The sequence below is a fragment of the Engystomops pustulosus genome, chromosome 6 (assembly GCF_040894005.1).
Source record: "Engystomops pustulosus chromosome 6, aEngPut4.maternal, whole genome shotgun sequence".
In the NCBI taxonomy this organism is placed as follows: domain Eukaryota; kingdom Metazoa; phylum Chordata; class Amphibia; order Anura; family Leptodactylidae; genus Engystomops; species Engystomops pustulosus.
In genome coordinates this window covers 137,600,597-137,672,685 of record NC_092416.1, presented here as the reverse complement: position 1 = coordinate 137,672,685, position 72,089 = coordinate 137,600,597, and the positions used below count along the sequence as shown (strand labels likewise).

General features: G+C 42.2%; 1 protein-coding gene across 9 annotated transcripts; it reads right to left on the bottom strand.

Annotated features, from left to right (window-relative positions):
• Positions 1 to 40,249: 40,249 nt before the first annotated feature.
• On the bottom strand, positions 40,250 to 62,258 carry KAT7 (lysine acetyltransferase 7). Of its 9 annotated transcripts, none has more exons than XM_072111268.1 (15): positions 62,100 to 62,258; positions 60,258 to 60,405; positions 55,866 to 56,042; positions 55,451 to 55,690; positions 52,620 to 52,702; positions 52,381 to 52,470; positions 52,038 to 52,136; positions 51,659 to 51,769; positions 50,614 to 50,805; positions 49,845 to 49,934; positions 49,136 to 49,276; positions 45,124 to 45,217; positions 44,779 to 44,925; positions 44,521 to 44,627; positions 40,250 to 44,295 (listed from the first exon to the last, which is right to left on the bottom strand). In XM_072111268.1, the coding sequence occupies exons 1-15, from the start codon at positions 62,112 to 62,114 to the stop codon at positions 44,194 to 44,196; spliced, it is 1,836 nt and encodes a 611-aa protein (XP_071967369.1). In that variant the 5' UTR covers positions 62,115 to 62,258; the 3' UTR covers positions 40,250 to 44,193. The 9 variants fall into 9 exon arrangements, with proteins under 9 accessions (XP_071967369.1, XP_071967367.1, XP_071967370.1 ...); XM_072111266.1 differs by having other exon boundaries at positions 52,381 to 52,488; positions 62,100 to 62,257; XM_072111269.1 differs by having other exon boundaries at positions 52,381 to 52,488; positions 60,258 to 60,417; positions 62,100 to 62,255.
• Positions 62,259 to 72,089: the final 9,831 nt, after the last annotated feature.

The window sequence follows — 72,089 nt, the reverse complement described above, 5'->3', positions numbered from 1 at the left end:
TCTTCCAAAAAAGAACACTTTTATTTTTTTGACTACGTAGCTGCTTGATGGCTTTTTTTTTTGCGGGACATGTAGTACCTTGCACCAGTAATATTCTAGAGTAGATATGTTTTTTTGATCACCTTTTATTGCATTTTTTGTGGGATTAAATAGATAAAAATCATAATTTTTGGCAGGTTTTTAACAGTGTTTTTTTACGGTGTTCATAATGCAGGTTCAATAATTATTTATTTTTATTCCATGGGTTGTTATGGACGTGGTGATGCTACATATGATTTAGACTTTTTTTTCGCATTATATGTCTCTTTATATGTTATGGGGCTTATGGGTATTTTTATTAATTTATTAATTTATTTTTTATTTAATAACTTTTTTTGTTTTACTTTTTTACTAGTTCCACCATAGGACATGAACAAGCAATCATCCGATTGCTTGTTCATAATAATACCCTGCAAAACTGAAGTATTGCAGGGTATCGGCTGTGTTGTGGCACGCCGGCTCTCAATTACATCGGCAACACAAGGATGCCGATGTAATTGAGTTTTGTGATCGGGCAAGCGTGTGCCGTGGGCCCCATTGGGCGCTCCGGGGCCCCGGCACTTGCCCGGGTACGCCGGGTGCTGACGCCGGCCATGTCTGCTATGATTCCCTATTACTAGTTATCTAGTTATATTTTCTTGTAGTTCTGCTGTTTTATAAAGGAGCACAGCTTCAGTTCAGCTCTAACCTCCCCCCAACCTTAGACCCCAGAAGGCACTGTAAATGATCTTCTCCCTATGTTTTACTGCCTTAGATAATCTCCCTGCTGTACTGTTCTATTAGTTGGATGTGAACTGCTTTAAACAATCTTCCCTCTGCACTGTAAACTGCTAAGGATGATCTTCTTATTAAGTTACTTTAGATGATCTTCCCTCTGTGCTGTGCTGTGAAGCTACTGTAAGTAACCATCCCCGTGCTGTGAGCAACTGTAGGTGATCTTCCCTGTAAGCTGTGTTTTGAGCCTTTTGTAAATGACCCCCTACACTACTGTGAGCAACTGTAGATGGTTTTCCCTCCTTTATTGTGCTGTGACCTGTTGTAGTTGATCTGCCTCTCATATTGTGTTATGAGCTGCTGTAGTTGATCTCACTCCTATACTATGCTGTGAGCTTTCATAGATGATCTTCCCTCTACACTGTGCTGTGATCTGCTGTAGATGGCCACCACTCTACACTGTACTGTGATCTACTGTAGATGGTCTTCCTCCAAAATTGCATTGTGATATTCATTAGATGGCTTCCCCCTACACTGTACTATGAGCTTCAGTAGATGATCTCCCTCCCACACTGTGCTATGATCGGCTGTCAGGGCCAGATTAAAGGAGGGGCTCATGGGGCTCGAGCCCTGGGGTGCCCACCACTTTCACTTTTTAAGGGGCCCCCACCAGTCTCCAACAGAGTTGCTGAGTCGCTGACTGTTTCTGTGTACAATGTGCAACGGCCCGTGGCCGCCCGCAACGCACATAGGGGTCGCCATTTTCTACAGGGGACTGTAGGCTAAAGTCTACAGGGGTCTGGTGGCTGTATACTACAGGGGTCTGGCAGGTTATATACTACAGGGGTCTGGCAGGCTATATACTACAGGGGTCTGGCAGGCTATATACTACAGAGGGCTGGCAGGCTACATACTACAGGGGGCTGGCAGGCTACATACTACCCGGGGCTGGCAGGCTATATTCCTCCAAAAACATTGTTGGAAGGGCCCCCACCAGTTTGCGCCCAGGGGCCCCCACCACCCTTAATCCGGCCCTGTCTGCTGTAGATGGTCTTCCCCTAAATTGTTCTGTGATCTGCTTGTGAATGACCTCCCTACCTCATTGCATTGTTATCCACTGTAACTTATCACAAAGCATATCAGTATGGAACAGTGCAGCTTGCAGTCTAAAGAAATACTGTACATGCAAGCTACAGAAACAAAAAAAGCAGGAAGAAGGAGGACAGGAATGCAGAGGTAGCAGGGGGACACATGCTCCTGCACAGCGTAACAGCATGTGAATCTTCAGCATAGAGGGGCTCCATTAATGCACTCCAGAGTCATTCTAGCTCATTATCATAATTATAAAAGTTGATTTTTAGAAGGAAGGAGGCCATGAATAACACAGATAAGAAGATTACCACAATCACAATCCCTGGATCTATGAGTAAGTGTCTCTGGTTTATCCATGATTGATTTTGGTGGTAGATTTCTTTTAAGATATAATACAAAAACAATTGGGAGGTCAGAGGTTAAAACTAGACAATTGTGCAAAAGGATACTAAATGTCTATATCCACATACAAAAGTAAAGATAAAAAATTGTTGGCCCCTAAAGTTGACTCTTGTGGTAGTTACTGGGACTTTATACTCACATATATGAGATCTTTCCAGTTTTCTTAGAGATTAGGGAATGTTGATGAAATGTAATAGGATAGACTTTCCTAGCTGACTTTCATCTGTGCATCAACCATAGAGAACTACAGTATGTCATACATGAAGCAGTATGATACAAAGATGGTAGCAACGCAAGTTATAGTTTTTTCATCCTACAAAGTCTCCGATTCATGGCCAGGTAAATAGATTTCCTCATGAGTATTAGCGCCATCTTCTGAGCATGCCTGAAAATTGTGACCCATGTAATAAGTGTGTGTGTTTTTATAGTATAACCCATAAATAACATGAATATTACCCACTTCTATACACTGTTACATATATAATCAGACACATAAGACCCATAGTAGATATTTGCACATATTACCAGATACTGTTTCATATAATCCACCTAATACATGTATAATTAGATACTTTAACCCCTTACTGCCGATGGACTTCTGTTTTTTGCTCCCCATCATCAAGAATCCATAACTTTTTTATTTTTCTGTGCACTGAGCTTTATAAGGGCTCATTTTCTGTATAACAAAGTGTACAGCATTTCATATTCTAGCTAGAAAAAAATTCCAAATGTGGTGACAAAAAAAACGCATTTGCAACATTTTTCTTGTGGGTTTAATTTTTACAGCTTTCAGTGTGCCCTTCAAATGTCACCTCTACTTTTTCTTTAGGTCGGTACAATGATTAGGCTACTTTCACCCAAATATGTAGTACGCCCTTGCCGGGACCGGGGCATAGCGCATGTTCAGCTCTACGGCCAGGCATGGCGCCTGTCCGTACATGTGGAAAAGATATGGCATGCTCTATATTGTTTCCATGGATGGCACAGTATGGTGGCACACATCAGCAGGCACCATAGACTGGCCGGGCATCATAGTCTTCCAGGGTCGGACTGGGGTGCTTGGGGCCCACCAGAGGAATTGATTCTGGGGGCCCACCATACCGCTGCCTAGAAATATTCCAGGAGTTCGCAGTGGCTGCATTGTGCTTAGCACTACTTAACCAATAAGAATAACGAACTAGGTACAGACATTATAGAAATAGTCTAGATAGTTAACAATTACAGTTACCAGACTCAGAAGTGGGATTCTTCTCCTTTGGGTTCTGAACTGCAGGACGACTTCTCCCTTTTTTTTCTTAACAATAGAGAATTTTCTACCAGATACCTTCATCCGTGTGTGGCACATCTCCACACTGTGGAACTAAAAGTATCACCTTCACTACAGCACAATGTCAACAATGTCCTACTCTATGCTCCTAAATAATATTTACCACTCAGAACACAACTGACCCCACTGTGCTCCCCAAAAATATCAAATATACCCCCATTACAAAAACCACACTGCCCCCTCTCCATAAATCAAATATTACAATGCCCTCCTCAATATATTACAATACACACCCCTGAGTAAATAATATGATACACCTAATAAATTAAATTGCACATAATTCCCTTTAATTACATAATATATCATTTCCAATTAATCATTTCATCTATACAGTCTTACAGTGCTCCTACTTCTTCTTCTGTTTAGAGCTCCTCTTATCAAATATTTTATATAAAAGTTCTAATAAATACTCCTATCCTGTATATATGGGCACATCACAGTATTACTACTCCTATCCTGTATATATGGACACAGCACAGTATTACTAATCCTATCCTGTATATATGGACACAGCACAGTACTACTACTCCTATCCTGTATATATGGACACAGCACAGTACTACTACTCCTATCCTGTATATATGGGCACAGCACAGTACTACTACTCCTATTCTGAATATATAGACACAGCACAGTACTACTACTCCTATCCTGTATATATGGACACAGTACAGTACTACTAATCCTATCCTGTATATATGGGCACAGCTCAGTACTACTACTCCTATCCTGTATATATGGCACAGCACAGTACTACTACTCCTATCCTGTATATATGGGCACGGCACAGTACTACTACTCCTATCCTGTATATATGGACACAGCACAGTACTACTACTCCTATCCTGTATATATGGCACAGCACAGTACTACTACTCCTATCCTGTATATATGGACACTACACAGTACTACTCCTCCTATCCTGTATATATGGGCACAGCACAGTACTACTACTCCTATCCTGTATATATGGAGACAGCATAGTACTACTACTCCTATCCTGTATATATGGACACAGCACAGTACTACTACTCCTATCCTGTATATATGGCACAGCACAGTACTACTACTCCTATCCTGTATATATGGACACTACACAGTACTACTCCTCCTATCTGGTATATATGGGCACAGCACAGTACTACTACTCCTATCCTGTATATATGGGCACAGCACAGTACTACTACTCCTATCCTGTATATATGGGCACAGCATAGTACTACTACTCCTATCCTGTATATATGGAGACAGCATAGTACTACTACTCCTATCATGTATATATGGACACAGCATAGTACTACTACTCCTATCCTGTATATATGGACACAGCACAGTACTACTACTCCTACCCTGTATGTATGGACACAGTACTACTACTCCTATCCTGTATATATCGGCACAGCACAGTACTACTACTCATATCCTGTATATATGGACACAGCACAGTACTACTACTACTCCTATCCTGTATATGTATATGTGCAATACCTCCTGCCCCCCCCCTTATTACATATTGTGCCCCCTTTCTATACTGTATATTTTCCCTAGTTACCCCTGTATATAGTCTTCTAGTGGCCCCTTGGAGTCCCTTATTATAAGTTTGCCCTTACCACTCCCACCCCCTATGATATATTAAGTCTAGAAGAGGAAAAATAATAAAATTCACTTACCTGTTGCAGCGCTCCCGCGTCCTCCGCGTCGCCCGGTGACAGAGGAACTCTGAAGAAGGCGCACAGTAGCGCGGCAGCGTGAGTGCATCATCACGCTGCCGCGCATCAGGGGTCATAGTGCGACGCGGGCCGAGACAAAAATCTGCTGCGTCGCACATTCACAGCAACGGCCGCTTAATACTTAAAGATGGTACTCGAGTGGGCACGTACGGCCGCATCGAGTACCAGAGCTATCCCTCACTGGCAGGGGCCTCCATCCCAATCTGAGGGGAGATATCGGGGGTCCACTGTGGGCCAGTGCAGCCTTGCTGGCAGGGCCCCCAGATGGGGATGGAGGCCCCTGCCGTAGTGGAGGTATCGGGGGCCCACCGGAGGATTCTCCGGTCCTCCGGTGGGCCAGTCCGACACTGTAGACTTCTATGGGGACCGATGTTCAACAGCAAACTATATCGGTCGGATATGGGTTATTCACACATGTGAAAGGAGCCTTAAATTTGGTTTTATAAGATTTTAAAAAATTAAAACCTGTTTGAGTTTGATATGGCGGATTTTGTGGGAGAAGGTGATACCTACCATTTTTATGTTTGTTTGTTTATTTGTATTTCTGTTCTAGGGAAAGGGGTTGATTTCAACTTTTAATTTTTTTTTCATTCGGATCTTTTTATTTGGGATTTGCGCGGCGGGGACTGGTATAACAGGGGATTGTGTACAATTTTGGTGCAGCTGCGCTGGCTTTTATGCAACGGAAATCGAGGGACAGGCCGTCGAAGGATCTGACGGATTCGGACTGAGCGCGGGATTTAACTTTCAATTTGTGTTGCAAGACAATGCGCTTACATGCACCGGGAAGAAGAAGGTGAACTCCGGCAGACCTGATATCGGGCACACAATCTTAGGGAATCACGCCAGAGTACATGATCATCGGAACAATGCACTTTGGAGTTTAACCCCTTAAGGACGCAGGGTATTTTCGCTGATTTCTCGCTCTCCATCTTCAAAAATCCATAACTTTTTCATTTTTCCGTGTACAGAGCTGTGTGAGGGCTTATTTTGTGCGTAACAAATTTTTCTTTCCCATGATGTTATTTATTATTCCATGCCATGTAGTGGGAAGCCGCAAAAAAATTCCAAATGTGGAAAAATTGAAAAAAACTGCATGTGCGTCATGTTCTTGTGGGCTCAGTTTTTACGACTTTCACTCTGCGCTCCAAATAACATGCCTACTTTATTCTTTGGTTCGGTACGATCGCGGTGATACCAAATTTATATAGGTTTTATTGCGTTTTAATAAATTTTCAAAAATTAAACGAATGTGTACAAAAAAGAAAAAAATTTTTTTGCCATCTTCTGACGCTAATAACTTTTTCATACTTTGGCGCATGGAGATGTGTGAGGGGTCATTTTTTGCGAAATGAGCCGACGTTCTCATTGCTACCATTTTGAGGACTGTGCGACATTTGGATCATTTTTTATTACATTTTTTATGTCATCTAAAAAGGTGTAAAAGTCGCATTTTGGACATTTGGGCGCCATTTGCCGTTCCGGAGGTCACCGCCGCCCGTAACCGTTTTTATATTTTGATAGATCGGGCATTTTGGGACGCGGCGATACCTAATGTGTCTGTGATTTTTACTATTTATTATATTTTATATCAGTTCTAGGGAAAGGGGGGTGATTTGAACTTTTAATATTTTATTATTTTTTTACATTTTTTAAACTTTTTTTTTTCTCTTTTTTTCCACTGTTTCTTAGACCCTCTAGGGTACATTAACCCTAGATGGTCTGATCGCTCCTGCCATATACTGCAATACTACTGTATCGCAGTATATGGCATTTCTGCACACTATACATTACAATGAGCCACAGGCTCATTGTAATGCATGTGCAGAAGCCATGTATCCTCGGGTCAAACGAAGACCCGAGGCTACCATGGCAACCGATCGCCGCCCCCCGATGACGTTCGGGGGAGCGGCGATCGGAGGTAAGATGGCGGCGCCCACGCGCCGCCAAATTTAAAGTGCCGCCGGCGACTTTGCCGGCGGCAAAGAAGAGGTTAACACCCGCGATCGGTGCAAGCACCGACCGCGGGTGATAGCGATGGGTCTTTGCTGCGATATGCAGCAAAGCCCATCACTGTATGAAGAAGGCTCAGCCCGTGAGCCTTCTTCATACAACCTTCACAGCTCCGTGGCGGATATATCCGTCACGGAGCGTGAAGGGGTTAATTAAATATGAGGCGCTCAGGCAGACATCACCAGAGTGCCTCATGACCCTCTCCCGCTCTTTAATTATGCACGCCCCCTGCCTATTAGTATTCACCTCTCCATCCCTCCCTTGTCCTCACAGCAGCTCTAGTAAGCTGTGGCTGCGCAAGGAATAAGTTCTTGCGCATGTGTGAGATTTGTAGACATCCCATCCCATCATCCCCAAAAGGTAATGAGCAGCCTTATTAGGACAGTTTACCATGGCAGCATCCGTAACATTCGTGTTTTATCCAGCTTTATCAGCTCAGGTAATGCATCTCAGCCAGGATCACACATCAATGTGACCTGTGGCAAGAAGATTAGCTGTATCCAGAACACAAAGCATATACCAGGAGAAAAGCCAGAAGATGTGGAGGGGCCAACAACCCAGAAGAAGGACCGCTACCTACTCCTTTGTGCAAGAAAGAAAAAGAGGAGCAGTGCCCTGCAAAATGACCTCTATCAGGCCACTAATATTCACCAGTGTTTGTCTGCTTAAACAACCAAGAACAGTCTCCATGAGGGTGGTATGAGGGTCATATGTCCACAAGTTGTGCTTACAGCACCATGCAGGACCATTGGCATATACCAGGGGAAACCAAGATCGGCAGATTCGATATTGGTGTCCTGTGCTCTTCACGGATGAGAGAAGGTTCTGAGGCTTTCAACATCCTGCAGCATGACCGGTTTGGCAGTGGGACCAGTAATGAGGTGGGTAGGCATTACTTTGGAGTACAGCACAGTCCTCAATGTTCTCGCAGGAGACCCAGCAGTGCAATTACTGGAATGAGATCCTCAGACCCAATAGGAGACCATATACAGGGGCAATTGGCCCTGGGTTCCTGTTAATGCATGACAATGCTAGATCTCATGTGGCTGGAGTATGTCAGCAGTTCTTGCATGATCAAAGTATTGATGCTATGGACTTGAACCTTTACTTAGTCTCATTTCCCTGTCTTGATTTCCACTGAAGTTGGATCATCCTAAAATGTGATTTTCCACTTTGATTTTGAGTATCATTCCAAATCCAGTCCATGGCCTATTAATTATGATTTTCACTAATCATTTTTATGTTTTATTGTTCTCAATGCATAATCAATCAATAATTGGAGAATTGGAACTGGAATATTTAATTCTTGCAGATCTAGGATGTGGTGTTTCAGTGTTCCCTTTAAACATTATTTGTTGTTTTTGATGTAGTCAGGAACATATGAGGGTACAGTATATGCCATGGAGACAAACAAAGTATACAGCAGTTTAAAGATCCCAAGAGTCACGCGAAAGAAGTGGGAAAGAAAATAACAAGACCCCCTAAAACCAGAGTGGGGTCTATTTTGTTTTTTTGCAATGGGGTTCCCTCCAATGCCCCTGTATAAACATGTTAATAGACAGCGCCCCCTGTGCATACAGCACTGGCTGCTGACACCATCACAATATTTTATGATTATTGACCTTCATGCCGTCGGCATAGAACATCTTTCAAACACTTCAAGTGAAATATCAAATACCTAATGATTCGTGTCAACTGCAATCCTATAAAATGTGATTTGAGATTAACATAAAAAAATTTCTAAATACGATTTGCCAAATCCAACAAGAGCTATCGGAAATTTAATTAAGTTCACCCCACGCTGTTCTGTGCCCTCTACTTCCGCACTTGGCCAGTACAAACAGGATATTGCAAATAAAATCTGAAATTACAGGATTAAGATCAAATCCATGATTTTTGCTTAATGAATCCAACTACGTATATTTCTATTTATACTCCATAAAGACAAGACGTCAAGGCCTGATGTGTCATGGCTGCTGTAATGTGACACATTTAACAGCTGCTGTCCTCTTCTGCCTTTTTTTTATCATATTTTTTTAAGAGAACCTATCATCTCCCCTGACAGATCTATATGGTAAAAATGTGTGTTCTCCATGAAAAATAATTATGGAAGATCTTTTTTTAGAACTCTGCTTGGAAATATATCAACAACTTGAGAACTGGGTGTTACCAGTAGGGGTGACCCACATCATCTAGTATTGTACAATATGTGCCTCCAGTTCAAAAAACATTAGTTTTTTTTTAATTCTTTTGAGCACTGGATTGACTTCTTCAGGGAGATGTTATGTTGGCATTTGTTGTAACATTGTTTTTCAACCATGCTTCAACACAATTTAAAAATCATAAAACAGGCCTGGACAGAAATTATTGAACCCCTGAAAAAAAGTGTGCAAATGGATGAGTTAAATCAAGGTGTGTCCCATTAGCACCAACACATTTTTTTCCATATGTTTATATGGTTTAACATTGCTGTAGCCGATTCTCACTTTCCCACAAATGTTTTTTGAAAGTAAATGGTTTTAGATGGTAGGCTCTCTTGACTCAATGGGGGTCATTTACTAAGGGCCCGATTCGCGTTTTCCCGACGTGTTACCCGAATATTTCCGATTTGCGCCGATTGTACCTGAATTGCCCAGTGATTGTGGCGCACGCGATCGGATTGTGGCGCATCGGCGCCGGCATGCGCGCGACGGAAATTGGGGGGCGTGGCCGAACGAAAACCCAACGTATTCGGAAAAACCGCCGCATTTAAAAACCGAAAAAGTGTCGCTTGGGGAGCGCTTACCTTCACCTCGTCCGAGGTGGTGCATTCCGGCGCGATGAGATGACTTTCAGCGCAGCAGCGCCACCTGGTGGACGGCGGAAGAACTACATTCATAAATCCCGGCCGGACCCGAATCCTGTGCAGAGAACGCGCCGCTGGATCGCGACTGGACCGGGTAAGTAAATGTGCCCCAATATTTCAATGTCACTCAATGGGACACATTTACTTAACCGGTCCAAGGAGTTCACAAAAAGTGCATTGTCCGATGATCATGCACGATTGCTGCGATTCACTAAGATTGTCCGCCCGATATCCTGCATGTGTCGCTTCCCCGCTCAGGTCCGCCAGAGTTCACCTTCTTCTTCCTGGTGCATGTTAGGCCCCTTCCACACTAGCGTTGCATTTCACGTCAGGGTGCAATGCGTGAATAACTGACGTTTATGGCTGCGTTTTTGTTCCATTTTTCCTTGGAGTCATTAGCGTCTTTGCGTTTTTCACGCGCGTGTTGTTCGCATTTTTTTGTGTTTTCGGTGCGTTTTTCACGCACGTTTTTTAAGTCAATGGGCCTTTTTCAAAGGGACCATGGTTCGGGAATAAAATGTTTTATTTAATTGAAAAAGAATGTCTTCAGATAAGTTTGCAAGTGTATGCAAACATCTACAATCTTTTCTTCACTGTTCCGCGCGTATATTATCTCCCGACAAGTTAGCAGATGTGAAGAACAGTGAAGAATAGAATAAAAACAGTGAACACAGTTTACACACAATACATATGTGTGTAAAGAACACATTGCAGATGTTTCCATACATCTGCAATGTCTTCTTCACACATATATATTGTTCTTCACATGCTATTTTGTTTGCACCGTTCCGCGCGTATCTCCCGACAAGTAAGCAGATGTGCCGAACATCTGTAATCTATTCTTCACTGTGTTCTTTACTGTGTTTTTCACTTAAATGATCCTGTGGTCACTGTGTTCACTGTTTTTATTCTATTCTTCACTGTTCTTCACTGTGTTTTTTTAATTAAATGCTCGATCTCGAGCAGGGGAATTATTCATGTCACCTAGCAACCCATCCATTTAAAACGCATTGCACTCGCATTGCACTTGCAATGCTTGCGAGTGCAATGCATTTTTGATGCGTCTCCATAGACTTGAATGGGGCGGGAAAAATGTAGAGCATGCTGCGATTTTGACGCGCGTCAAAGCAAACGCAAGCACGCGCGTGAAAAAAAACGCAAATGAGGAAAGACCCATTGGAAACAATGGGACAGAGTGCAATGCAAGTTCTGCGCGTCAAAAGCACGCGCAGAACTCGAGCGTGAAAAACGCTAGTGTGGAAGGGGCCTAAGTGCATTGTCTTGCGACATAATTTGACATTTAAATCCCACGCTGAGTCCAAATCAGTCGGATCGTCTGATGGCACGCCACCCGATTTCTGTCGCATGAAAGACAGCGCAGCTGCACCACAATCTGATCGTGTGCTACAGAATCCCAGCACAAAACAATGTTAAATACCTGTCAAAGCTGCCCAAATCCTGAAAACAGCAAACAAACCAACGAAAGTGCAATCTGTGACCCTTAGTAAATAAGCCCCAATGTCTTTTGCTTGGTGCCAGTCGTGGTGTCATCTAGTTCACATTCAATTCATACTTGTGCCAGTCGTGGTGTCATCTACTTCACATTCAATCCATACTTTTTCATAAGGACAGTCCTGAAAAAAAAAATTTGGCAACCATGGAGCATAAATTACTCTTAAAAATAAATAGAATTGATGTCTATTATTATTCCATTCTGCTATTTCTTAATGTGTTTAAGCTCCCACATATAATAGAAATGATAATGGGTGACAATGACCACCACAAATGGACACTATGGTGATAACCACAGTTGTTGTTTACCAAGTTTCCCTTTTTCTGGGCATAAGTGTTGGGGGGCATATGTACAGGGACATACAGGGGATATTCTGAGCTCTGTAGAAAGCCCCTGACTCATGAATTGATCATGTCAGCTATGTGAACCTCTTATCATGTCAGAGCTGTTCCTTTTTAGCCCCTTGCAATCATTCTGTAGATTTAAACTATTTCAGTTTCCATAGTTATGAGTTAAGTTGTTGCAAAACAATGATGGGACCTGGGATTGACACAGGAAGGAGAGGACCCATGTTCATATACATCATTATTAGAAAGTCAGAATTGAAATTTTTGGTTTATTCTTTGCTCATGCTTATGCCTTTATTTGTTTCTGTTTATTGTTTGAACTTCATGAATAGATGACTGTTTTCTATCATATATGTTAGGCTGGTTGCACACAACCGAGTTTGTTCCAACAATCTTGGTCAATGTGCCTGGCGGATTTACCAGCCTAAACTTTTAACTGCTAAACTGAACTGACTTGCTGAGTTCAGCTCAAGAGTTCTACATTCTTTACAGTCTCATGAGCCCATTCCTGGTTTGTAGTGATTAGTCTTCCACCAATCAGTGGGATAAATTTTTTAGTAATGGACTTTTTAAAAATCTTTACCCCGTTTTAAAGAAGTAACACAATTAAGAAGAGCTTTAGAAATGAATTGTATCTTGAAGTCTTTCCTTTTGTACTTTCTATAACATCTTATTTCAGTTCTAAAATTGTAGTTGATAAATTTGTCTCAACAGGTTAACCACACCAACTTTCCCATTTTTAAGAATTAAAGAAAGTGGTTTGAAACAGAAAATCTTTGCTTAACAACAGTGACCTTTTAAGGGATCTCAGATGTACCTTGGTTACTGATTGCTTAGAATTGGAAACTGTCTGTTAAAGTAACTATCAGAGAAAATATAAAGGTAATAAATAACAAATTTCTAAAAGGTTTGTCCACTTTAGGACATTTGGTGGCTCAAAAAGAGTCAGCTCAAGTATGAAGCAGGTGCTAAAATATACTATTTTCAATGTGGAAACACAATGGGAGGAATTCATTAATTTGTCAACAGTTCAGAGGTGGACAACAATAGACTTTTCCTGCAACAGATTCTTTATTTTGATTAAAAAATCTGTTGCAGAATAAAACCGTTGACTTTTACTTTTAATCCTGATTTTAGCTGTACTGAAATGTGTGCCACAATGTTCCGCTCCATTTTAATTTTTCGATGCACTGCCTATTTCCTGTCTGACCACGCCTCCTTTTCCGGAGGCCACGCCTCTTTGTCAGATGGGTTGAAAACCTTTATAAATGTGTCAGAAGGTGCTTTTCTGGCCCAAATTAAACCAGTAGTCTGAGCGAAGTGGCTTCATGTATAAAATATTCCCAGTGTCAAGTTCTGCCCTTGTTCACACAACCTCAGGTTCTCTAATTACTAATAAAATCCACAAAGTGAGCTCAAAGAGATCAATCTTTGTGAAGCACTGATGCGCTGCAAGGCCAGACAGATGTGAGATGCTTTATTCACGTCACAAAGGATTTTACAGAAACCTTCAGTGGGGCTGGCCCTGGGCTTGGTTTGTTAAAGATAAGAAGTAATGTCCATAGTTCATTGGTTGGTAAATTATAACATGGGCATCGCAGAAACAAAAGACATCTTTTTCCCTGGAGTGGGTAGTATCCTAAATCAGTCCAGGGAGCCTCACATTCTTCTCTGCACAGGACTGTGTTATCACACTGTTAGCAATCTTCATCCACAGTTGAGTATCCTCTTTATTTCAGCATTTAGCAAGCATATAAAAATAAAAGCATTTTCATTGTGTTACTCCCAGATATTAATGATATTATATGAACTTTTATGGTGACCACACATGTAATTAATCATTACAAAGTACCCATTACAATCAATGGCTAAATTACAGAAATTTCAGGACTTCCAGAAAAAACTTGATATTTTAAGGTGCAGAATGACAGATATTTCTCGATAATAAGATGTTAAGAACTGGTTATCTAGTCCAGGCATGAAGTGTAATCCTTATAAAGTGTAATGGGCATTTCATGAGTTAATGTCAGTGACCTTGTGCCCGCTGCTGGCGGGGCTGTGTAAACTGCGTGTACTGTGTAAGATGAACACATCGTACTTGTTTGTTATTAATAATGAAGTATTTCTGTTTATACAACATGAAACCTCGCTGCTTCATAAGTGTCTAACACTTCCATGGGCCATCACATCAATCACTAAGTGTCAAGATGCTGAGAACTTCCCCGGAAGTTTTATCCCTTCTGTGTGGTGTAAAACCAGGAATAGATTAGTAAAAGATTGGATACTTGTTATATAAGGATGAGATGTTATATGGAGTAATAGGAGGAGATATAGGGAGAGGTTATATGGAGTAATAGGAGATATAGGGAGAGGTTATATGGAGTAATAGGAGGAGATATAGGGAGATGTTATATGGAGTAATAGGAGGAGATATAGGGAGAGGTTATATGGAGTAATAGGAGGAGATATAGGGAGATGTTATATGGAGTAATAGGAGGAGATATAGGGAGATGTTATATGGAGTAATAGGAGGAGATATAGGGAGAGGTTATATGGAGTAATAGGAGGAGATATAGGGAGAGGTTATATGGAGTAATAGGAGGAGATATAGGGAGATGTTATATGGAGTAATAGGAGGAGATATAGGGAGATGTTATTTGGAGTAATAGGAGGAGATATAGGGAGATGTTATATGGAGTAATAGGAGGAGATATAGGGAGATGTTATATGGAGTAATAGGAGGAGATATAGAGAGATGTTATATGGAGTAATAGGAGGAGATATAGGGAGATGTTATATGGAGTAATAGGAGGAGATATAGAGAGATGTTATATGGAGTAATAGGAGGAGATATAGGGATATGTTATATGGAGTAATAGGAGGAGATATAGGGAGATGTTATATGGAGTAATAGGAAGAGATATAGGGAGATGTTATATGGAGTAATAGGAGGAGATATAGGGAGATGTTATATGGAGTAATAGGAGGAGATATAGGGAGATGTTATATGGAGTAATAGGAGGAGATATAGGGAGATGTTATATGGAGTAATAGGATGAGATATAGGGAGATGTTATATGGAGTAATAGGAGGAGATATAGGGAGATGTTATATGGAGTAATAGGAGGAGATATAGAGAGATGTTATATGGAGTAATAGGAGGAGATATAGAGAGATGTTATATGGAGTAATAGGAGGAGATATAGGGAGATGTTATATGGAGTAATAGGAGGAGATATAGAGAGATGTTATATGGAGTAATAGGAGGAGATATAGGGATATGTTATATGGAGTAATAGGAGGAGATATAGGGAGAGGTTATATGGAGTAATAGGAGGAGATATAGAGAGATGTTATATGGAGTAATAGGAGGAGATATAGGAGAGGTTATATGGAGTAATAGGAGGAGATATAGGGGGATGTTATATGGAGTAATAGGAGGAGCTATAGGGGGATGTTATATGGAGTAATAGGAGCAGATATAGGGAGAGGTTATATAGAGTAATAGGAGGAGATATAGGGAGATGTTATATGGAGTAATAGGAGGAGATATAGAGAGATGTTATATGGAGTAATAGGAGGAGATATAGGGAGATGTTATATGGAGTAATAGGAGGAGATATAGAGAGATGTTATATGGAGTAATAGGAGGAGATATAGGGATATGTTATATGGAGTAATAGGAGGAGATATAGGGAGAGGTTATATGGAGTAATAGGAGGAGATATAGAGAGATGTTATATGGAGTAATAGGAGGAGATATAGGGAGATGTTATATGGAGTAATAGGAGGAGATATAGGGAGATGTTATATGGAGTAATAGGAGGAGATATAGAGAGATGTTATATGGAGTAATAGGAGGAGATATAGGGAGATGTTATATGGAGTAATAGGAGGAGATATAGGGAGATGTTATATGGAGTAATAGGAGGAGATATAGGGAGATGTTATATGGAGTAATAGGAGGAGATATAGGGAGAGGTTATATGGAGTAATAGGAGGAGATATAGAGAGATGTTATATGGAGTAATAGGAGGAGATATAGGGAGATGTTATATGGAGTAATAGGAGGAGATATAGGGAGATGTTATATGGAGTAATAGGAGGAGATATAGGGAGAGGTTATATGGAGTAATAGGAGGGGATATAGGGAGATGTTATATGGAGTAATAGGAGGAGATATAGGGAGATGTTATATGGAGTAATAGGAGGAGATATAGGGAGATGTTATATGGAGTAATAGGAGGAGATATAGGGAGATGTTATATGGAGTAATAGGAGGAGATATAGGGAGATGTTATATGGAGTAATAGGAGCAGATATAGGGAGAGGTTATATGGAGTAATAGGAGGAGATATAGGGAGATGTTATATGGAGTAATAGGAGGAGATATAGGGAGATGTTATATGGAGTAATAGGAGGAGATATAAGGAGATGTTATATGCAGTAATAGGAGGAGATATAGGGAGAGGTTATATGCAGTAATAGGAGGAGATATAGGGAGATGTTATATGGAGTAATAGGAGGAGATATAGGGAGATGTTATATGGTGTAATAGGAGGAGATATAGGGAGAGGTTATATGGTGTAATAGGAGGAGATATAGGGAGATGTTATATGGAGTAATAGGAGGAGATATAGGGAGATGTTATATGGTGTAATAGGAGGAGATATAGGGAGAGGTTATATGGAGTAATAGGAGGAGATATAGGGAGAGGTTATATAGAGTAATATAGAGTTCTTTGGGATTAACTGGAGTGTAAGAGCATTTATAAGGTGATGTTATTTGTCTGAACTAAAAGTTCTATATGAAGCTGATCCCTGGAGACACTATGGCTGGTTTAGGAGCCGTATTAGGATTCTCAGTGGAAAGCATGTTATGACATTTCAGTTTCATGTCGTAAACTGGAAGACAGTGGGATGAGAGCAGATCTTGCCCATAGCGTCCAGCCTCGGGGATGACTAGAGACATCTCTCTGACATTTACCTGATCAAAGTCAAATCTTCATCTTAACTCTAAATGCACATTCACACCTCGCCCCTTGTCAGTAGTTTACCATGACGTGGTAACTGAATCTTCCCAGCCTGGCAGGCAGCAGAGCGATTGATAAGTGACAGTTCAAGGGAGCGGCTCTGTGGTCGGATTCTGCAGGCAAAAATGATGTCGCTGAAAGCTAGTCACATGGAATCTAATTTTAGTGATTGGAAGGGGTTGCTGGTAATCTGCATCATCCTAAAAGGCTTTTGGGAGGCATTAAAGGTAATCAACCAGTCCAAAAACACAAAAAACCTAGAAATACTCCCCTCTTCATCTTGATCCCAGCACTGCCCTGCACTATTCTTGACACGCGGGGATCTCCTAGAAACTTATAATTAGCAGCGTGGGGACCAGATAATTATGCTAATTATGCAGCCCCGCACCTCCCTCTCCCATGTTGGAAGAGGGAGGTGACGTCATGAAAGAGGCGTGAATTCACAACTCCTGCAGGACCTCACCTCTCTCTCCTATGCTCTCAGCATGGGAGAGGGAGGTGCGGGGGAGTGCATAATTAGCAGCCCTGAGCACCGGACATCTTGTCCCTGTGCTCCTGGGTGCTAATCATAAGTTTCTTTTCTAGGTGAACCCGTTGTGTCAAGACTAGTGGAGGACAGCGTCAGGATCAAGATGAAGTAGAGTGGAGTATTTCTGTGTTTTTTTTTGTATTTTTGCAACTGGTTGATTTCCTTTAAGAAAGTAAACTGAAACTGCTTGTTCACTTGAGATACAGTATCTGATTCCCCAAACATGTATTTAATGGGCCACATTTAGTAAAAGTGAGGCAAACTGTAGATGCTGAAGATTGGATATGAAAGACTTTCCTTTTGGTGAGCTCCTTGGTTACCCTTCAACAAATGTCTGAGTAGTTATTTGCAAGTTATGTGACCTCTGCTAAGCTCACTATACCCAACTTTTTTGGGCTTAGGTTCACTTTAAGATGATCCGAATGAAAGTTGCAGAACCTGCTGAGTGAGGTAACCGATATTCTCATGACCATTTCCCAAGAGGTTGTCTTTATCCATTTTCAATAAAAACCTGGCTTCTTTGTAGTTGCCGAATAGAAATAAGAAAAAGGATTGCATCACAATGAAAGAAGTTACTGTGTTTCTGAGCTGGGAAGCTTCCGCCATGGAAGTAAGCAATGTTTGTTCAAAAAGTTTAAACGAAAAAATCTTTTGAAGTTTTACTACTACAATACATCGGGAAAGATATGTGTATGATCTGAGACCCCAACCAATGCTAGTAACTAAGGGGTATTACATACAAATTCTAGGAATATAAATATCCACCAGACAGGGGTAAGTCAACTCACCAAAAGTCTCCTTCTACTTACACCATGGATTCTGTACAGTGCATGGGGCAATCTTAAAGGGAACCTGTCATCAGAAATTGGCCTACTAATCTATTACCAGTATGTTGTCAACTAGCTGAACAATCAAGCTTCCCGATCATGTTACTTTCACGGGTTCAGCTTGGTGGTGTGGCAAAATCTAGAGTTTAACAATAAAGTCAAGCTCTCCCTGCCTCTGAATACCACCTCCCCTGTGATTGACATCATGCATCGGACTTCAGGAGATCTGATTAATGATGTCCCTGGATGCAGGACCATCAATTACAGTGAAGGGGGTGTTCAAAGCCAGGTAAAGCTTGACTTAAGTGTTAAACTCTCCGCCGCCTTGACTTCATAAAATCAATTTACACTTTACTTCAAAGTTGATTATCTGGATGATGCCACCACAACAGACCATGAAAGAAACATCATCTAGAAGCTGATCAGCTGCTTAATGTACTGGTAGTGGTTTATAAGGTCAATTTCTGATGACGGGTTCGCTTTAAGCCAGCAGATTTAGATACTTGAGAATTGAAATGCATAGATCTTTTTATTGTACAGTCATTTGAGCCAGATTAAAAAGTGGTGGCCCCTGGGTGCAAAATCTGGTGGGAGCCCCCAATGAATGAAGCTTAGAGAATGGTACACATTACTTTTCTAAATTATCATGAATGTTCTAAACTTTATCTTACTTAAATGTTAGCCTAGCTGCTGACCTAGCTGGCACAGTGGCAGTGGTGGTAACCTGGCTGTTGGCCTTGCTGGCACAGTCCCATACAGAGTTCTTATCTGATCTGTAAGGAAGTTAACCTGACACTGATTGGCTTGGCTGGAAACCAGTTTAGCCAACCAGTGTTGGGTACTAAGGGAAAGCGGGGGTGGGGGGTGGTCAGATGTAATTCTGCATGAAGTGCAGCACTCTCAAAAAGAGTGCTACATGAAGAATGATACTGGGTACGGGCGGCTGTGTGACCACTCTCAGTGACAGAGCCAGTGAATCACTGTCACAGCTTGGAGGAGAGGAAGGTGAGTACATGGGCATCACAGCGGTACCACATCTGTGTGTCACTCCCAAGGACAGTCATCCTACAGCTGTGATCTAACTGTTGAACACTGCTGGTATGTGTCCGCTTCTAAGTAACGATTATGGGAAGGAACCGCTGGAGCCCTCCACATAATCCTGCCCCAACGGTCATACTACTGTACACCTTGAATGAAGGAGGACCTGTTTCATCTATAACTTCTGTAACATCCTGAATGTACTGGGCTTCAATCTTTGTTTGCAGGGAATTCTTAAACCACACTTTAAGGCCTCATACACACGACCATGCGATTTAACTGGCCGAAAAAAGGGTAACGTGTGTTGCCCATTTCGACTGGGTGGAGATGGGATGACGGTGCATAATAGAAGATAATGGTGGGATTGAGCAAGCCAGTAAGTCTGGGGAAGGGGCAGCTCCAACGGCCTGAGTACCTGGCTCTGACCGAGATTCCCCCCGCCCCCGGGAATCACTGGACAGTGTTGGCAGGGATCCAAATAATGTCTTTATAAACTACTGAAATGATTCAGAGTGCCAACAAAGCCATTTTTAAACTCATTATTGCAGAGGCTATAACAGACACTCCTGGTGACAGGTTCCCTTTACAATATCAGAAGGTAACCTGTGGCGCAAAAAGTGATTGCATTGTAATTGGGGGTAAGTATTGTTAAAGGGGTTGTCCGGGTTTAAACAAAAACACATAACCAGCCATGGAGGATTAAGAAAACAGAAAAGAGCGTATACTTACCCTTGTTTGTTTGTTTACAAAGTCAAGAGTTACAATCCGCCAACTTCCGGCGTTTTGTCTGGCACACAGAAGTGATCAGGTTGGCATGCTCTGCCTCTGTATACGTACAGAAGCAAAGCGCTAATGGGAGACAGTGCAGGACAATGGGATCGCAAAGGTAAAGGCAAAGGTAAGTATAAGCTCCTTTTTGTTTTCTTAACACCCCCCATTCCCCCTGCCCCTTTAAGGCCAGAGTGTGTATAGTATTAAGTAAAATAGTAGTAAGGCACCTGGCTATGTTCAACCTTGTACCTGGGTCAATCAACTCCAAAATCTACCTGGTTTTCCAAGAACAAAAAGGGACAAGTATGTCAACTCTAGCCACAAGTTTTATCATGAGCAATAGTATGGCCATCAGTCTTGGTCTCCTGTGAAAAAGGAGAAGAACCCAACATTAACAAAAACCATTAGTCTGTCTAATTTCACCATCTTTGAAAGGCCCCACATTGATCTATGCCTTCTTGTAGTTTGGTAAATCCACTACTACCATCATATGAACAAATATTTTCACTTGTGTTTTAAGATACAAAAAGTATTCTTATGGATTTTCATATTACAGGGAAACTCCTGCATGACACAAAACGGCCAAAAAGCCCGAATCCCAGTGCTAGACCTGTAGGCACCTTTGCTGAAACCACAAATTGGTGAGAGAACAAACAATGTGGTGTACCCCAGTACTTCCCTGCCTTCCTTGCTCACTGCTCTCCTCACCCCCCTTCCCCTGCCGGGCTCCTCCCCAGCCTCCGGGCACACAGCTACGTTCCTGCCAGGCCACAACGAGAACTGGCATGTTGATGGCTGCTGTGCAGGCAGAAGAAAACCTAGATGATTAGAATTAACTCTTTCCTAATGTTCATATCTATCTATCTTATTTATTCGTTATCACTATCCCCTAAATGACTGCACATATGGGGCCGCAGACCCAGCAGCATCAACAGCTAAATCCTTTAGATAAATAACTTTACCTTAGACTTTAATTATGTCCATAGACAAGGACGGTCCTGGACCACTAATTCATTTTTGTCCTTCATAGATTCAATAGTGTCAAATGCCATCAGGAGAAGAGTTATGGGAGTGCCAGAAGACCCCATACAGTCAATGACTGGTCCCTTTAGATGTCACATTTGCTATGATAAGATGATCAGATGTCACAATTGCCATATTGCTATAAAAAAGACTAAATATAAAGGTTAAAAGATAAAATAAAGTCTTCAAAATATTAAAACCCTTTTGCACTATGTAAAACAAATACATTCAATAAAAACAAAATTTGTATTCCCTCATCTAAAATGTTTGAACTATTCATTTATAACAAAAATCATCCTGCACAATGAACACAGTAACAATAAATACATTTCACAATGCAGAATTGCTCTACTTCAGCTTCCAAAAATATTGACCGAAAAGTATCTTGTATCCCAAAATGGTACCAATACAAGTGAGAGCGTGTCTTCCAAAAACACAAGCCCTAACAAAGAGGATTAGTAAAATAGTAGTGGCTCTTGGAAGACAAATTAGTTTTAAATCTGACCCCTGCCAGGATTACTGTAGGATGGGAGCTGAAGACTCAGGTTATATTATACAGTAGACTGGTTACTATGGGCTAGCTGCCTGGCAAAATATTGTAGTTCTCAGGTTTTATACCAAAATCTGCATGAAATAGCTCTAATCTTCAGCTTAATGATGGACTGGCACCAGGGCCAGCACCGGGATTTACTAGGCCCCTGGGTGAAAGAGGCAGCATTATAAATATACTATACTAACATATAGTTATGTAAGCACCCCGTGTATTCTATACAGTAGACCCCTAAATAATTTATTTACAAGCATGAATTTAGATACAGTACCCATCTCAATTACCCTAAGTTTTATTGCGCTGCTGTGCCCACCCAAAACCTCCAACCAGGTACAGGGTCGAAAATGGGAAGTAGTGAAGTAGAGAAGATAAACCCCTTTGAGGACTATGGTTGCTGTATCAAGACTTATTGGGATAATGTTAACCTAAAATAGTCATGATTCCCCTAATTCCTTCTAACGGCAAGTCTGCGCATGCAGTGCTTGGACTTGTAGTTCCACAACAGATGGCTGGGCATGGGTTGCCTACCTCTGCTCCAGACTTAATAAGGCAGTCCCTGTAATTACTACTCATGTGAAGCTTGTACTGTGTTTGATGTGTCCCTTAAAGCTAAGGACATCAAAGGAGGGGGAAATGAGACAGTGCGGAGCATGAAGCAAGGAGACAGACAGGCATGATGAGGGGGTGAGAGAAATGCCTAGCCAAAGGGAATAAAAACCCCACAAAGCCGACCTGACGTGCTCCTTATATCTCCCAACCACTGCCAGGACGAGTCTCTGACATGAGGTCACTTAGCGCTGACCACAGGGAACGATTTCTATGGATTGAATAGATGTGTATTACATTTAAATGTGAATTGCTCAGCTCCTGACAGTAAAGGGGAGGCCACTGTGTCATGAATTGTTCTGAGACTTTCCAGCCTACACAGGGGCCCATTTACTAAGAACAGGGCAGTCTGTGCTAGGTGCATTTTGCCTTTGTAGTCTGCAGAGGGCGCCAGATTCAGGATTTCTGACACAAGTTCTTCATGAATCTGCCACTCCCTGCATTTCCCAGACAGAGTGCAGCAACTTTAACATGGGGCGTGCAACACACGTCTGTCTTACTTTGCATGTAAAATGTGGCGCATGGCACCGGCAATTAAGAAAAATTTGTGTTGCGTGTAGAAACGTGCAGCCACCAGACACAAAAGAGTCCATTGCAACACATATATTGCACAGACACTTCTTAAATACCTGTGCAAGTCCAACAGAAAACTGGCGCACAGCCCTTAATAAATGTGCCCCATAATGTTCAATTTCTTCAACGTTTTCAAGATCTCTAATTGCTGCAATGACCGGAAACATTCTTTTTTTACATACAGTATATGTAACTTAAATACAGGCAAGATAGGTTCCATAGGTTTGTTCTTAAGTTGAGATTGTATGTTAGTCGAAACTGTATACTGTATTTTATAATTGTAGATCCAGACAAAATGTTTTTTTTTCCCCAGTGACAATTGGAGTTTCAAAATTTTTTGCTGTATTTGAAGCTTCATTACAGACACCTTACAGCTGATCATTGCAGTCTGGGACCATAGTAAAGCTTCCAGAGAGCTTCACCAGAGGTCACAGTGGGCAGAGGTGTCCGTCTTTAACTAGGGGTCGTCTGTAAGTTGGGTGTCCTTAAGTAGGGGACCGCCTGTAATCATTTGAGAGGTCACATCAACAGAACATACATCCTTATGTTCAGTCCTGTGGTTTGCTATAGTGTATGACCACTTTCACATGGTCAGTATTTGTGCAGTATTTTGTATCAGTACTTGTAAGCCAAAATCAGGAATTGGTCCAAAACAGGTTACCGATACAGATAATTCGTTATACCACTTTTCATTTTGGTTTTCCATCACTGATGTAAAATACTGATTAAATACTGACCATGTAATTGTGGCCTATCAGTGTAGCTAGATGAATTCTGGAAGTCACACTGTGTCAGACCTGTATGTAAATTGTATAAATAGTTTCATCTGACATCCTACATCCCAACTTTGAAAAACTACTGCCTGTTACTATAATGACACGTCTCTTTACCCCTTTGCTCTCAGCCTGTTTCTACATATCTATACATCATGCTTGCACCGATCGCGGATATTAACCCTTTCAACACCGGCGGCAAAGTCGCCGGTGGCGTTTAAGAGACAGCGGCGCGCAGGCGCCGCCATCTTTATTACGATCGCCGCGCCCCCGAACGTCATCGGGGGGCGGCGATCGGTTGCCACGGTAGCCTTGGGTCTTCGTTTGACCCGAGACTATCTGGCATCTGCAGATTCGTTACAATGAGCCAGTGGCTCATTGTAATGAATGTGCTGCAAAAATGCCATATATTGCAATACAGAAGTATTGCAGTATATGGTAGGAGCGATCTGACTATCTAGGGTTAATGTACCCTAGATGGTCTAAAAAATAGTGAAAAAAAAAATAAAAAAAAAAGTTTAAAAAATAAAAAAAATTAATAAAATATTAAAAGTTCAAATCACCCCCCTTACCCTAGAACGGATATAAAACATAATAAACAGTAAAAATCACAAACATATTAGGTATCGCCGCGTCCCAAAATGCCGATCTATCAAAATATAAAAATAGTTACGGGCGGCGGTGACCTCCGAGGCGGGAAATGGCGCCCAAATGTCCAAAATGCGACTTTTACACCTTTTTTCATAACATAAAAAATGAAATAAAAAATGATCAAAATGTCGCACAGACCTCAAAATGGTAGCAATGAAAACGTCGCATCATTTCACAAAAAATGACCCCCTCACACATCTCCGTGCGCCAAAGTATGAAAAAGTTATTAGCGTCAGAAGATGGCAAAAAATTTTTTTTCTTTTTTGTACACATTCGTTTAATTTTTGAAAATGTATTAAAACACAATAAAACCTATATAAATTTGGTATTACCGTGATCGCACCGAACCAAAGAATAAAGTAGGCATGTTATTTGGAGCCAAGAGTGAAAGTCGTAAAAACTGAGCCCACAAGAACGTGACAGGTTTTTTTCAATTTTTCCACATTTGGAATTTTTTTTCAGCTTCGCAGTACACGGCATGTTAAAAAAAATAACATCACGGGAAAGTAAAATTTGTTACGCACAAAATAAGCCCTCACACAGGTCTGTACACGTAAAAATGAAAAAGTTATGGATTTTTGAAGTTGGAAAGCGAGAAATGAGCCGAAAAACCCTGCGTCCTTAAGGGGTTAATAAATCCCAGCTGGACTCGAATCCAGCGCAGAGAACGCGCCGCTGGATCGCGAATGGACCGGGTAAGTAAATCCATTGGGGCAGATTTACTTACCCGGTCCTGTCGCGATCCCCGAGGTGCGTTGTCCGAGGAGGATGAAGTCCGGTGCGATTCACTAAGATTGTGCACACGATATCCCGCATGCGTCGCTTCCCCGCTGAGGTCTGCCGGAGTTCACCTTCTTCTTCCTGATGCATGTAAGTGCATGTCTTGTGACACAATTTGAATTTTAAATCCTGCGCTTAGTCCGAATCAGTCGGGTTGTCTGACGGCCACGCCCCCTGATTTGTGTCACATGATAGTTGGTGCAATTGCGCCACAATCCGATCACGTGCGCCAAAAACCCCTGTTAAATACGGCACAAATCTAAATACGGCAGAAATGCGTTAGTAAATGTGCCCTATTATGATCCATCTAGATCTGTGAGCTTACAGTGTGGTTAGATTATCAGGGTACAGGTTTATATACACTTTCATCTGGCTTCTGAACATTCACTAGTATCTGACATATAGAAAGAGATATGAGACAGATCAGAGATGATGAGATCCATTAAATGCCTATTGCACACAATGACAGTCAGCTCTCCTTCATCTCTGCTATTCCACAAAACACTAGATTTGCCTTCCTGCTGTGCCTCCCCAGATAATTAACTTATCTGTCTGTAGCTTGTAGTTTTCCCCATGCTGCTGTTGGCAGCATCTCAGTGTCTGTATGAGCGTGTATCAGTGAGTGAGCTCCGTCCTGGGCTTCAGGGGGCGGGGCTAAAGTGCAGGGAGCAGAGAGAAAAAACTCAGCTCCACAGCATTACACAGAATTCCAAGATGGCGTCTCAGAAGTTACAGGGTCGTGTCTAGGGGCAACTGAAATTGTGTACAGCAGGACTGATAGAGACAGGTTGGAATTACATCTGTGAAATGCTGCATTTTTATTAATAACAGTGAATTAGAGACTGTTATTTTGTTACCCTGAGAACATTTAAGAAACTTGCCTTTGTGAGAATACCCATTTAAGAGGAGATTATAGTGGCCAGGGGTATGTGCCCTGGGTTCTGATTATAAGAAAGGGTCCCAACAAGCTACATTTATGTCCTAGATATAGGATAAGGGTAGTGAACCAAATCTTTGTTACAGGTGAATGATGGCTTGCAGAGGCGGGATTAGTTCCATTTAAAGGGAGTCCACCACACAAGTAAAACCAGCATTGCATAGAGCAATGTATAAGCTTACCAGACATCCCTATCTTGTTTAGTGATGTGTCATGTTTCAGAAAATTCTGATTTCATGTTTATGCAAATCAATCTGTTGGTGCACTGTGGGCAGGATCTTGACTGCTGGTGCACCAGATCTATTATTTCTAACTAGAATGTGAATCGTTCAAGGGGAAGTTCTTGGAGATACCAGTAGCATAAATAGAAAAATGTAGGAGCACCAGTAGACGTGGCCACACTATTGGTGCCCCTAGAATCTCATTTGTATAATGACTGAAACAGGATTTTCGATAAAATGTAAGATCATTGGGAAACATGTAACAAATGATGGAAGATATATAATATGTCATATGTAGACAGATAGAAAGATAGATGGATAGATCCATCCACCCTTTCTCCAACAGTTGCACAAAGCAAACTTTTTTCGAATCACCTAAATTTGCCACCAAAGATAATACTTTTATTTCTGCAATCCTAAAATGTAGTCTGTGCAGGGTTAATTCTGTCACGGCCTCTTCTACCAGCAGTTACCGTTCTGCTGTTTAGGGTCTGTTCAGACTTGCCCCAGAATGGGAAGGCTGTGGTTAGACTGAGGTTCTGCCGCCTCCTTCACTCTCCACCTGGCTCCAGTGCCCACCCCAAACAAGACAATAATGCCTTTAGGGTGGTAATCCCACACACACAGACAAGCGGCGCAGACACCAGCACTGAATTCCAGCAAAGCCTGATGAAAAGCTGTGTATATAAGACTCACACACTGTGATTTATAGCCTACTGTTCTATCCCACTCCCAAATATGAGACTATAACCCTATACAGCTGACCCCGTTCTCCCTCCAAATGACGACCTAAATCAAAGTGCCCATGCCAGGGCTATACTTAACATACAAAACTGTGGTCAGGCCAGACTCGAGTTTTTGCATAGTCTGTGTAGATTGTGTTGCTCTAGTCAAAACAGTCAGACCAGGTAAACAATGGTAAATATAACATTCTCCATCTGCCCTATATCTCGTGAAACGGTCTTTCTCTACATCTCCTAAAATCCCACAAAAAATTCAAGAAATTCATTAGTGGGCAAATTTTGGAGATATCTGTATTTTGGAAAGGTGGGTTCTATTTTCATTTTTAAGAGATGAGAGACTTGTCTCTAGATGCTGTTTTAGTGACAATTGAGGTAATACCCTCAAATCAGTTCACTCATTTCCCTGCATTACACAGTAGACAATCTACTTGAATGGCCAGGATGTAATACTATTTTTCTCCTGTCGTGGTCGCCACTTAAAAGATCAGATATGCAGCGATCAGTTGATCTTAATCTAAAATTGTGGTTGCCTTCACTAGAAAACGACTTTGTGTGAATTTACACGAACATATGCTCGCCGGGCCGTAGCTGGGTATATGTCTGCAGCGATGAAGAGGAGGAGGGGTGACCCTTCCCCTCTCCATAGAAATGCACAGCGTACGGGCCATAACACGGGGAAGGATAGGACATGTGTATGGAGTGGTATGGTGGCCTATTGCAGTCTATGGGGGACGAATGTACATCCGACTGCTTGCGGCCATACATACGTCGCCCATACAGTCGTGCGAATGCGGCTTAAAGGAAACCTACCATTTAGGTTTCAGGGTGAGCTGGAGCCGGTACTTACTTTCGTTAGTGTTATAAACCGCGGTATCGCGGTTTTAACACTTTTTAAACTTTAGAGCAGAAGGGGCTGCGGCGCTGCGCGCGACCATGCGCGCACAACATCTCCGCTATTTCCTATGGAGGCTCGGTACTTACAGCTTACCCCTACCATTCTAAGTGGTAGGTTTCCTTTAACAATATACTTGTAGTCACATCATGGTCCCTTAGTCTGAGAGGTCCAAAGCCCATCTGCCACATGACAGGACACCAGTATTATAATTCACTTGATAATTGGGGTCTGATACAGATTTTGTTTTATGGCCAAGGAGCTTAAAGTTATGTCTCTGATCCATTGTTTTCTGCATTGGGTGGTCCGTAGTCTAGGACTCCACAGAAATCACAGAATAGACATAATGATGGTCTAGAAGTCACCAGACCCAGTGACTGCTCTGTGTGTTTAGTGTTTTTTACGCTCTAATCATGGGAGACGTAGTGTGAAGTCACACAATCACTAGGCTTTGTTCCTACAAAATAAACACAAGTCTTGCTTCAAAAAACTGCGTCCCCCATAGAAGAGAGCACTGTAGACAGTACAGTACAGCCGCGCGTGGTGTAATACTAGGCTAGTCAGTCATTTACTACAGGAATGTATTCATGTAGCAGAGCAAACTTTTTCTCAAACTCTGTAAAAATTCTCCATCCAGCAGTAGGTTCTGGGTCTGATTTGTGGTGGGAAATATTTTTATGGGCCCGGGTTGTAATGAAAATAACAAATAACTTGTAGTTACCTCAGGCTATATTAGGCCATAGCGGATGTGTGCTGTTGATGTGACATTACCCCTGAGTCTCTATATAGTCGCTGGCATTAACGGAAGGTACTTGGGTACTTGGGGCCCATGGCCATAACAAATTTTCCATCCCAGATAGCCCTTTTAACACTATGGGGGGGAACTTATTAAGACTGGCATTTTAAGCAGGTTTGCCGGCAGAGACTATAATAAATATGGCGGGTCAGGGAGCTCACGCACCCCGCCTGCCCAAAGTTGCATTGGGGAAAGATAGATAGTCCAAAGAAAAAAGACAGTCCAAGCAGCACAATAACAAATGTACAAAATTATAAGTGCTCGCTAACGAGGGCCAGACATAAGCTCCTCCAAAAAGTGGCGAAACTGAGGAAGATTTATATGGCTTTTCTGTCAGAAAATTGTTAGATATAGCATAATGAATCTCCCCCACAGATCCTGAGTTGGAGCTATGACAGAAAGCTTGGTGACTGTTCTTATCGGGAGCTAGCAGTACAGCTCTGATGTATAATACAGATAAATATATGTTCTCTCCATGTTTGTGTGGGTTTCCTCCAGGTCCTCCGGTTTCCTCCCACACTCCAAAACATACTGGTAGATTGATTAGATTGTGAGCCCCATTGGGGACAGGGACCAATTTGGCAAACTCTGTGCAGTGCTGCATAATCTGTGTGCGCTATATACATAAAAGAGTTATTATTATAAATAATGTAAATTACATACATAATGATTCAACCCTTTATCTTGTCTGTCCACTTCCTACTAAAGGACCTACGCCATGTGTCATCTTATAAACTCTGAGACAAATGTGTCACAGAGAAATATTATCAGCCAATCAGAGAATGGCTTTTATTTTGCACTAGACAGCGTATCGATTACCTTAAGGATAAAGTACACTAATACACGTATGTGATCAGAGTAATGGAAACAGTGCAGAACAGCCCCGGCAACCTCAGAGTGTTAGAGATAGGTCCATTTACATCTAATTGCTACATGTGGCATGTGTAAGAGTTGGACAACCCCTTTAAAGTAGCACTCTGATTTTGGACATATAAAGTGCCCATCAACACTATCCTAATACTGTAATTTGTTTTATTCTGGATCAGCTTCCTCCATAAAGTACATATTACCTCTTTCATTATGACAACCCATGTCTTGTGGGCCCCAGTCTGACTCCTGTCCAGATCTTGCTCCGGGTGTACAGACAGGATGTCGGCCTCCCCTGTGGACCTCCTGCAGTTTACCATATGCATTTTCCATCCCTTGTCCTCTTGTTGGAGCTGTCACTACTTCTTTCTATTTCCTCTTTGCATCTTTTAAATCTTAGTAGACGAACCTGGAAGGGGGTGTTTTCTAATCAGTATTTCTCTTTAAGAGCCAAATCGAAAATCTTGCACACCTGGACTTCTGTCTTCAATCTATGTAATACTGTACATGAACAGCACTTGCTATGAACATCCAATATATAGGGGCAGATTTACTTACCCGGTCCATTCACGATCCAGCGGCGCGTTATCTGTGCTGGATTTGGGTCCGGCCGGGATTTAATAAGGTAGTTCCTCTGCCGTCCACCAGGTGGCGCTGCTGCACTGAAAAGCATCTGAACGCGCTGGAGTTCACCGGCTCGGACTGAGTGAAGGTAAGCGCGCCCCGAGCGACACATTTTCCGTTCTTAAATGCGGCTGTTTTTCCGAATATGTAGGGTTTTCGTTCGGCCACACCCCCCGATTTCCGCCGCACGCATGCCGGCGCCGATGCGCCACAATCCGATCGCGTGCGCCAAAATCCTGGGGCAACTCAGGTACAATCAGCGCAAATCGTAAATATTCAGGTAACACGTCATAAAAACGCGAATCGGGCCCTTAGTAAATGACCCCCATAATGTTACATTTCCCTCCGCAAAAATGTCTTTCCAGAAATTGTGATCAAGTGAAAGCATTAACTTCAATCTGAAATAGCTATTAAAGGATATCTACCATCACAATCCATCATGATAAACCAGGGACAGTTACTCATAGATCCAGACACCATGACTGTGGTAATCTTCTTATATTTGTTATCTAAAATCAACTTTTAAAATTTGAACTAAAGAGCTACCCTAACCCTGCTGTGCTGTAGCTACACAGGAGGTGCTCACTACACAAGTGCTGCTGCAGGAACAGGGGGGAATAAGACATTTAAGATATTTTAAAAGTTGATTTTAGAAAGAAAGATGCTATGGATAACATATATAGGAAGATTACCACAGTCACAGTTCCTGGCTCTGTCCCTGATTTATCCTGGGACTTAGGATTGAGGGACTGGAGGGATAACTGCTGTTTATTGTGGTACAGTTTTTCTGTGAATTCTTCTTTTCTTCCTATTTTCTCTTGTATTCCCCATTAGCACGATGGACTCCATAAGTGGCATTGCTACACAGTGTACATCCTGTGCCATGTAAGCTTTCCTTGAACAGCCGTTCGAGGGGGAATACTGCTGTATGGGATGTGTGAAAATTGCTCATCTGGAAGCCCAGATTCTGGATCTAAATGAACAAGTTTCAAGGCTGTTCAATTGACAATATGTTATTATATGGAGCATCAGCATGGGTTTATGAGGGATTGGTCCTGTCAGACTAATCTGATTGGCCTCTATGAGGAAGTAAGTTCCAGACTAGATCTCGGGGAAGGCTGTGGATGTTGCATATCTGGACTTTTCCAAAGCATTTAACACAGTACAGTATAAAAGATTGGAACAATGAGACTGCTGGGACTAGGCGAAAGTCTGTGTATTTGAGTAAGTAATTGGCTTAGTGATAGAAAACAGAGGGTCGTCATTAATGGCAAATTCTCAGATTGGGTTGACGTTACCAGTGGAGTGCCACAGGGGTCAGTATTGGGGCCACTTCTTTTTAATATTTTTATTAATGACCTTGTAGTAGATTAAAACAGTCTAGTTTCAATATTTGCAGATGATACTAAGCTAAAGTAATTAATACTTAGGTCGATAGTTTAGTATTACAGAGGGATTTGTGGAAGCTGGAGGAATAGGCAGAGAAATGGCTGATGAGGTTTAATGTAGATAAACGTAAAGCTATGCACTTGGGCCATGGAAACAAAAGGTATAATTATGTTCTAAACAGTCAATTACTTGGTAAAACTGCAGCTGAAAAAGACCTGGGGGTATTGGTGGATGGTAAACTTAATTTTAGTGTCCACAGCCAGGCAGCTCCTGCTAAACCAAGAGAGGAATAGATTCTCATGATAAGGACATAGTTTTGCCCTGTGTACAGTTTTTGGCACCAGTATATAAAAAGGACATAGTGGAACTGTTACGGGTGCACAGGAGAGCAACCAAGATTATTAGGGGAATGGGGGGACTAGAATAAAAAGATAGATTACAAAAAAGTATTCAGTTTAGACATCTTTTTTTAATGAGGGGACACCTCATACATGAACGGGTAGTACCAAAGATCTTTTATACCTTTATACCTAGGCCTGTGACCAGGACAAGGGGGCATCCTCTACGCCTAGAGGAGAGGCGGTGCTACCATCGACATAGACAAAGATTCTTTAATGTAAGAGCAGTGAGACTATGGAACTCTCTGCCGCAGGAGGTTGTTATGGCGGACTCTATGTACATGTTCAAGAAAGGCGGGATGACTTTCTGGAGACCAAAAATATCAAGGGCTACGGGGAAAAAAATGTGCTTAATTCCTAAAGGTTGGACTTGATGGACTTGTGTCTTTTTCCAGCCTTATATACTATTTCTAATTATTATTTCTATACTAGTTCTAGGACTAGGACAGTTTTATTCATCTAAACTAGATGAATAAAACTGTCCCGGGTGTACCTGCGATCCACGAATCGGATCGCAGACACACCCGTGGCAGCGCTCGGTCCCTAGCTCACTCACCTCTCTGCGTTCCTGCTCCCATCCCAGCTGGATGGGCACGTGTGTCCCCACTCCCTAGAGCGCATGTGCGCCGACACTCGCAGATTTAAAGGGCCAGCGCGCCGCTGATTGGCGCTGGCCACTTCTGGGATTCCTTAAAAGCCGGCTGCTCCCAGCAACCCCTGCTGGATCTTAGTGCTTCAAGCATATGAGAAAGCTTCCTGTCTTTGACCTTGACCTCAATCCTCCACTGCCAGCCCTGACCTGCTCTGTCCTCGACCTTGCATCATTGCCACCTGCCTTGACCATCTGCCTGTTCCTGACCACAAGATTGCCCCCTGTATCTGTACTTCGACCTTGGCTGTCACCACGGGAACGTCACCTTTGGAACGACCTGGTGGCACCACTCTGCAGCAAGACCATCCTGCTTTGCGGCGGGCTCTGGTGAAGACCAGGTGCCACTTAGATTCCGGTCCCAGTTGTCTACTTGTGTCATTGTCCGCGGAGGTCCAGGGGGTTCACTGACCCCGACCCCTGACAAAAACATTTGACAAACTTTTTACTAATCTGTTTAATTTTTCTGCTTTCATTTTCGGGGGCCGACAATTGGGCCTGAGGTTTAGCAGTATACCCTGGCAAATGCCCCCACTAAATAGGTAGCCTGATGCATGCCACTAGTATATAGGTATCTCCGGCACATGCCCCCGATACATAGATATATCCTACACATGCCCAGCACATAACTCCAGTATATAGGTAGGCCACCACATGCCAATATACAGGTAGCCCAGTACACGCTCTCACTATACAGGTAGCCCAGCACATGCTCCCAGTATACAAGTAGCCTAGCAAAGCAGAAAATAAAAACTATTTAAATTTAAAATTTATACTCACCTACCCACACTCTCTGCAACCTCCTCCTCACTTCCACATCCTCTCTATGACATAGGTGCTGCTGACTAGGTCATTACTTAGTCGACGGTGCTGCCTTGGTCACACAGAGGGTGCAAGCAGCGGTAACATCATGCCCCTTATGTGCACTAATCAGCGGCATGAGCGTTTTAGAGATGAACATACAGTTGATTACTACTGAGGGCCAGAATGGCATTAGTGGGAGGTGAGGGTGGCACCCTAGGTGATCGGCTACCCCTCATCCTGGCTGACACTAAAATTATTGAGATATCAGAAACTTTCTGCATCATGTATCAATATTGTGCTCAGAATCCTGTCCCCAGGAGGGAATTCAGTCGGTTAAGTAGGGCTCTGAACAATCTGTGGTCCACGGACCAAACACGGCAAATGTGAAGCCACCTTTAAAGAAGACCTGTCACCAGAATTTTCTGACTTATGTTTAGTGACTATGACTCTTCTCTTTCCAAGGATGCCAATGTGAACCACACATTCATGACATGATCATCTCAGGTCTCTTAGCCTTCTAACAATAGCAAACTGTACATCATGTATGTGATCACATGAAATACTGTGACTTCATGTGGTCACATAGAGTACAGTGTGTGTACAGTTTGCTATTCTTAAGAGAGTAAACAACCTGTGATGATGTCACCCTGGTCACATGGCATGCTGAGAAGAGCCATGGGACATGGGGATAGGTAGATGGGAGAGGTCAGATGATCAGCACATGCCCCTTCTGAGGCCAGGAAATAAGATAAAACGTGATTTATGGGGATGTAAGGGAAACAATTTTTAGCTAAAAGAACAATGTCAGTGAGTTAATAGGGCTCTATAGGGACCTGTCACTGCTGTATATGAGCAAATGTGGTGACAGGTTCTCTTTAAGGGAACATTAACTTGTGTTTATACTTGAAATGAGTTGACTGCCATCTCACTGTCCATGCATGAGAATGGAACCTGTATTATTGTAATTTTTTTTAAAAATGTTTTTTATTCAGTCTAATATATCATTTACTTTCATATAGAACGTACATTGACTCGGGTCTTTTACAAATGAGTTTTGAAGTGTTCTAAATACAAGTTTCATCCAAGAGCTGGAATAGAATCTTTTTTTCTACTGTTAAGCAGTAAGTCTAATCACATTATGCTTTTTGGGGTCCAACATATGAAATCACATAGTTGTAAATTACTCTGTTGGTCTTCCATATTATATTCTGCAAATATGTCATTTTGATGGAAAAACCTTTTAGATTGATTTAAAGGTTGATATAGAAGTAGCATTGTAGAAATGATGGACATCCTGCTTTGCCTTCCTTTCATGGTCTGGTATCCCGCCCCACTGTTAGAGCAGGCTCCGGCGGCAGGCCCAGGCTATAATTCTTTGCTCTCTATGTGGAATAGTTCATTATCTGTCCGCCTCTTTGCTACTCATCCTACTTTTCAAGTGGTGCTTGCACAGTCTTGTGGTTTTATGGTGGTTGAGTTTAGGGTTATTTGCAGTTTTACTGTCACCCCAAGGCACGGATCCCACTATGTAGGATAAAAGCTTTTCCTCTGCACAAAATTCTTCCTTCCACCCAGCTTTTCCTTTAAGCAAAACCATCTGTGCTCAATATGTTTCTACTACTGGAGTTTACTGTGTGAGGAGGGCCCTGCTATCTCTTCCACAGACAGGAAGGCGTCCTCCTAAATACTCCTGCTTGGTTGATCTGTAGGATTCCTAAAGATGATTCCAGTAGATGAAGATGTTTTATGGGTTTGGAGATGGGGGGGCACTGACATGTCAGAGAGCTTTGCCTCAAGGCACAGGGGGCTGCCATGCTGAGCACAATGGTATTTTGGACTGTGACTATACGCAGGCATTGGGAAGCAGACACAACTCTATCCTAATAGTACTGGATGTCATATGCAATTTTTCCTACCAAACAGATTATTTTGTGTACATCTGCATCAGCATAAGGGCTTATGTTAACTTTGAGGGCTTTTCCCGGTCTCATAATATTGATAACCTACCAATGGAATAGGTTCTTTATATCAAATTAGTGGGAGTACAATAAACTGCACCCCCTGAGATATGCTATTCTTAGAAATACAGAGAACGGAATAGGAAGCAGACAGCGCTTTTCTCAGTGTAGTGGTCAGACCTGGTTACTGCAATTCAACTTCCATTAAAGGAAACCTACCACTTGTAGTGGCAGGTTTCCGATGGCAATATCGGGCACCAGCTCAGGGTGAGCTGGTGCCGGAGCTTATTTTAGTTAGTGTTTTAAACCGCGGTATCGCGGTTTAAAACACTTTTTAAACGTTGTAGCCGGCGCAGGCAGGTACGCGCTCGGCGCTTACAGTGCACGCGGCTCTCATTCACTTCCTATGTAGCCGCGTGCACGGTAAGTGCCGAGCGCATACTTGCCTGCGCCGGCTACAACGTTTAAAAAGTGTTTTAAACCGCGATACCGCGGTTTAAAACACTAACTAAAATAAGCTCCGGCACCAGCTCACCCTGAGCTGGTGCCCGATATTGCCATCGGAAACCTGCCACTACAAGTGGTAGGTTTCCTTTAAAGAAAATAGGAGCTAGGCTGCAGTGACTCAGCTCAGCCACTACACTGAGGATGGAGCTGTCTGCATATAGTTCCATTTTTTGTGTATCGGCCGCAGGAGCTGATCTACAATATTGTGGACCTACGCTATGGGTAGGTTATTTTCAGAGAAAGCTATTGGGGCAGCAACTTTACTGCCGTATTAACTATTTTTTTTATTATCCACTAAATCCATCATCCACAGAGGACTTATTAGACAGTACACAGCTCACACATCATCCATGTGCTCACATCGCGGCTTCCCCGCACATACACACAACAGTCCCTGGAGCCAGCTCTGGGTTCTGCAGCTTCCTCTCACCCACTCACATCCACAGCTCAGCCTCAAACTCAGGCCAAGCTTCAGATGCCTAAAAATACCAATAATTAGAGGCTTTGGGTTTTTTTCCTTAAAGTTTAAAGCAGATACACATTCTAAATTTATTTATTATATTAACCCCCACAGTACTGGAGCACTGAGAGTAGTCATGATTATATTTGAAGGCTTTACTATATATATTTGGTTCCTGAGGGTCAAGCTGTCCAAGAAGGTCAAAGCCTATATGTACCTACAAGGTCTACTGAGAATTGGGCTGTATATGTAATAGAATTGCCATAACCAAACTCAAAAACATTGTTTTCTTCCAGGGAAGGATAGCCTGGAGCTTGTTCACTTCTGACACTTCATATATTGAAGAGAAGAATCGTGTACCCTAAGAGATCGTCTCCAATTCCTACATTGGATGCCCTGTGCAGATTCAATTTGCCCAAACAGCAACGTGGGATGAAGTCATCCCATTACAGATGTAGGGGCTCCTCTATGACTATATGTCTTTCAAAAGTCCATAAACCTACTGCAATATTACAAAAACATGGTGGCTTTCTCCCACGGGTTTTACACTTCAGCCCTTTTACACGAATGGAGGTACCAGAGACAACACATACATGTGGTGCCGTTTTTTGGAAGCAGCCATATTACTTGGCTATGAAGTACGTGGTGTAGATGTTGGTGCACATTAGACTCTACAGCTACATTATGCCCTTACAATACAACCAGTAGGTGTTCACAGTGGCAAATAATTGCCAATAACAATGTTGCCCCTTATATTTCCTGAGCTGTAGATCACACCACATGATCTGTACAGAAATAATTTAGATTGGGAAACATCTTACAGACATAAGTATTTAACAGTTCCTACACTTAATTCCTTCAAGACCCCCCTCCTACCCCCAAATCCTGCAAACCACATTGTCAGCCATAAAATAAAGTTGCTACAGACAGCTTCTAGCATTTTATGGAGAATGTCTGATGTGTCACCAGATAAAGGGAAGCGTCTCCTCCAGCTCATGGAACCAGTGTAATTAGAACCAGGGCTGATCTGAGGGTGAATGGCTGCTGTGCCCCATACCGCCATATAGTGCTCACGTAATACACAAAGCATCCACATAACAATGTCACATCACCTAGACTAGAGAATGAAGTTGTAACTGAGGAACTATGTTCAATCACTGCTCCAAGTGCCCAGATCATCGGGTATTTGCCCTGAGTAAGAACACAACCAGGGCACTGGAGCATGGATGGTGCCACCAACACTAACTCTTATGTATACATGTACTTATGTCCCAACACTTCTCACTTTTCAGTCTCTAAAATCGAACATAGAGGCAGACAGGCATCTCTGACAGATAGAAGGACAATGGGGCTGAGTAGTGAGGTACAATGGAGGGCTGTGAAGTTGCCAAACCAAACTAAAGACTCCTCAATTTCCCTAACTTTGACTTTATGGGGAAGATTTATAAAAAGTTTCTTAGAGCAGAACAGTTCTAGTTGCCCACAGCAACCAATCAGAGCTGTTTATAAAATTAAAGCTGAGCGCCTGGTCGTCTCCCATTAAGTCCACTTTGGCTCAAACAAAGACGGATAGTACGATGTGACACTAATGTTTCCTGAGCTTGAAGTTCACCTTTAATCCCTTTTGAAGTTTTACTGGGTTCATTTCTATTCGTATTATTTGTCTCTATGATTTGTCATCAATTTTCCTCTTGTGGCCACGTCCCGGAAGGGTGGTTACAGTCCCATGGATCTTACATTTCTGAATAATATGCGCAACAGTAGTCACATGAACATCAAGCTGCTTCGAGATGGTTTAATAACCTTTAGTGTTAATAACCTAAGTAAGTGCAACATTCATCTCAACGAAAAGCCTACATTACGGCCCACACAACTCTTCGATCAGTTATGGAAGCCCTTCATTGTCATTGATCCTGGATCCTCTACTGCAGTGATTTTCAACCAGTGTTCCACAGCACACTAGTGTGCCGCAGGGAAAGTTCCCCAAACTATGGTGCCCCCTGTGTTTTGTTTCCCGGCAATGCGCTGTTACGGCTTCTTACAATGTAGGAGACGTGTACAATAACACATGCGCAAGCTTTGAACCTGGCACGACAAAATGACATCACCGAGGCCGGCGCATCATCCTGAGAGCGGAGAGACTCTCACATTTGCCCACCGCCAAGGTAATGCCCACCAATAATGCTGACTATATGAGCTTTTGCCTGAGTATATGAACTGTTGGCAGAATACTCAGCATATGAGCTGGTACTTTTAGTACTCCAGCAGTATACTGCATATAACAATGAGAAATGTAAAATGAGAAATACTATAGTCATGAGGCTGGAGTACTACAAGTACCAGCTCATATGCGGAGTATATGAGCTGGCACTTGTACCCCTTTATTTTGCAGTATATGAGCCACATAATAATCAGCACCATATACTGTGACGCTGTACAGTGCACATCACCACAGTATATGATGCCGATAATCATGTGCTCATATACGTGGGACTGCATTTATGAGGTTACATGGGATTGAATATATGAGGGGGTTATCTTTTTTTATTAGAATCTATATTATTAACTATATGTATAATATGACTGTTTTAGTGTCATTTTGTGCTATTTTGGTTGGTGGTGTGCCCCAGGATTTTCTAAGTATAAAAAGTGTGCCGCGGCTGAAAATCACTGCCCTAATGCCACTCTGCTCTATGTCCTGACTGCTCCCATGTCCTCTCCTGCAGCTACACTGCGTCATGACTTAGGCAATGATGGTAGGACCCAGAAACAGGAGAGGACCTGGGAGTGGTCCTCAGTTGTCCTCTCCTGCTCTTAGCACAGATCTCTGGGGTGCCATGTGGTTTTTTGGTGCATCCAGGGTGCTATTTAAAGAAAATTTCATAATTTTTCCAAATTCTTATGAAAAAACTTAGCAATTTATTATATATTTGTGAAGTCTGAGTTGGTCTAATATATCACAAATCCACAGCCCTGGCACAATGTAAAAATTAATTACTATAAATTTTAGAAATAGGACCACTTGCGACCCAGGACCCAAATGGTCGACCCCTTGTTTGCAAAAAAAACAGCCCAGTTCTGCAAAGATTCTCTCCACCCCCAAAGCAAAGTAGGAAAAGGGTCTCGTTTCCAAAGATAGTTGGCCCCTATAGTAAGATGCCCACTCCATCCTAGTAGTAACTTTACAAAAATAAAGATTCCAGCAAGTTAGTTCAATTTGTACCAAAAACTGCTCCACAGGCAGCACCTCGCATTATTATATGTCTCAGGCTCCATTCACATCAGTAGTCAAAATCAGGCACACAAATACAGGAAAACTATAGTGGAAAAAATTGCAGCTCCATGTTAACACTCCGCTTAAAATACATATAGAAAATACTGACCAAAAATTATGGTCATGTGAACAGGACACTTTCTACGCCCAACTTTTGGTACAATCATACAAGACCTGACAGTCTAGAGATGCCCCATATTAATCACCAGCATTTCTGATTATGTATTTATATACTGCTTAGTCTAAATCAGTAAGAGTACAAGGTCATCTGTCCAATTGTCCACATAGCAGTTTCTGGATATGGATAGTTATAGGAAGTTCCTGCTTCTGACCACTGGGGTGCTGTATACTCAGGAAGAGTGCAATGCAATTAATCAGCATTTTTCAAGTATGAAGAACTCTACTGCCATCTAGTGGCTATGCACCATATGGCACATCATAACACACAAGCTCTCCAGTATGCAATGTATGGCACCGATACATTATCTATCCAGTAATGTGGAAATCAGAGGCAGGCAATAACAACGATAGATCTGAAAGAAGGACTGACCAGAAGCAAGAATAATGCATGCTTTATTGAGTAGGCGATATACTGCTATCATAGTAACAGAGAATAATTCACATAACAGCCTACAGCGAGGAACATAAATAAAGTCTATTTATCCAGTGCAAGTAATCGGCAAAAGCTGCTAGAAAAGAGTAAAATCCCGGTAGGATCGCAGTCTCCTGGTCAGGTTTTCATTGTGAAGAGTCATTCCTAAGAACAGACTATGGAAAATAGTGCAGCATGGAGAAATGACAATGGGGACCAGTATAATGAGAAACAGAACCGAATACAGCAGTAGTGTTATAAATAGAGCCCAGTGGCTATCTAGGGGTGGACACTATCACAGATGAGCCCATGGGCTAATAGACCAGACGTTGGAGTCCCCAAGCAGAATGACAGGTCAAATGTAATGTATGAAATTACCAGACTTGACCGTGGTTTAGTAGTGCAACATTCATATGCAGCAAAGGCTGCCAGGGGGGCAATGAGGAGTACCCCAAACATACCGTCAGTAATGGAGATGTGCAGGATCAGGGAGACACACATCTTCTATTAGATGGGGCAGCCAATACATTATAAAATAAGGGCAGTCCTAGAGAGAAGAGTCTACTAATCTGCACATGTAGGAGGTCTAGGCCCGGGCTCACGCATCAGGAAAATACCATCACTTAAGTCCATAGGTCATATAGCTAACCACGGGTTGAACTGCAATTCTAGGACTACAAGAAAGTGTGGCACTGTTTCTGGGGGACAGATCAATTGCCCTATAGCTAAACTGGGGGGAGGAAAAACCATTAAGGTTAGGAAAGAATGAAGAGGTAACTGACCTTTCACAACTGTATAACACATAAATCATATTCCATAATCTGGTAATATACGCTGCCCCTGCTGCTCTAAAACACCACAGTGTCCCCATCTCCTGCATTGATTAACTGCTACAAGACACAAAAATAAGTTGGGGCCCAGTCCTTATCCAAGTGCAGAGAAGAGGAACGGATAATAGAGGCAGCTCAAGTCTATTCATTCCAATGACACAAGGCACAGCCTATGGGCAGACACATCCTTACAAGGAGACTGCCCATACGCTTGTATTTTACTACACTTTACAATTAAAATTTCACCATTTTTATAGTAATCTATTTGCAAAAATAGACTTTTTTGGCATGTTACACCCTGATACAAAACTGTATATCAGACACCATGAACAAGATTAGATTTGTGGTAATCTTCTCATCTCAAGGGATTGTTCCCTCGCCCTTATCGGTCTGACTTTTGAATTCTGGTCAGGATTTGAAATGGCTGAAAAAGGATTTTTTGGGGTTTTCTGTGAAACCACAGAAGGTAGTGACTTGGTGCTGCATATGCAGGTTTCCTATGGGAGCGATGTACGCATGCTAAGCCACAGCTCCACCTCCAGAAGTCCCATAGAAGAGAATGGAGGAGCACCTCAGCACGTGCACTACTGTGTTCCCTTTGGGTGCAAGTGATAACTATGGTCCTGGCGATCAAACACTTGTTCACTATCCCATAGAGATGGTAATGGGGGAAAACCCCCGTTAACCACACAGCCCAGTATATGTATATTCAGCAATGGATAGGACGGGACATAAGGAAGGGATCTATCCTATGAGGTTTTGCCATGGTTGTTTCATAGGTGCCAAGCACATGTATAAGGGTCATGGGACCCAATACAAGCAATTGAGGGGCCTCCTCAGATCAGGGAAAAATAGAGGAAATAAAGTCACCTGTAAAATGGATGAAGTGTCTCAGGAACCCATTTATTGTATTGAGTGGGTCCTATGACACCACCCCCTCCACACTTCCTCAGAACTTCTGGTCAGACACAGGCCCCAAACTAGAATCTCAATGCAACTCTGGAGCAGTAAAAGGGGCAAGTGTGTTTTTGAGTGTTTCTTTTCTTGCCCCAGAGTAAGACCCAAGAGATATGCATTCATCTGGCTGTATTGTTCTATAGTAATCACCACTAAAGTAAGTTATGTGAGCAGGAGGTTTAGATATAGGACTAAAAAAAAAAAATTGGTACAATATCTCAATATATAAAGAAGTGAAAAATACAAATGTTTTAATACATTCATGACAATAAAAAAATATTTTAGGGTTGACATTTTATTTATAGCCACCCAAGACAGACCTGTAACAACTGCCCCGGAGAACCCAACATAAAAGGTCCGCTTACGGAAGGGCACTTGTACTTTGGGTGGTGTTTGGTTGCTGCCCACAAGTCAGATGACATTTCTTTCTAAATGGTGGGACCTATAAGGATTCCTGTAAATCCTGCAGAAAAGACCAATAGCTGAAATCTGGTTCCTTCTGCAGCGTCTATGTTAGGCTTCAATCCCACGAATGTGTAAAACAGACATGTCCTTGCTGTATTTTATAGGTCCCCACATACTTTAGATTGGCTTGAGGCTCTGTAGGTATTGGGACCTGTGAAGGAGGAGACTGCCCGGGCAACTAAAGATAGGGCTTGTCCTATTCCTGCATGTATTGTGTGTCTGGGGAGTCTTTTAGAAGTGACATTGGCCAATGACACCAGAACACTACAAGCCGTGTGCATGTATCCCAATTTGGATAAATCTTTTCTATACCTTGAGAATTTCCATATGTAATACACATCATGTCTAAGGAATATTCCATGCAGGATTTACAGCAGCACTATAATGAATGGGATTTTTCATCACTTATTGCTGCAGATCATTGTGTGGAAAAACTAGTTTTGCAATGCAGAAGGATGAGATTCACCCACAACCCCAGTGACAACATTAGCATAAAATGCATTAGATGTAGTCAGATCCACCGAGGACTATTAACACAAGTGCTCAACCGGAGAATAGCTTACCGCCTTCAGCACCATAGGGTACTATGCTTTTCCTCTACACCTTATTCAATCAGATGACTTTGGACTTAGATTGAATAAGGTGTGGAGGAAGAGAGCAGAACTGCATGGTCTAGTCCTCAATGTGTATCTGCCCGCTATTAATATAGGAAGGGGGCGTTAGACTACCTGATGTAGAGCTTGGGTTTGAAGATTCTACAACTCATTTATTTACTTTCCCATTTATATATTTTTTTAACCAATTCTTTGTGTAAAAAACAAAAAGTAATGCGGCTCTTAGCTCCATTGTGTGTAAACCAGTCTTAAAAGCTTCAAAACATCCCCAAAATATTGCTGCATGTGTCCACTATGTGTACAGCAAGCTCAGTTACACCAAAGCAGAAGGGGGCTGAGCTGCATTACCAATGGACATATTTTTTCAATCCTGGACATTCCTTAAAATTCTAATCGCTCCATGTTTATTCCACTTTAAAAAAAAAAAAAAAAACCCTTTCATACACTATAATTTGGACTATTTTTGGACTTTAATTTGGACTCTATTAACCAAAGAGGAGAACTGCTGCTTTGGTGCCTCTGGATGATGTCACAGAACCACATTTTTCCCTCAGCTACTGGACTTTGCCATATTTACTTCCCCTTTCGGATACAGAGTAATAGATGATGATAACAATATATAAGGCAGTTGGAATCCGGCCATAAATTAAAGGGCATGTGCTTGGCACATATAACAAGCCTGCTATTCCTGCAAGCCATATATACAGGTAGGTCCAGTATCCACCACACATACATAAACAAAGCTTGCTCTCACATCTAGACATTAAAGTGACACGTAGCGGCTCCAAGACCAAAATGGTAGGACACTATCTTTTATCTGAAATAAAAATTCTGAATATTTCTGTACATTCTGTTACTGGATCACACAACCATTCCACAAGCTGAATCTCATAAGAACGCTTGGCGGTAGCCCCATGGGTGGAGTGTTTACCATAGGAACAAGAGCTTGGTGGAAGAAGCCAAACAGTTATCATCCGGTACAAGGAACACAAAAGGTGACAGAGGAGACTGCAGATTGTGGGTTTTGGATATGTATAGAGTTCATGACCCTTTGGGGGGTGTCCATTTCAGGCAGCTCGGGTCCATTGTCTTATTGCTGTTGCTCCTCTTGGCCTCTTTTGCTGCCCATTCATCAATCAAATCCTGTAGGAAAAGAAAATAATATAACACTTAAAAACACTTCCTATTATAATGCAATGGCATTGAGATGTAATGGCATCCTGGTTTATAGTTGGCCAGGTTCTTTTTAACCGGTGGATTTACGTCACTTTACAAATCAGGTTTTAATATATTAGTAATGCATGCTCTAGTTCACTTGAACCCTAAAGTATGGGCAGATTTAGGATAAACATTTAGATGTTATTTTACCTGTCTCTTCAATACAAGATGCTTCCCCTTCCAATATTTCAGCATCTGTAAGGCCTGCAAGGTGCTTACAATATCGACTGGATTTACAGCAGTTTCCTGGCTAATTTCTAGAATACACAATAAGAAAACTTTAATGTTGAGGTAAATTTGAGGACAATGTTATATATACACACACACACATATATTAGAAAATACACATTTAAAATGTAATTGTGTCTGAAGAAAATAATCACACACAATCCATGAGACAGCTCCTACCTTTTATAGAAATCTCTTTGCCCTGGAAGGTGTGCAGGTATCGTAACAGAACCTCCTTCCAGTAACTACGGTAGCTTATTAGGCCAAGGTCTGAGAGCGGGCGTTCTGGAGATCCCACCTTCTCCTCCACCTTGGATAGTAAGTAACCTAGATGAAGGCAGATACAGTTAGGACCAATTCACATCCCCATTATTTCTTCAGTTATTTTGAGCAAAAACCAGGACCGGTGCAAGTCTTTCTATTATACTTTAGCTCTGTATACTTGGACCCATTCTGTGTTTGCCCTCTGGGCCTTAGTGTTAGATAGGCCAGGCAAAGTATTATACATGCGGCTTAAATACTTACTGAAATCTATGAGCATCTTCCCGTACCCTTGTCTCATATACTGTGGCATAGTCAGGATACAAGACACATTGTAGTTCAGGAAAGAGTTCTTCTCCTACAAAACAAATAGGATTACAATTTTATCATATTCACTTTGGGCTTATTTGCCCTATTATTTTCTTCAAAGTATAGTCCTTCACAATACAGAAGCAGCAATAACAATTAGTTCCGTTCACATAAATGGCCATTTTTACAATTCCAGACAGTGAAACACAGAGATCTTTCTAAACCAAGACAACCATTTTAACACCCTGTCGTCAGATGAGCTGTGTTGCAGTGGTTATTCAGCAATAAACATTTTATTTGCCTTTTACATTTGTATCCCTTTTATATTGTAAATTCACTGTAGATGGGGAAGAGATAACGTGCAAAATTTTACGACATATGATCAGAAAAATTTCAGCTGACCTAATAGCTCTTCTACTGTGTATTGGATCTCCAGCGTATTCTCAGATGGCAGAGGTCAGATGAGGAGCTTTGTCACATGTGCCTGAAGTATTCAGACCCCTTCTTCACATTTTTCACCCTTTGTTTCATTGCAGCCAATTGGCAAGATCAAAAAAGTTTTTTTTTTTTTTTTTGCTCATTAAATGTACACTCTGCAGCCCAACTTGACAAGAAAAAAACAACACAAAAGTTTTACAAAATATCTACAAGAAAAACTGAAATATCACAATATCACATGGTGATAGACAAAAGATTGAACATTTTGGTGTTAATTCTAAGGGATATGTGTAGAGAAAACCAGTCCCTGCTCATCATCTGCCAAATACAATCCCAGCAGTGACACATGGTGGTGGCAGCGTCATGTTATGGGGGCAGGGACAGGACGACTGGTTGTAATTGAAGGAAAGGTGAATGCGGCCAAGTGCAGAGATAACCTCTTCCAGAGTGCTCTGGACCTAAGACTGGGCTGAGAGTTCACCTTCCAACAAGACAAAATGACCTAAGCACACAGATGAAATAACAATGCCGTGGCTTCAGAAGAACTCTGTGATCATTCCTGACCGGCCCAGCCAGAGCCCGGACCTAAACCCAATTGAGCATCTCTGGAGAGACTTCAAAATGGCTTCAACCAACGTTCACCATCCAACCTGAGGGAGCGGGAGATGATCTGCAAGGAACAGGATCCCCAAATCCAGGTGTGAAATACTTTCACAAGAAGACTCATGGCTGTACAAGCTGCTTCTACTCAATACTGATAAAAGGGTGGAAACACTTATGAACAAGTTTTCTTGTAATATAAGAAAAAAATCTAAAATATCTACATTTCATTTTTTCCCTGTCATGAGGGGCTACATTAATGAGCAAAAAAAAAAACAACTTTTTTGATTTTACAATTTGGCTGCAATGAAACAAAGTGAAATGTTTTAAAGGAGTCTGAATACTTTTCGTACCCACTGCAGTTGTCAACTAGGTTTGAGAGCTGTACTGGAAGGAAAATAACATAATAGCCATGTTGGAAATCCTCTTACAAATGCGGCAGTATCTTTATTTGCAGGTTATATTTGTACGTCCAAAAACTAAAAAGCACTAAGAGTATTTCAGGTCCAAACTTTTACAACTTTTATTGAACTAAAACACATTAAAAAGACCATATAACAAACAATTCATAAAAACAAAAAAAATGGAACTCCAATATATTGCCATCAGACTAGGGTTACAGACCGGAGTAAAATGCTAATATCACAAATGCTAAAGTGCATACGAATTCATCACTGTGTAATAATCACTATAAGGTGCCATTTATGTGTATACACTTTAAAATGGCACCTTATAGTGATTATTACCCAGTGATGAATTCACAGGCACCTTAGCATTTATGATATTAGCATTTTACTCCTGTCTGTAACCCTAGTCCAGTGGTTCTCAACCTGTGGGTCGCGACCCCAGCGACCTGAAATACATATAGAGTTGGTCCTTGTGTACCAATAGGAGGGGTAAGTCTAGCCTGAGACTTGTAAATGTCTAACTTTTGATATAAAATTTTATATGTACGTATTGCTATAGGCGTCTCCATTAACCCCATAGCGCAATAAGACGTACCCTTACGTCTTACTGCGCATGGGGGAGTATGAAGAGGGCTCACGGGCTGAGCCCTCTTCATACTCACCGGGCATTTGCTTCATAATGAAGCAAACGCCCGTCGCTAACACCCGCGATCGGTGCTTGCACCGATCGCGGGTGTTAACCCTTTGATCGCCGCCGGCAAAGCTGCCGACGGCATTAAAGAGCCGGCGGCGCGTGGGCGCCGCCATCTTGGCTCCGATCGTCACTCCCTGTGACGTCACCGGGGAGCGGCGATCCGTTGCCATGACAGCCTGGGATCACACAAAGATCCAAGGCTGTCATGATCGAGGCTATTACAATGTGCGATCTGCACATTGTAATAGATGGTATGCAAAATCCCCATATACTGCCATACTGTATGGCAGTATATGGTAGGATCAATCAGACAATCTAGGGTTAAAGTACCCTAGGGAGTCTGAAAAATAGTAAAAAAAATAAAAAAAAGTAAAAAAAAAAAAAATTATATTAAAAAAACATAAAAATTCAAATCACCCCCCTTTCCCTACAACCGATATAAATATAAATAAACCGTAAAAATCATAAACACATTAGGTATCGCCGCGTCCGAAAACACCCGATCTATCAAAATATAATAACCGTTTTTCACTGCGTTTAACCCCGTAGCGGAAAATAGCGCCCGAAGTCGCAAATGGCATTTTTTTGCCATTTTGAAAAACAGAAAAAATTCTATAAAAAGTGATCAAAAGGTCGCACAGTCCTAAAAATAGAAGCATTGAAAACGTCATCAGAAGTCGCAAAAAATGACACCACTCACAGCTCCATCCACCAAAGTATGAAAAAGTTATTAGCGCAAGAACACAGCAAAATGAAGAATTTTTTTTTCTGTACAGGAGGTTTTAATTTTTGTAAATGTATGAAAACATTATAAAACCTATACAAATTTGGTATCCTCGTGATCGTATTGACCCAATGAATGAAATAGACCTGTCATTTGGGGCGCACAGTGAAAGCTGTAAAATCCAAGCCCACAAGAAATGGCGCAAATGTGTTTTTTCATCATTTTCACTGCATTTAGAATTTTTTTCCCACTTCCCAGTACACGGCATGGAATATTTAATACCATCACTACGAAGTGCAATTTGTTACGCAGAAAATAAGCCATCACATAGCTCTGTACACGGAAAAATAAAAAAGTTATAGATTTTTGAAGGTGGGGAGTGAAAAATAAAAACGCAAAAACGAAAAAGGGCATGGTCCTTGAGGGGTTAAAGGGGTATTCCAGGAATAAGCATAATTCATATACAAATGGGTACTCAAAATATAAGCTAATATGTAATTGGCTGTGATTTAAAATTTTGCTCCCCTTAGCAGAAAATGCTGTGGACATACAATGTAACGAGGAATTAAAATGCTACTGGCCCTTTAATCAGTCCGTTAATTTCCTCCGCGTGGTCCGCTGCGGAGCATGCATAGGACAGAAGATGGCCGCTGGTCACATGTCCACATCACATGTCCTGCTCCTGCCTGGGCAGGTCATGTGATCACCACTAGGTTTGGCTGTAGTTGTTTGGTTGCAGTGCATCCAATATGGCTGGTGTTTTGTTGATGACAGTTACACATCATTACTATGGTAACAGAGCAAGAAAATCTATTACATCATCGCTGGGAGAAGAGCATAAGAGGGAGGAGTAGTTACTGAGAACTAAAGGATCATGGGACTTGTATTTTCCAGTGGCGGCCATCTTAGTGATAACTCCACCTACTTTAGAGAGGTCATAAATTTTGTAAATCATAAAATCAAACTATTTAAGCTCCGTTTTGTGACTAATGACATTGAGTATTGTTGTATTCATTTATTTAGATCACCATGGGTTTTTGTGGCAGACGTTCATTTTCCCAGAATACCCCTTTAAAATGAGGCGTTTTATATTGGAAATCCTACCTTAGAGAAATAGCCTATGAGATGGCAGCCGGTGTTGTCCGCCTCGGTCATGACATAAAACAGAAAAGGTTCCACGTCGTAATAAAGGGTTTTGTGGTCTAAGAAAAGCTTGGCGAGGAGGCACAGGTTCTGGCAGTAAATCTAGAAGTAGAAATGTAACCATCTTTAATCGGTGAGCAAGTAATGAGAGGTTAGTAGTGACGGCAATAATTTCAGGTGAGGTTTAAATGACTATTAAAGGGGTTGCGCAGGAGTTAGCGTTCGTTAATATCCGCATTAACAGTCTAAGAGTCAACACTAAAATCGGCCGTTATTGACAGAAGTAAGCAAGCAGCAGACAGCGCCATTCTCTGCAGCCATACGCACTATTGCACCTAATCTCTCATACTACACCATGTAGAGATGTCAGCTTCAGTTCGGTGAATTATGTGAAAACACACTTTTGGGGCGCAGAGTATGGGACCCCCATTATCTCCGATTAATGACCTATTCCCTGACTAAATCTGGAGAACAGTGCCTGAACGTAACCTCATGACCGCCCTGTTAGGTTAATAAAAGGATCCCCATGTGGCATTTTTACGCATCCAAAACACAAGTGGGATAAATGAAGTGCAACTCGCGCTTCATTCACTTTTTAGGAATCACACACAGACGTGCTGGGAATAACACTTCATTTTGCCGAATCCCACTTCATTATTTTTTAACCAACCTTATTCTTCTTCCCATCGACTTCAAAAACAGAAATGGATCCTTTGCGGTAGATCTCGTCTCCAGGAGGATGCTTCCATACGCATTTTGCCTATGGGAAACAGAGAGCGAGTCAGGAGAAGACATAAAAGACTAATGCATCATGGAAGAAGCCTCCTGCCCTGAAGCGTTAAGGTATGTTACCCTGAATCGGGAAGGTACGTTACCCTTTACAAGAACACATCAGGGATCAGTGCTTAAATAAAATATTCGACACTTAAAGGAAACCTACCAGTTATAATGGTAGGGGTAAGCAGTAAGTAACGAGCACCAGCTCAGGGTGAGCTGGTGCAGATACTTACTTTCGTTAGTGTTATTAACTGCTGTAGTACTTACAGCTTTACCCCTACCATTCTAACTGGTAGGTTTCCTTTAAGTGTCGGATATTTGGACCCATACAGACTAAATTTCACACAATTTACAGCCACATCCCGGCCCCCATAGCGGTCTAAGACACCTGGTCACGGTGCAGTGAGCACATACTATCTCACCGCTCAGCGATTAAGCCGGGCAGCTGCACGTAAAACTATCGGACATGTCACATTGCTGTGCCGGTTGCTTGCCTTTCAATGGAGAGGGAAGGGTTGAGGAGTGCTCTCCCGTCTTGTCTCCTGCACAGGGCTGTATGCTTGCCCGGGCCTTAAAATGTAGTTATTATCCAAACAGGAGGCTAGTATGTGGATATAGACCTGGTTCAAATACTGTACATGTCATGCAGCATCCCCACTCACCATGTGCCTGCGCAGGATAGTCTGACTCTTCATGTACTTGAGACAGAACTCACACATATATAGCCGTCCTAGCCGGGCATACTCCTCAGGATACGGAGAGTGATACCATGTATCCAGCTCGTAGCGGCCAAAGACTATTGTCTTTATCATGTTGCTTCCTTCTGTGATCTGACCTTGCAACCGAAGTTTCTCCTTCAAAGATTTTAATAGAACATAAAAAATAAGTCATTTGCCTATGGTCTCCAGTTTACAGACACACAAGCGGGCTCTCTGCAGGATAAATTGTACTATCAGTGGCATCTTAATATTCTATCCGTTTGCTTTTTTCTAAGGGCTTTGTCTTCTAGCTTCAATCTTTGGGTCAGTAGAATCTCATAATACCAAAATTATATAGTTTTATCATTTCTCATTACCTTTGCAATAATAATTAAAAAAAAAAAAAAGTCCTATTTCCATACTTCAACATGTGTTAACATGGATCATCGTTTTGCAGATAAAATTTTGGTTCTTTTGTTATGGAGTGCACTGTATTGGAAAACCATTTTTACATTTCATTGGATCTGGCAACACCAAAAAATTGTAACTGTTAGGGAAAGGGGTTGAATTCTTTAACGACTATAAGGCAGAATATTGTGAATATCAAAGCCTGCTCCAGCAGGAAGGCATAGAATTGAGCTGGCTGCTTCCGGATCCATTCCACAATCCATTCCCACCACCAGCTGCTCTGTGGGGTTCTTGGGTGTTGGACAATCTATAAGACCTATTCTATGGCTTTTGAATTTACTTCTTTGTGTATTTAAGGAACTGTTAGAGTAGGTTGGTGCGCTTCATGAATAGTACTGGATGATCAGCATGCCTGGGAGATTTATGACCACTGATCTCCTCTCAGAAAGATCAAGTAATGACTCCAATGCCACCAGGTTTTTCCTTTATAAAACAGGTCTTTCCTTATAAAAAAGCTAGTGTGTAGAGCAAGTGACACATAGTAATTGCAAAAATACACTGCTTAGTATAAAGCTTCAAATGTAGCCTTAATAATCCTTACCAAATCCTCAGCAGCTCTGGCCTGAGCCCTCCGGAAAAGCTCTAGGTCATACTCGCTAGTAAGGTTCTCCAACAGTGGCTCCCGTGTGTTACCATACGTCTGCCTATGTTCCTGAAAATACATAGGGACTTGTTTACTCACCAACTATTTCAGGTTTGGTTTGCAAATATATTGCAGAATCAAATAAATCCAACAACGAGGAAGCAGCACTCCGTGATTCAATGGTGATATTTATTGCACCAGTGGAAAAAGATACAACGTTTCAGCTATCTCAATGTAGCCATTTTCAAGTATGGATCTTAATCCAGGATACCACAGTGCTACACCACCAACTCCCCCTTTTTTGTGCCTATATTACAGAATCAATATTTTCCATTACCATATACTTCTCCTTCTGTTCTTTGGTTAAGCCAGAGTTCCGTTTCTTCCTCATTTCGGTAACTTTCTCTTTGTATCGTAGCTGCCGTTCGGTGGGAGCCTGAAGAAACAAAGTGATATATATCACAACCATCACCGAGCAAGTCTTACATATTCCCACAAGACAGTGTTCACACAATAAAGGGTTGTTAGCCCTACAAGTTTACTGGTGGTCCTAAGTGCGGAATCTATGTCCCTGGGGACCGTCATTGGCAGAGAACTCTATTAGTTTACTCTGTATATAAGGCTGGTTATCATTATGTCCAGAAATATTTAGGGGGGGAAAAAAAGAATCAAGGCCTCACCTGGTGGCGAGTAGCATGCCTGTTATTCTCATCCTGCCGGTGGGACAGCATGCGGTCCTCCACCTGTTTGTCACGACTCTGTGCTCTTACCTGAAATTCATCACAATTCTGTAAATGTAAGCAATCATGGGTCAGGTTAGCCTTCTTTAGGAATACACATACAAAACAAGACGACGAACCCCTTCACGTTGCACATAGTGCTGTGAGTAATGGGGTGACAAGCAAAACAACAGGGTTACCTTGCACTCATCCGCAGAGAGATTGTGGTATAGCGGGCAGCCAGAGATTGAAAAGTGTCTCTCGTGTTTTCCTGTGAGGTGGCCTGAAATACAAAATATATTTTACTTACAAGTTTATCTTCCACTCTGCGATTAGCAATTTTCTCTTCAACAAAGGGAACATGCCAAAACGTGCACTGGGCGTTTATCATGTGGGTCTACGTGGATTTCCTGCATTAGGGCCTTTGTTTTATATGCCCATTGTTATGTTAAGGATATGTTATTTTGGGTGCATCTCCTACTAGCAGTATATTACTGCATTAATCACATTAACATCTGCATATGATACAATAGATATATGTACAATTTATATGTAACCTGTGGCCCCCTGCATACACCCATGTCTCCCAGATATTTATGTTTGCGTTCCTCTTTACTAATGTGACATTTTTTGTGTCCCAAGTGTAATGTTTTATTAATAATAATAATAAAGATTTTTTTTATGAAGTCAGTGATGGGTCCATATTATGGAGGGTGTAACTAGCCATTGATGGCTATAATATATAGACAGATGCCCCACATAAGAAAAGTGTCCTTGTATTTGGTCTAATTAGCAATTTTCTGCATACACTTCATAAGAGTTATTTTTCCACCCATGTTACGATTCACTGTCCTTTTAAAGCTTCTCGCTTATAATCAGTGAACAAACCATTTTAGCCTTGAAAGGGAACCCGTCATCATAAATTTACAAATAAACCACAGCTGGTATATTGTCAGGTAGCATAATATCTTCCAGTTTTTGCTTCTTTCATGGTCCAGTGTGATGGCATCATCTAGAAAATCAACTTTGAAGTGAGATGTAAATTGGTTGTGTAAAGTCAAGGAGGTGGAGAGTTTATCAATTAAATAAAAACGGGAAACTTTTTACACCTCCCTCTCTTCTGTGATTGTTATTGTTCATTGCACATGTGGAGATCTGATTAGTGAGGTCTCTGGATATAGAACCACCAATTACAGCGAGGGGGGGATTTCTGAGGAAGAGAGAGCTTGACTTCAGTGCGAAAATCTCCGCCTCCTTGACATTACACAACCTATTTACATCATGAAAGAAACCTGATCTGGAAGGTGTTTGGCTGCTTGACAGCATACTGGTAGTGGTTTATTAGGTTAATTTCTGATAACAGGTTCCCTTTAAATCTTTCTATAAAAGTACAGAATAAAAGTCCAGCCTCAGCAACGAGTGCCTTCCTTGGATCCAGAGTATCTTGGCTTGCTCATGTTTGGCCACCTTTATAGAAACTGCTTTGCTATGATTTTAATGGCTTACACGTTCCCATGCATTTCTATGAACTCATACATATGCCAGTGGTTACCACAACCCTGGGTATGAGCTCACAGCAGGTCTTATCCCTGCACGTGTCGTCTAGGCCAGTCCTTTTCATTCCATGCGCTGTCTCCTGATCGAGCGGTACTAGTCCGGAGGTACAGGACCTATTAAGCCCTACGATCGGTTAGTATCCTGACCCGCAATATTGTTCCCTCCCTGACAAGGACGGTCCCAGTACTGTCCCTTACAGTAGGGCTTAATAAGTCCAGTACATCCGGACTAGTACCGCTCGATCAGGAGATGCCGCAAAGACTGGCGAGATCCACCCTATTATGCCTTACTGTTCGGACTAATGTTGGTCCGTGGTTTTGAGATGATGCATCGTGTCATGTGTTATACAGGAATGCACTAAGACACGGTATTAATGGGGACCGTGTCAGACAAGACTTATTGGAGGTCTGAATGAGCTCCCTTTCTAATGTGTTTTTGCTGACTTGTTGGTTGATGTGTATACTATTGTGGTAATTATTAAAAGTTACGTTTTACTTATGGTACTAGTACATTCTGCTGGATTCCACATTTATTAGAGGTCCATGGTGTTGGACAAGCTGATATTAAAGAGAACCTGTCAGGTAAATTAACCCCCAAAACTAAATATATTTTCATAAACTGCCATTAGAAAGCATTGCCTCTATCCTTCATTGTCCCTCTACATGCCTGTAAACCCAAACTATCAGGTACTAAAGCTGTATGCAAATGACCTGAGAGAGGTCCAATGACCATATTATGCTGTCCAACTTATTCATGAGTGGGAGTTACAGCCACACCCACAGTGCTTGACTGACAGCCTATATATAATGATGTGACACTGCTGGTGCTGGCTCCTCTATGTACTACCTGGTGCCGGCGCCCCCTGCAGCCTGTGTGTGTACAGGAGATATACAACAGCTTCAGGCAGCCATGTTATAGCAGAACACGTCAGGTACTTGTGTATATGATGTCTATGTCTCACACGTGTATAGCAAAACATGTCAGCTACTTGTGTAGCTGATGTCTGGGTCTGTCACATATGTATAGGAGAAGAGAAGGGGTCAGCAGATAAAGCACAGACACAAGCAATGCTTTACTATACATTACACAAACATGAGCGGGGGGAGGAGAGGGGAGAGGTAACAGGGCTGACATCACTGCCTCTGACCATGTGACCAGCCTCATTTACATAATAAAGAAAAGATGATTTTATAATGATTAATGTATGAATTGACTAGATAAAGGCTGGGATGGGATCCTTGTGAGCTGCTCCAACAGGTAATAGTGACAGAGAACTGATGACAGGTGTCCCTTAAGGACCTATTCTATGCATAGGTAATCAATTATATGCTGGAACATAAGCTTGACATAAAACTGGAGAAACCCTTTAAGGCTTTACTACACTATAAACATGGAACTCCAATCTTAAAACATGGTCACAATCATGCTGCCTGAAATTGTATATCACCAATTAAAAACAAGCATTACATGATACCTAGAGAGTTGCAGCCGGGGGTGGGGCACTTCATATTGAAGTTGTAACTTTCATGGAATCTTCTTCGCTTCGGTCTGTGAGACAGGTCACTGCCGGAGTCCTTCATGGACATGTCCTTTGCAATGCTCTCATCATGAGATACATTTGGGCTTGAAATGTCTATATCAGATTCTGACGACGGTGCATTTCCGGTCGGAGTGCGAGGTGGGGATTCATCGTGATCCCCGGCATTTTTAGCATCTATGGCAGACAGAATACATGATTAATATAGATTAAGGAATTATTTTGGCAGAAAGCACACAAAGAAGAGTCTACTCTACAGGATCACAGCTAGACAGACAGCCAGCGTGCATCAACTATGACACGAGAGAGAGCGCGTCCGGCAGTTAGTGGAAGCTCGGCTGCACCCCCGTACCTCTGTCACAAAAGTCCACCGCCTGCTCGGTTTCTGATCCCGATGAGCGGGTCTGTCGGAGCGGGTATTTTTTCGGAGTCACGGGGGTGGGCTGCTGCTGGCTGCGGGTCACCCTCCGAGTGGAGTAGGGCGGCTCCTCTGCACCAAACGATTGCAGATTGCCAACCGGACTGGAATCTGGTTTAATACAAACCACAATTTCACTTGCCGACATGGTCATCCTTTTGCGTGACCTGCCCTGTGATGGCAGCTTACATGGCCTGACCATGGCAAATAGAGACATAACACCTGCCCCTGAGTGAAGCAGAAATACAAGGGAATAGGTAACATTTTCCCACAAGCCTTAAAAATCAAGGCACAAGTTTATAAAGAACCAGCTGAACGTTGCCCATGCCTGGCCTGTATACATTATTTATGCTGATCTATGCTACTGGACCCTACAGGATACACATGGATTTAGGTAGAAAGGTGCAGCCACTAAACACATGTACAAATCATATGGGCCGCAATGGTTTTTCCATCATGGCATACCAAGAGTCAGGAGTTTTTACCTTTTCCTGCTTGTTTTACTGTACTGGAGGTTGTTGTTTGTGGGACAATCTGCAGAATTTAATGACACAATTTTGGTGAGCTCTAACTTAACCATTTCTCTTAGACCACTTTGGCCTCCTTGGAGCACAGGACAACGCCTCCTTTTGCCAGAGAAATTCACTTCTTTTATTCACTGGTCCAAGAAAAACCACTTATTGGCTGAACTGGATCTTGTGACCCTTCACCTTGTCCCTAAAACTCCAAGCAAACGGAGGCCCCAGAACTGGACGTATCAAAATGGTATAAAAATACAGCTCATGTTCAGATATCACAAATGGTCACCATGTGTTTAGTAACGTCACCTTCTAAGTACAAACATCAGTACATAAATTACCAGATTGTACAACATCAGATCCGGTCTGTGTAAAGCTGCTGCCTGTACATCTGATATATATGGCTTTCCTATGAGCCCCTTGTACACAGGTTAAAGTGAAAATCACAGATAGGCAAGCAGGTGAAGCAGAGGTGGCAACATGCAGATAGAGAAGGGATAGTGTTCATCAATATAACATAAGTGGGGGGTGTCAGAGGTACTACCATCCTGCCAGGATAATCCACGCAATAACCAGAATACCTCACCTCATATGTCTGATTTCTAAAGGCATCAACCCCATTATCTCCAATGTGCAGCTGATTGTTGGCTCGCACCTTTTTTTCACCTTTTATACTCCAAAAAGGGCTTAAAGAGAACCTGCCATTAGAATTTCCCCTCTATATGGCCGTAAACCTAAACAATCAGGTCCTAAAGCTGTATGCACATGACCTAAGATGGGTCCAATGGGCCATTTTTATATTCAGCAGTCCAGCTTATTCATAATTGATAGGCATATCAAACATCTCCTAAAAATATTTGTCAACCAACAGACTCATCCAACCTGACTGAGCTCGAGAGGAACTGCAAAGAAGAATGGCAGAAAATTTCCAAATCCAGACAGCATCCCAAGACGACTGGAAGATTTAAATACGGCCAAATGTGCTCATGTCATTACAAAGTACTAACAATCCTAGGGCCAGTTCACATCGCTGTTCCCTCCTTGTTACCCTTAAAGTGTTTAAAAACGCAATGTGTGAATGCAGCCTTATAGATATGATCTGGGTCTTAAATGGTATTGAGCCACTAGCCTGGTATGGTGTAACAACCTTAAGCCTCTGGACAGAGACTGGACAGTTTTGTCATCATTAGGGTTTTCCAGCTTAGACCCATTTCTAATTCAACCCTTTTTCTCTTTATAAGTACATCTACCACCAGGATCAAGGATTGTAAACCAAGCACACTGACATGCTGGTGTGTGTCCCCACTGTCAGGATCTGCTCTTCTTTAGCTTCCTATTCTCTGGTTTTTGCAAAAAAAATAAAATAATAATTATTATTATTATGCAAATGAGCCTGGGGAGCTTCATGCATCATAAGTTTTAAAGGAGCCTGGAGCTCCCCCCCCCCCCCCGACTCATTTACATAATCTTAAAACAAGGGCATAAGAAACAAAAGCAGATCCAAAAAGAGAGCATCACTGTCTGGATACAAGAGGGAGGTGGTATACAGTAGGCGCAAACAACCAACAAGACCCATTTGGTAGGTTGGTGGCAGCCAGTAAGGGTTGAGCCAATCAGCCATATGTATAACTATACATCCACATGTCCAGTAAAGAAAATTAGAAAGAGTTCATACGATATGGTTATCGCAACAATTGAATATAGCAAATTCACTGTACACTAATAGAGGTATTGCTAGCTCAGCATTTAAGCCTATATCCTACATGTGCTCCATGTCTGTACAGATGTAACATGTAAAAGGGTTATGAATATATTTCCTTTAACACATTGGGGAAAACTTCCTTATAAAAAACATGAGACAGGGGATGAAGTGTCTGAACTGGAGGACTGACTCCCAGGTAGAACTTCCTCTGACCTTAGACTGTGGCATGTGTAAATGACTATCCTTAGACAAGGCAGCCTACAGATATGCCAGGTTTATGATCCAGAATCAGACACTGTTATATAACTGGCCCATTTTAACAATATACAGCACAAAAGTAAACTTAGGCTGTGAGGACAGAGCAGACATGGGAGACTGACTGTAGGCACAGACAAGTGGGTCATAAGTAAAAGTGACTTGATATAGACTTTAAAGATGGGTCCATTAGTAAAAGAGTTCAGATTCCAGGCACCGGGACTATTGGTAATCCTCTTATATTCTGGCCTCCTTCCTTCTAAAAGCAACTTTGAAAGGTATGCTGATTAGCCAGAAGGGCTCCAGGGGTGGCTTTACCAGAGCCCCTCCCTCTTCAAAGTCTATTATGCTTTAGGGAAGGGGGCAGGGCAGTTTGTACTCATGCAAAGTGTAACAGCCTAAAAAGCTGTAGCACAGAGGGGCTGCGGTAACACCCCCTAGATTCCGTTTGGCTCTTTACCATAAATTTGAAAGTGGATTTTAGAAGAAAGGAGGCCATGGATAACATATATCAGATGATCACCAGTCACAGTGCCTGGATCTATGATCTCCAGGCTCGTCATGCTTAATTTCATTTTAAAGGAAAACCATTACTGGGTAGTCATGATTTACACCATATATACTCACTGCTCACTGCTCAGGCTTCATCCCCCAATTACAGAACAAGTTTTCATTAGGCTTTAACAGCTGGAGAAAAAGGATGATATAGATCTATATATGCGCTCCTGTGCAAGTAACACAAGCTTCCCAGCGCTTTTTATCTCTCAGCCCGAGAGCCAGTGAGGTCATCCCGAAGTCTTGCAAAAAGTAAGCTGGCAGATGCAGCTACTCAATAGGGATGAACAGCGTGCATGCGCGAAACTTCCTGAGAGCCAGATGACGACACCAGCTCTAGGGCAGAGGCAGTGTCTGTAAATGGAAAGAACAGAGGTGTAAATAATAAGGAGAAAGAAGAGCCCGGCAGCCCGTGTTACATGTACAGGAGCGCCTGATGCCAACTAGCATATTTTTAAACATTTTTCTCCTGCAGTCCAGATGTTAAAGCCTAATGAAAACTTGTTCCGTGAGTATAAAATTCAAAACATGAGTAACCAAGTGGTAGTTTTCCTTTAAGGATAGCTTTCCAAGCATAGACATGCACACCAGGATTTAGCATAATAAGAGTCTGATAAAACAAAGGATTAGAGAAAAGAGCAGCATTGACGGCGATAGAAGACAAAGCCGCTAAATAAAATCAATGGTACAATTACAAGTACATCTATTCCTATCTGCACAGGTACACAGCTAGACTCTGCAGACTCTGGAGCAACAAGAATCAGCACAAATCCTTAAATACTATGTTTATCTATTCTTTAGTCGGACTGAGTACAGCCATGCACCTCTGCTCTGTAACCAAGAAAGATTAAACAAGAAGGTTATTAATGAAAACAGGATTGGGAATCAATTCCAAACATCAGAACTTAAAAGGGTTAAAAGAAAACTAGCACAATGCTGGTGGCAAGATAGTAGACAGTCCATGTAAGACCACTGTGCAGAGGACGGGAAGATCACAGAAAAATGCCCAACTGTAGAATGGACTCCTTGCATCATAGGTCACTGTGATGCATGGAGTCGGATCCTCTGCGCTGTGGTTGGTCAGTAAAAGCAAGCTAGTACACCATGGTTGTGTGCCGCCGCAGTCTACAATACTCATTGGTCACTGAATGCCATGGCTAGCTTCCCTGGCTGCAACACCTCATGTCAATGCAATCTTGTAGGTACCAGGTGAACGGTTTAAAGGGATCGAACCCTTACCACACCAGCGCTAGAGGGCAAATACATAACACAGCTATATGTGGGTGGGAGACGTACCTTGTGAGCTCTGACTGAGCCTGGCTGTGGAGCGGGTGATGCGAGCAGGTCCTCGGGAGTTGGCGTCACTTTCAGAACTGTCTGTGTGATCCATGTCTGTAGAGAAATCGGAATCTTCTGTCCCATCCGAACTGCTTCCAGCATTCCTCTATGGAACAGGCTGTGATTAGGATTGTCAATCATACCGCTCATAGTGATGTGAATGGCCCACACAAAGTATAGCAACCAGCAAGACCAACTCATCTCCCCTACCCAACTATGTCATATTGGGGGCATGAGGAGGGGGTAAGGGGTGGCTCAGACCTCAATGAGCAGATAGCTGATACATTCCATGGCTGATCACTAATCCCATTCTTCTGACTGATATCTCAGAGGTGAATGAAGATTTCTATCAAATGGGAAGGGACAAGTCGGTGACAGCTGGGAACCCAATCATGAGAGCAATGGTCCCAGAGTCCAGTGAATGATCACAGCAGGACAGCTTGGGATCAGCTTATCATATAGGGACTATCCTTTCAAAGGGAACCAGTCACCAGACCACCCTCCCCCCATTAAACTATTATTCCAGACAAATGCTTTCTAGATCTCCCTTTTATGTGAATTCTCACCCATGACGTATAACAAATCTGCTCCAAACTAATGCGTAAGTGAGCAGAGAAGAGTCATTTTTCCTGAGAAGAGTCAACTTGAGAGGCAGCGGGGGGCATCACTTCAGACACCCATATCTTCAGTTCTACAGGACCTAGAAACGTGTCATATTAAACATCTTCTATATCCCATGAGGCTTTTGGCTCTGATCTACATAACCGGAGATACAGGAAACTAAACACATAGCAGAAATGTGACTTGCAGATAAAGAGCCAACTCCTTCCTGTATCTTTGGTTGTGTAGCTCACTGTACCACAATGCTAATGCAATATGAAAGACAAGACTCTTATCTTTCATATGACACCAAATGTATGTTTCTACATAATAAAGAAGATAAAATACATTCCTCCTGCAACCTCTAAACTTGATTCATCTCAGGTAAAATATGACTCATCTCAGCTCATTTAAACATGACTTGAGGAGATTTTATTTTATAGGTAAACAGGTGAGATTTCATACCTTAGCTGAGGGGCTGACGGGTTCCCTTTAAGACATGCAGAACCCAAGGAACGCCTATAGCCTACATACCGCAGAGGCCTCAAGCGCCATCATGGATCCAATGAATGGAAGCCGTCACATCCCGGGAAGAGAAAACCGCTCTAACCGCACACGTGACGTCCGCATAATGTCACCACTACGGTTTGTTATGACCACGCCCCCAACACAAGCCACTGGCCAAAACTCTACAGCGGGCTGGAACGGACCAATCGTTATACTAGAGGGTGTGCCTGAAAGCTGACAGACAACCAAACCAGCCTATAACTGAGAACCGAGGAACGCAACGACCAATAAGCCGGCGGTTGAGGCGGGGTCTTCCGTGATTGGCGCCATGGCGAATCAATGAGCTCCAAACCACACGCGAGGCGCCAGCTCTGAATGACAAGTTATCCAGCCAATTGTCATCCGAGTCATTCAGACGTCAACCAATCGTCAAGCTTCTTTGCTGACCTCCACCCAATTAGCGGAGAACATGAGAAAAACCGACCCGGGCCTTGTTTTGACTGTATTTCTCACACATGGCGCCCCCGCACTATGAGCTACAGCCCCCGCACTACAGGCTGATCACCACAGTCTGACGGTCAGCGTTTTCGCGCAGAGCTGAGCCCCTGGCAGCCATGGGGACCGCAGCCCTTCTAGTAATTTCCATAGTGCCGCCTACAGCCAAACCCGTTTCCTTCATCGCCGATTCCTTACCTTCCTCCGGGGCATCGCTCGGCCCTCCCCTTCTCTGAGACGTTGGCCTTCCGTTGATGCGGTTACCTCAGAACTGGAATCCGTTCGGTGCCGTCTCCGGGTAACGGGAGAGTGGCACGCATGCGCGTTCCCACCCACCTATTCGCACGGTGCCACGCCCACAACAGATCAGTTTTGGTAGAGAGCGGCGCTTGTGACTCCCCTAAGTAAATGCTTGACTAGCGCCCTCTAGCGGCAGCCACCACACAGTGACCGATTAACCCTGTCATAGCCGGAGCCGGGGCCCTTTTTCGTATTTGCATTTTCATTTTAAACTCCCCACCTTCAAAAATCTATTACTTTTTTATTTTTCCATGTAAGGCCGTCTTGCGTTTCATTGTGAACCCATTTGCGAGAAAAATGCCACGTGGGAAGGCGCCCTAAGGAGCTGTACGAGGGCTTGTTTTTTGCGCAACAAATTGCACTTAATAGTGACAATATTTAATATTCCATGCAGTGTACCGGGAAGCGGGAAAAAATTTAATTGATGAAAAAAACGCATTTGCGCCATTTTCTTGTGGGCTTGGATTTTACGGCTTTCACTGTGCGCCCCCAAATGACATGTCTGCTTCATTCTTCGGGTCGGTGCGATCACGGGGATAACACATTTGTTTAGGTTTTATAATGTTTTCATACATTTACAAAAATTAAAACCTGCTGTACAAAAAAAAAATTCTTCATTTTGTCATCTTTTTGCGCTAATAACTTTTTCATACTTCAGTGTACGGAACTGTGGGTAGTGTCATTTTTCCAACTTTTGATGACATTTTCAATATTACAGTCTTCAGGACTTTACAGCCTTTTTGATCACTTTTTATTGAATTTCTTAGCAAAATGGCAAAAAATTGTCATTTTCAAATTTGGACTCTATTTTCCATTACGGGGTCAAATGCCAGGAATAACCGTCATTATATTTTGATAGATCTGACATTTTCGGACGCGGCGATACCTAATGTGTTTATCTGTACTGTTTATTTATATTAGCTCTAGGGAAAGGGGGTGATTTGAATTTTTATTTTATATTTTTAAAAATTTTAAGAACATTTTTTTTTACCATTTTTCAAATCCGTTAGGGTACTTTCATACTAAGTTGTCTGATTGATCCTACCATATACTGCCATACTATAGTATATGGTACAAATTAAAATAACCATAAACCCATTCTATTTTATATATTGTGACCCAAATATCTACCCTCCAATCCCCCACAATGTACAGTTGTGCTCAAAAGTTTACATACCCCTGCAGAATATTGGCTTTCTTGACCTTTTTATAAATGGAGAATATGAATGATAACGCAAAAACTTTTTTGCACTCGTGGTTAGTGTTTTTGGATGAAGCCATTTTTTTTGTCAAACTACTGTGTTTTCTCTAAATCATAATGACATTAAAGGGGTTGTCCACTTGAAGCACATTACAGCAAATAATTCATATTGTGTGTGTACTTTTTCCAATATTTTCTATATCAATTCGTCAGATCAGATATTTTCGAGATCTCTGCTTGCTGTCATGCGACAGGAAGTTTAATTCTTACAGTAGATAAACACTGGTCCGTGGTCATGTGATGTCACAGGTGTACAGCTCTTTAGCATCACACAGCTCTCGTTACACTGTGTTATAACGAGCCGTGCACCTGTGTGAGATCACCTGAACATGGACCAGTGTTTATCTACACAAAGTAAAAGATGAAGCCTCTTGTTGCATGACAGCAAGCAGAGATCTTGAAAATCATGTAGAATTGATACGGAAAGTATATGGGAAAATAGTATAACTTTTCACTACACAAACAAATTCAATTATTTGCTGGAATGTCTTTAAAGTGAACAACCCCTTTAAGGCTACCTCCAGCTGAACACTTAGATTCTGACATGAAAAACTGATTTAGCTAGTTTAGTTAGGTTTTTTTTTTTATTTGATTTTCTTCAGGGCGCTTTCACACTATGCGTTGCGTCGCGTTATTTGATGTGTTTTAGCCTTGATCACATGCTAAGGTTACATTGCGTTTGAGGCTAGCGCAGGGTTATGAACGGACACCTAGCGGTACATTTGACTGCGGCCTTTGCAGATGCAGTGGAAACGCAAGGTGACCTTAGCATGTGATCAAGGCTGAAGCCTTTGGAATGCGTCGCAACGCATCGTGTGAAAGCTCCCTCAGTCTGGCATCTGTTTTTCACAGATCATCTTAAAGGAAACCTACCACTATGGATCTACCTATTAAGGTAGATTCGGGGCGCGGTCATAACGCGACGCTAGCGCACAGGGGGTGGAGTTTGGGGCGATCGCATATGCGTTTCCAGAGAAACGCATGCAATCGGGTTATTAATCGCATGCGGCCCGAGCCCCGCCCACTGTGCGCTAACGTCGCGTTATGAACGCGACGATAGCGGAACGTGTGAACGCGCCCTCAGTGGTAGGTGCATCTAACGTATGTAAGGATAGCCCTTTTTAGGGCTAATCCTTCACTCCCCTCTATCTTTTCTAGTCTTTAATTAGGGTAATATGCAAATTTTCTAAAGAGGCTACTGGGGCATGGAGTAGCCTCTTTGATCCTCCTACCAGATAGCTTCAGCGCGCAGCTACAAGGAGTTGCGCACACTCGCCGCGAAGCTGTAGTTCTGCGATGTGCATTTTTCCCTAATTAAAGATTATTAAATATAGAGAGGAGTAAAGGATTAGCCCTAAAAGGGCTATCCTTACATACGTTAGATGCACCTACCACTGGATCTACCTTAATAGTTAGATCCATAGTGGTAGGTTTCCTTTAAACTATAGGCCAGTGATGGCAAACCTTTAAGAGACCGAGTGCCCAAACTTCAACAAAGACCCGCTTATTTATCGCAAAGTGCCAACACAGAAATGTAATTTGTGATTTATACTCCCTTCTCTGTCACAGTTTTCATTGACACCAGCACCCTGAGGACACCAATAAAGCAGAAAATAGTCCCAGGTAGAGCTGTCACTTTATAATAGCTCTGTGCACAGCAAGTCCTGGTCTGTCTGGGACTGCAGAAAGATACCTGTAGTTATCTCTGGTGATGGCCTGAGTGCCCACAGAAAGGGCTCAGAGTGCCACCTCTGGCACCAGTGCCATAGGTTAGCCATCACTGCTATAGGCTATGGGGGACACTTATCTTAAAGGAAACCTACCACTTGTAGTGGCAGGTTTCTGATGGAAATACAGAGCACCAGCTCAGGGTGAGCTGGTGCCGGAGCTTATTTTCGTTAGTGTTTTAAACCGCGGTATCGCGGTTTAAAACACTTTTTAAACTTTATAGCCGGCGCGCCGAGCGCGTGCCTGCCTGCGCCGGCTATAAAGTTTAAAAAGTGTTTTAAACCGCGATACCGCGGTTTAAAACACTAAAGAAAATAAGCTTCGGCACCAGCTCACCCTGAGCTGGTGCCCGGTATTTCCATCAGAAACCTGCCACTACAAGTGGTAGGTTTCCTTTAAAGGACAGATTTACTGGTTATAGACTGTGCCCAGTCTCGTGCCCGTTACCTCAGGGGGGTCCTGGGATCCTGAGAAAATAAGTTTATAAAAATATGTAATCAGCTAGAGGCCTACGTCACCTATCTGCAGCACTTGCGGGTGGCACTAGGGATGAATATAGAAAATGGGGGGGGGGGGTGCATTATTTATGGAGTAGGCCCGGAGCACCTCTGGCTGATTTACATATTTTTATAAATATATTTTCTCAGGATCACATAGCTTCTAAGGAAGATGTAAACAAGTGCCAGGACCCCACTAAGGTAAGGAGCATGACAAATCTGGTGGTAGATGTCCCTCTACCCCTTCCCTCACCATGACATACAGTTACGTCATGGTGATCTCCAGGGCTCAGTGATCACCTCAGGAACACAGCAGTATGTGAACATCGGGTTCCCGCATTAACATCCCAGATCGTGTCTACTGTATCACGATTCCAGCTGTTTAACCATGTAGACCGTCTATAGGGCATTACTGGGACTACCGGCACTCTCTGTGCAGGGCACGGAGGTGTCGATCGTTGCTTTGGCAGCCCCGAGGTCCGATGATATCACCAGCCTAATAAACTACTACCAGTATATTGCCAAACAGCGTAACACTTTGTAGTTTTTGTTTCTTCCATGGTCCAGTGTGATGGCATCCACCTGAAAATCCACTTTGAAGTGAGCTGTTGTATTTTAACACTGAAGTCAAAATGGGGAGCTGGATACCTCCTCCTCTGTGATTTATATCATGCACCACACTTCAGGAGATATGGTCAGTAGTCGCTGGATGCATGAATATCAATTACAGTAAAGACAGCTTTCTGAGGAAGAGAGAGCTTGACTTCAGTGTTAAAATCTCCGCCTCCTTGACTATACAAGCAGTTTACATCTCACTTCAAAGTTGCTTTTCTGGATGATGCCACCACACTGGGTCATGAAAGAAACCTGACCTGGAAGGTGTTCAGCTGCTTGGCAACATAATGGTAGTGGTTTATTAGGTCATTTTCTGCTGACAGGTTCCCTTTAAATGTCGGCAGCTACTTTATGGATGGCATTTAAGCAAGTTAAGCGGTTCGGGTCCGCTCTACACTACTTGGGTTGGAGGGACATGCAGGACTGGCGCTGGTTTAAGCTGAAATTCTCCCCCATTTGTCTGGTACCCTATGGATATGTTTTCCTGTTCTATACCCCTATTCCACGGCTTGAATCCCTAATCCACCTACAAATTGTATCCTGATTTTCAGCAGGGTGGCACTTTTTAGCTCTTTGTGGGCATCCAGGCATGTTGTGCCGGTTGCTCCTTTCATTTTCCCTAATGCTCAGTGCTATGGTAGGATGGCTGAGAGCGTGCTGCTGCATTGAGTTTGTTTTTTAATTTCTCTCTTTCTGTTAATTAGCTTGTAGGTTCCACAATACCCAGGGGTGTCTGCGGAGCACAGAGACCACTCTTTTGAATGCAGAATGAGTTTGCAGTGTACAAAGGGGCCTCAGGGGGCAAAAAAATTCAATTGAAATTGTAATACAAGCTCATGATCTGTGTCTCACTCAGCCTCCCAGAGAAACACCGCTGAGATGCCTCCAACGTCACGGCTGCAGGGGCTCCCACAAGTTAACCGTTACCTGCATGAACCTCTGTGGCTTATATGCTGTTCCTCATCAGCCCACTTCACATTTACTAAAGCATGGGCTACACAGTGTCAGGTGGATTACTACAATGGAGTCTTAAAAGGGTTGTCTGGGGTCAATAGCTTTTTATTATTAAAAGGTGATGTGAAAAAGACCCCTACATTTGTCCCTACCTCTGGCCAGTGCTCAGCAGTAACGTTGTATCAAAACCCACTAGTGTAACCGGGGCATAGGCAGTAGCTGGTGCATGTTGTCGATGTCACAACCACCATCAGCAGTTACGAGAGGTTCTGCACTGAACCGGAGGCAAGTATAAGGGTACATTCACACAAATGTAATGGGGACAGATATCCGGTCGCACCATTTGCAGCCAGATATCAGTCCCCATTGATGCCTCTGGCCACTGCGCGGTGAGCATACGTTGTCTCACAGCACCTTCTCCATGCACAGAGAAATATAGGACATGTCCTATATTTTGCTGTGTTACAGCATCGGCTCTGTGCTGCTCTTTGTAGAAGGTAATCAGTATTGCAGAATATTGCTTGTTAATGTCCTATGGTGGAAATAGTAAAAAAGTTAAAAAAAAAAGAATGTTTTTCAATAAAAAATAAAGTAAGAAATCAATAAAAAAGTCCATAAGCCCCATAACATCTAAGAGTCTCTACCCAAGGCTCCCTATACCTGCGACAATAGGTCTACAGGGAGGAGGGAAATACCTTTATGAACCTTGGGGAGGAAGTGGAAGACTGGCATGACCGGATGGGTCACATACAAGTATTCCTTCAGTTTGAGATCAAAGACACCCAAAGCCAAGCCTTCCAAAAGATGTTTCTCTACATATATTGTATCACCGCGTCCGTAACAACCCGTAGAATACAATTAAATAATTATTGAACCCGTACAATGAACGCAGTAAAAAAAAATGTTAAAAACCCGCCAAAAAAAAATTATGATTTTTACCTATTTAATCCTACAAAAAAATGCATATATACTCATATACACAAACACAACATACATACTCCAGAATGATACTGTTGCAAAGTACAACATGTCCCGCAAAAAACAACAACCAGCAACCAGCTCCATAGCCAAAAAGTAACAATGTTATGCCACTTGGAAGACAGCAATGCAAAAATGATAGATTTTTCCCCACATTCGGGTTTTATTTGGCAAATTTAGTAAAACATAAGAAAAAATATTTAAGTCTGGTATCCCCATAATCGTATCAACCCATAGAATAAAGATAACATGATTATTGGGCTATACGGTGAACACCAAAAAAAAAGAAGTAAAAAATCCAGTACAGAATTGATGCTTTTCTACTCCTGCCCTCAAAAGAAAGTTCATAAATTTTCAACCATAGGAGATACCAACCCCAAAATGGTAACACTGGAAAAAGCATGCAAAAAAAATGCCGTCACATGGCCCCAATAACGAGAAAATGTGAAAAAGTGAAAATGTTATAGCCTGCAAATGGGGCCAATGAAGAAACTAAATTCCTGGCAGCTGCAGGGTGCTCCTTCTCTTCTGTGCCTCGCTGTGTGCCCATAAAACAAGTAACAGCCACATGTGGGGGTCTCTGCACTTGGGAGAAATTGTAGAACAAATTGTATGGTGGGTTTTCTCTTTTTTTTTTTTGGAAATGTGTAAATTTTAGGGCTAAATGAAGGTATAACCGACAAAATTTGACCATTTTGATGTAATTACTATGAAGATCTCAAGGGGTTTAGAATCTTCCTAAAAGATGTTTCTGATAGTTTGAGGGGTGCAGATTTGAAAATGGGCTGATTATATAGGGTGGTTTTAATGCTAAATATTTAAAATTTCATTCAAAACCATAATTATCCCCAAAATAGTCAATTCTGAAAATCCGGAAAATCGATATTCTTTTTGTAAGCCGCACGACATCAAAATAAATTATCCAGACATTTCAAAAATGATGAAAATGTAAAGTAGACACATGGGAAATGTTATTCGGCAGCTTATTTAGGTGGTAAATCTATCTACCTGAAAGCGTGATGATTTCAAATTTCGAAAATGGCAAATTTTTTTAAAAATTCATTATTTTTTCTTTTTTTTAGCAGCCAAAATTTACCACTAAAATGAAGTACAACATGTGAGGAAAAAAACTCTCAGAATCGCTTTGATAAGTAACAGAGTTTAAAAGTTATAACCATATAAAGAGACGCAAGTCAGAATCCAAAAAATGGGGCTGAGCCTTAAGCTGTAAAATGGATGAGTCCTTAAGGGGTTAAAAGATGCAAGGTTAAAAAGATTGGGTCAGATAGAAGGGGTCATGTGACCTTTATCAGTCAGGTCAGTGTGATCCCTGTGTGTGGAGGGAGGGGACACTGAGCAGCTCCTGGAACACTGTGACTTAAAGTTTGAAAAGGTCATGAACTGGAACAGTTTAACATCACTGCAAACCCAGAGAGTCTACAGGACGAGACACTCCCTGTGATATACTCCTCAGGTAAGACACTTAAGACACTGGGGAACCACCACAGATGTCACCATAGGCAGGAGCTATGATATGGCCCACAGCTAGTCAGAGAAATGGGAAAGTTCATGACAAAATATTGCTGATCGTCAAGTACAGTATTACATAAACTGCCATTAGAGAGCATTGCCTCTATCCCTTCATTGTCCCTTTACATGCCTGTAAACTTAAGCAATGAGGTCCTAAATCTGTATGCAAATGACCTGTGAAATGTCCAATGAGTCATTAGCATATTCAAGCTTTCCAGCTTATTCATGAGTAGGAGGCACAGCCACACCTCCAGTGCTTAACTGACAGCCTGTATAATGGTGTGAGGCATAATGGTGTAATGGCTCCTCCATGTGCTTCCTGGTGCTGGCGCCCCCTGCAGCCTGTGTGTATGAGATCATCCTATACACATGACTGACAGCCTGTATAATGATGTGATACTCCTTGTGCTGGCTCCTCTCTATACTTCCTGGTGCTGGTGCCCCCTGCAGCCTGTGTGTATGAGATACTCCTATACACATGACTGACAGCCTGTATAATGGTGTGAGGTATAATGGTGTAATGGCTCCTCCATGTGCTTCCTGGTGCTGTCGCCCCCTGCAGCCTGTGTGTATATGAGATACTCCTATACACATAACTGACAGCCTGTATAATGGTGTGAGGTATAATGGTGTAATGGCTCCTCCATGTGCTTCCTGGTGCTGGCGGCCCCTGCAGCCTGTGTGTATGAGATCCTCCTATACACATGACTGACAGCCTGTATAATGGTGTGAGGTATAATGGTGTAATGGCTCCTCCATGTGCTTCCTGGTGCTGGCGCCCCCTGCAGCCTGTGTGTATGAGATACTCCTATACACATGACTGACAGCCTGTATAATGGTGTGAGGTATAATGGTGTAATGGCTCCTCCATGTGCTTCCTGGTGCTGGCGCCCCCTGCAGCCTGTGTGTGTATATATGAGATCCTCCTACACACATGACTGACAGCCTGTATAATGATGTGAGGTATAATGGTGTAATGGCTCCTCTATGTGCTTCCTGGTGCTGGCGCCCCTGCAGCCTGTGTGTATGAGATCCTCCTATACACATGACTGACAGCCTGTATAATGATGTGAGATATAATGGTGTAATGGCTCCTCTATGTGCTTCCTGGTGCTGGCGCCCCCTGCAGCCTGTGTGTGTATAGGAGAGATACAACAGCTCCAGGCAGCCATGTTGTAGCAGAACATGTCAGGTACTTGTGTAGCTGATGTCTGTGTCTCACACATGTGTATTGGAGAGAAAAAACATGACAGCAGATAAAGCACAGACACTTTATTATACGTACTATGCTTTACTATACATTACACACAGACATGAGCAGTGGGAGGAGAGGGGAGGGGTAGCAGGGGTGACATCTCTGCCTCTACCACGTGACCAGCCCCATTTACATAATAAAGAAAATATGATATTTATGATGATATATGATTTATAATGATTAATGTAGGAATTGACTAGATAAAGGCTGGGATGGAATCCTTATGAGCTGCGCCAACAGGTAGAGGTGACAGGACTAGTGACAGAGACCTGATGACAGGTGTCCTTTAACTATGCAATAATATAGATGTGCAAGACTTGCCATAATTTATTATTATTGATTGGTGTTTTATAACAAAACATTTTATCAAAGTTTTATGTGACAACTGTCATAGTGTTAAACATTGCTGCTGCAGAAGCCAAACAAGCAACATTTAATTGATTTTAAAAAGATTGCATCATTATATATACAGTGCCTACAAGTTGTATTCAACCCCCTGCAAATTTAACAAGTTTGATAAGAAGCAAATAAGTTAGAGCCTTCAAACTTCAAACAAGAGCAGGATTTATAAACAGATGCATAAATCTTACAAACCAAAAAGGTATGTTGCTTAGTTATATTTTAATAAATTTTAAAACATAAAAGTGTGGGTCAATTATTATTCAACCCCTAGGTTTAATATTTTGTGGAATAACCCTTGTTTGCAATTACAGCTAATAATCGTCTTTTATAAGACCTGATCAGGCCGGCACAGGTCTCTGGAGTTATCTTGGCCCACTCCTCCATGCAGATCTTCTCCAAGTTATCTAGGTTCTTTGGGTGTCTCATGTGGACTTTAATCTTGAGCTCCTTCCACAAGTTTTCAATTGGGTTAAGGTCAGGAGACTGACTAGGCCACTGCAACACCTTGATTTTTTCCCTCAGGCCTTGGTTTTCTTGGCTGTGTGCTTTGGGTCGTTGTCTTGTTGGAAGATGAAATGACGACGCATCTTAAGATCCTTGATGGAGGAGCGGAGGTTCTTGGCCAAAATGCGGACCAGATCGCCAGGCCCCTTGGCTGAGAAGCTGCC

Coding starts and splice junctions, on each gene's coding strand:
- KAT7 (XM_072111265.1), bottom strand. CDS start 61,457: ATGATGGCGCTTGAGGCCTCTGCG. Junction 52,703..55,450: donor CCCCGGCTGCAACTCTCTAG/GTATCATGTAAT, acceptor TTTGTATTTCAG/GCCACCTCACAGGAAAACAC. Junction 49,277..49,844: donor TCGATGGGAAGAAGAATAAG/GTTGGTTAAAAA, acceptor TTCTACTTCTAG/ATTTACTGCCAGAACCTGTG.